The following is a 71,169-nucleotide window of genomic DNA, read 5'->3' as shown; positions in this document are numbered from 1 at the left end:
TCCCCCCAAATCAGAATGCTTGATATTTCCTAAAATAAGCAACAGCCTATTCTAGGGAACAAATCCCTGTAATTGTGGGATTGTTATTGTAGTAATAATAGCAAGATACAGCAGATATACAGAATTAAAATACAGTAGGAATAATATCTAAAACTTCCTAAAATATATTTTGACGCTTCCCCCTCAAGCTGGTGAATAAGTGTTCTCCATTCCCAGCTTGGATATAATTCTTTCAAAGTTACTGCTATTCAGTCCCTTGGTGAGTATGTCTGCAAGTTGATCTTGATTTGCACAAACACTTATTCACCAGCTTGAGGGGGAGTGTCAAAATATATTTTAGGAAGTTTTAGATATTATTCCTACTGTATTTTAATTCTGTATATCTGTTGTATCTTGCTATTATTACTACAATAACAATCCCACAATTACAGGGATTTGTTCCCTAGAATAGGCTGTCCTTATTTCCTAAAATAAGCAACAGACTCATGTATATATATATCTGATGTATCTCATGATGAATAAGATATTATTCCTTCTAAATTTGAGAATTAGTTTTTAGTTCTGGCTGTTTTTTTATTTTCTTTTCCTACTGCTTCAGGTTAGCATTCCTGCATGGTTCACAGTAGATACCAGGCTTGGATGTTTATCTGTACATTTGGACACTCCTCAATGTTTTTCTGCTGAGATGTATTCAGCAGACCTTAACATTATAGGCAAGCCAGAAGATGACAAGGTAAACGAATTTATCCTTAAAAGCAATTTGCACGACTTACCTTAAATTTCTCATTAGTGATTTTGCTCCTAGTCTTTGGCATGTTATTATTGTCTGTAACAACAAATATCCAGTTTACACAACTGCCAACACCATTCAATCTTCCTTTTTATGATTTAATTGCACATTTAGTTCCTTTAGTTCTTACTTACTAGCATTTAGTCCTCATAGTTTCCCAATTGTTAAAATTAAATTTATCATCACATTTTGTGTCTAATAATTAACAGAAATGAATGGAGATGTGACATAACATGGATTGCTATAGATTGACAATGGAAAAAGTTTGTAAAATATTTAAATAAAATAAAAATAAAAATGTATAAAATATAAAGGAAGCCATTTTGTTTTTATTTGTTGAAAATAGAGAGAATGAGAGATATGTGATAAATTCTGTTGGTTTGCATCATACAGCAAGACATATTTATATAATTATATTAGGAGTCAAACACAAATATCTTTTAGAAGGTTTATGCATAAAACGGCATTCTACAAATGCTTATATTTAATTTGCTATCAACTACTTGTTTGTTTCTTTAGTTATGTGGAAGCAGCTTATTACTCTTCCTGTTACTCTACAGGTTAACTTGGCTCGAGAAACACTGAAAGGGCTCTTGGCTAATTGGTTGAGAAAAAGAAAGCAAAGAATAGGAACTCCAGCCCCTGCTAATGGGGAGTTATTATCTGGAAAGGATATTGGTGCTAGAAGTCTTACACATTCAAAAGTTGAGGTTGATGGAAGTTCTGAGATTGATGCAATGGTTTATCCTCCATTCGAATTCTCAGTTGTTTCCCCCCCTTCCATTATTACTGAGGGAACCCATGGAGGTCCATGGAGAAAAAAAATTACTGATTTAGATGGAACTGAGGATGAAAAAGACTTCCCCTGGTGGTGTTTGGACTGCGTATTGAATAATCGGTTACCTCCTAGAGAAAATACGAAGTAACGTTTTGCCTTCCTGTACACTCTTATTCTTCTAACTTGTTGCATGGAACCCATGCTTGTAGTAGCAAGGATGAAAGCTTGTTCATGGATCATGGCAATTAGCATTTATTGTTAGAGCATGATTGACTGATTCTTTTTTGAATCTCTTCTTCTTCGTGCTCAAAGTCCTATTGTAGGCGTGTTCTTTTAAAGTTGCTGATTTAACGTTTCAGAATGAGACTGTGGATAGTCATATGATGGTACTTTATACACATCTAGAAAAACAAATATGATAATACTTTAACATATTAGTTATAAAACAATTCAACTTGTGATTTTTTTTAAGTTATGATAGTTTGCTTCTATCTATCCAGTGGTATCGTCTGTTTGGTCCTATGTATTTTTTTCATAGCATCTTTAAATATTTTTTTGCACTTTTGATGGTTGGTTGTAAAAATATCGACTTTGTTTTCTACTTTTAGAGCACAAGTGGAATGTTACCTATGGATTTGAGTTACTGACCTTGTTGGCAATTTTTAACTGGAAATCTTTATAATTATCATTTCTCTTGGGTTAGTTGTATAATGTTCTCCTTAATATAGATTCTTTTGTGATAACCTTTGCAGATGCAGTTTCTATTTGCATCCATGTGAAGGTTCTAGTCTCCAGATCCTCACCCAAGGGAAGCTAAGTGCTCCACGTATATTAAGAATTCATAAAGTAAGTTTTAATATTCCTCAGTAAGGGACAAATAGAAAAGAAATCAAACAATAATTTCATGTGTTTTCTCAATCTTCCTCCGATTCTATATGAAATGGAAATGTCACAGAAAGATACCAATGCGCTGTTCCTTCTTACCCTTGAAGCTGTGAAATGCTTTTAACATCAAATTTGAGACATTGCCTTGAACTTGGTACTTTGGTAGTTGATAATCTATTCCATGCGTGAAAAACTTGCAATTAGGAAGGACATTGTTTTTCTCTTGTAGGAATGCTGTATTATATTTTTGAAATCCATTTTTTTTTGTAGTTGAATAGATCTTCGTCAGTTAAACAAATCCATCTCCTTTTCTTTGTTAAATTTTGTCCATTATTGATGTGGCATACTATACGAATAATGAGATATGGGAAAGGAAAGTGTTGTCAATGGCATGATGAGGCATGCCTCAGAATTGGCATCATGAATTGCGTGTTGGTCATTGAAAGATAATAGAATAGTATATTAAACACACACAAGAAGAGTGAATGTGAAGTGGGGGAAAAAGATGTATGTGCCATATCTTCAGAAGAAAAAAGAAAAAAAGAGACAGAAGAATTAGAGTTCTGTTGGAAGTCAGCAAAGAAGTAATGAGAAAAAAATAGAAAAAGAACTTACATGAAAATCATGTGACCATGGATTTCAGTCTGGTCTGTAATTTTTTTTGGTTGGGGAGGGGGGCAGTGGAGGCAGCTCAACAGATCTGTGTTGAGAGACCAAGTTTCAGATTTGCATGTCAGGAGCTAACTGGTGTTCTGGAGTGTTTTTCTTTTAATTTATTGCTATATTTTGACGGAGAACTAAAAGACACGTTCACCTCTACAATTAATGGCCACTGGACACGGGCTAAAACAGGAATCGAGGAGAGAAACTGCTACTCTATCAACCATCTTCACTGTTGCAGATGCCTCCATTCTGCTAAAGTCGTTTCATCCTGGAGATTTTAAGTGGGAAAATCCTTTTTCCTTCATACCTTTGCCATGACATTTGCTGTTGACAACATTGAAATGAAATATGGACACATCATTTTTATAGATTAGGAACTTATTGTAAAATTTGTAAATAAGATATTTATTAGTAAGTTGAATTTCAATGATGTGGAATTATTTGGGATATTTATTTATTGAGAATTGCTTTGATTATCTTGTGCTTTAGATTTTTCCTGTTAATCTATCATTTGGAATTTAAATTGTTATTCTTCGGTGATTCTGTAATTGTGTTTTTATCCCTGCCTTTCCCCTTCTTTCATGAAGTATGACTACGAGAAAAGAATATCAGGATTTGTGAATAAGCCTTTCTGGATGGGTTAAAAGTTTATGATAAGGTTATTATGGTAAATTTGGGTCATTGAAATGTTTTTGATAATTTGCAGTTTTCTAGTAATTTTTTTATTAAATGATTTTTTATTTGAAATAATGCTTTCTTGGATATCAAGTTTGGTTTTTCCATTTTCACCTATCAGGGTTGTCAGATTTTGATGTAGAATTTAAGATTACTATGTCCTCTTACCTCAATTATATTCTTCCATTTACCCTTCACTCTAAAACCACTCCCCTGCAGATTGTTCTTTTGAGAATAGTCATTTTCTCTTCATTTTTTTTCCTCCAGACCTATTTTTTGAACTCTCATTCTGTTGTGCATTACTCCCCCTTGAAACTATTTTACTCTACTATGTATTCTATGTTTAGTGAATTAAGCATCTAGGCTGCAATCCATTGAAACAGATATCTGAACAGTCATGAGACCATTAGTATACAACTTTATGTTTGTCATTTTAGATTTTAAATATGCATTCTGAGGTCAATAGATTATTAAACTTTGGTGGTATGTTAATGACCATAACAGAAAAGCTGTATTATTGGGTCCTGTATTCAAAATGTCTCATTTCTTGTCTAGATCTTCTGTTTGAGGAAGACTGTAGGAGGGAAAACAGTAATTTAACATCCTTATCTATAGACTGTAGTGAATTGCAGGGACGGCATATGTAATTTATAAAATAGTGGTTGGATTTCCTGAGTTCTGTTCTTGTGATGACAAATTTCAATGTTATTTTGGTTTATTGCTTCTATCACATGTCAGAATTATATCAGAATTGTTTTTTATATATGTTGTGTAGTTGACAGTGATTATACTTTCCAGAAGAATGTATTGTGTTGTATTTTTGATGGATTCTGTATGCATGTTTTTCTCAGTTTGATGATGCATTTCAGAATGATTAAATGAGCTTTGTTTTTTTTAATCTAGGTTATTAATTATGTTATAGAAAAGATGGTACTCGACAAACCTTTGGATAGTGTCAATTCCGATGGTAATTTCCCCCCTGGACTTGCTGGGTCACAATTACAGCACCAAGCAGTTGGGGATGTGTCTTTCCGATCTGGGTTTAAACCTTGGCAAAAGATTAGACCTTCTATTGAAATATTGTGCAACAATCAGGCAAGTTATATGTTCTTATTGATGCAGTCTTATGACTTCATATATACATATACTATTTTCGTTCCTTTTTAAGTTTCTTAAGGTTATGGCATAAGAGTGGAAAATACAATTAACTTCTCATTTTTATTAAAATTGTTAACAGATTCCCCATTATACATTTTATCTATCGTATTGATTATTGTCTTTGTCATTTATAATAATTTGTCATTTGTCTACTTGAAACAGAGATGGGAAACAAATATTTGGCTGAAAACTTGCTTAGGAGAGAGTCTCCTAAGCCTTATCATATTTATGGGGAAAAAAAAATTTGTTCAACAGGTTTCCCATAATTAGGGAAAGAATGTTGCAAGATCTACAAGATATAAAACCAAATTACCCTAATTATGTTCAACTAACAAAGGAAATAATTATAATGAAATCAATTAAATATTCTAACACAATTTCAGTCTATATATCTCATAAAATCTCAATATTCTAATTGTAATCTTAACAATAAAATCTTATCATAATCTCGACTCTTTTCCACAAATTAGTGTGTATATGTCATATGCATCCAACTTGTTATATATGTGCAAATATCTTTGGCCCTTATGTGCTAGTTAATCATTAGAACCAACAAATGATGTGTTGATCTCGATAGAGGTAATTTTTCAAAAATAAAATGATAGTCAATCTCTATATGCTTCACTCGCTCATGAAAATTGGATTAAAGGCAATATACAAGTCTGTTTGATAATCACAAATGAGACTCATAGGGCCTACTTTACTACATTGTATATCCTGAAGAAGCTTTTTACCATACGAGTTCATGTGGTGATGGCCTGGCTCAATACTCTGCCTCTACACTAGATCTCGCAACAATATTTTGCTTTCTTTTCTCCCATAAACTGAGATTACCTCCGATAAAAACACAGTAGTAAGAAGTAGATTGCCTGTCAATTGGACAACTTGCCCAATCTACATCTTTGCAAGCAACAAAGAATTACTGTTGTCTTTCTATACTAGATCTCTTCAAGAGGATCCCTAAATATATCTCAAAATTCTAACCACATCAATTCAATGGCTATCACAAGGAAAATTAAGAAACTATCTAAATTTATAACTGAAGAAATAGTTGACTTTGTCATGCTCAATTAATTTAGCTTCCTAACCAAGCTCTGATACCTCCCAAGGTTAGAATAGGACTCTCTGATTTGGTAGAAGCTTGACATTTGAATCCATAGGAGCATTAATTGGCTTACAACATGCCTATCTCGGAATTACCAGAGATCTAACAATGCCTGCCTTTGACAGATCTCTCAATTTCAAGAAAATTTGAGGCTTTTAGTGCCGTCATGACCATCACTTGTAATGACTATATTATGAACATAAGCAACCAAATGAATACACCGGTTAGAAGAACATTTTTAGAACACGGACTGGTTGCTTTACTTTGAATCATACCAGACTCTTGAATAACCATACCAAAGCACCCAAACCATGATGGAGAAGATTGCTTAAGGTCATAATGCCATGTGAAAATGACATACATATCCACAAGACTCTCCTTAACCTACAAACCCAAGTGGTTACTCCATATACTTTTGAGAATGAAAGGGATTACTAGCCACAAGATAAGAAGCACTAGAGTCCGAAATCCATGGACCAACAGTTTAGAGTTATTAGTATGAGCAATCTGTAGCTAAAGATGAGCCTTGTGATGCCTTGAACTGCAAAAACTCCTTTATTCTTCTTCAAACAGCACATTTTTATTATTATTCTTGGACTCATGTTGTTTCTCAGCAAGAGAGGATTGAGTCACATTAATTGTTTTTTCTAGGACCATTCAGATAAAAAACTAATCCTAGGTATGACCAAAACACTGGCAATATGTACATTGAGGATGTTCGTCATCGTGACCTCTTCCACCACCATGGATATGATCAAGTCCTCCATGACCACCAGCAACAATAATAGCCTTATCCTATTAAGTGAAGAGAGCTACATGGATCACATGATGCCATTAGACTTGGTTAAATGCCAAATTCTTGGAGACATTATTCACCATGAGCTCCCTTTTTATAACTTCTTCCATACTCTTTCTTGGTCTCCCTCAATGGCTCTACCCTTTTCACTTGGCTAAAATCCATACAATCCAGTCTCCTTCCTTACCTATGCTTCTAGTGTCCTTTTCTCATGCCCAAACCACCTTAACCAATTTTCTGTCATTTTTTTTTGGGATAGGTATTACACCAATACCTCATTGTATATAATTATTTTGGTGGTCACATATCCATCTTCACATAATCATTTTTGTTACTCTCACTTTTTTTCTCTTCTTGTCTCTTTAAAGCTCAACATTCATTACCATAAAGTATAGCTAGTTGTATAGCATGACGATAAAAACTTCCTTTTGAACTTGGCATGTACTTTGTAGTACAAATAACTTCCAATGCATTTCTCCATTTTAACCACCTACTTTGTATCCTGTGGATGACATCTTCATTAATCTTCCCATCTTTTTGCAATATTGTTCCCACATAAACTTGGAAACTTTTGGCATTACATCTCTGATGTTTACCTCCAAGTCAGTTTACTCATGATTCTTGCTAAAATTGTAATGCATCCGACTTTTATGGTCCTGAACTAAAATTAGAAACAAAAGCTGAGGATTCCTTAATTCCTGATGTTTCCGAAGAAAGAAATTGAATTAGACAATCAAGGAGATACTCTGCTGAGGTTATGTTAGAAGTAGTCAGGATTTGATTGCAGACAAATTCATAGTTTTTGTGAAGTTCATAGAGGACAGACTAAGCTCTATTTAATGTATAATTGGAGATCAATTATCAGGGTAGTGGTCAGGTCTTGGACAACATTAAAAGGTGTTGGATATTGTTTGAATAAACGTTTCAAGCTTTCCTTCACATGTCACGAGTCATAACATGTAATGTAGCAACAGTAGAGATTCAACAATTTTGGATCAATTATCTGCAATAAGAGATATACTAGTTGACTGTCTGATTGCATCCAATCTTCATGCGTGTAGTAATAATCTCATGAGCACCCTTGATAAGATGATCATATAGATTGACCATGGAACCAATCTTGACAGTGGCAGCCCAATTCAAATTGTTCTTACCCGTAAGTTTCTCTAAGGAGGCGTTTGTTCACGGATTACAAGTTTATTTCCAGGAATCGTGTTCCCAAGAATATTTTAAATAGAATGTTATTCCCGGATATATTTAGAAAACTTATTTAGTTGCATCCTAATATTCCTTGGAATATTTTTAACATTGTAAATAATTTAAATAAATGAATAAAAAAAAGGGAAGTTACAAGTGTGTTAAAACATAAATTCCCACATTTCCATGTGAATATTATTTTCCTACCCCCTCAACATGGGAATAAAAAAGTAGAAAACATGGTAGGCAAACTTTCCCCGGAATGATTTTTCAAAACTTGTAATAAACATAGGAATATTATATTCCCATGCTTACATTTCCGAGAATGAGCTTGTAATCCGTGAAACAAACTCCTCCTAGTATATGGTGGGATTCCAAGAGACAATGGACACCACAAATCCTTAAGGATCTAGAACCACTGGATCCCATGTCAGTTGAATCTATCATGGAACCATGGTAGACCAGAGAATTCAAGATATCCACACAAAAGTCTCAAGAAGAACAAGACTAAACAGCCACAGTAAGCCCTAAAATGGATGAATTTGAGAAAATCAACCAAGACATGTTCGAATACTAAACTGAGGGAGAGAATTGCATTTTTTTATTAATGCTATGTGAAAGTAAAAGGGTAAAAATTAGATACCTATCCTCTATACATGAGTCCTATTTATAATAGAGGAATAGGTTCAAGACTAGTTATAACTGACCGACCACAAGTCAGTTATAACAATCTAACAACAACAGAAAACTTAACAGGATAAAGAAACAGAAATTACACACAAAAAAAACTGAGAAATGATATTCTCCTACAAGACACAGTACCCTAACCAAGAGAGGCACAACAAATGGATTAGGGCAGCAACCAGACAGTAGAAGGCCACCGCAAACAAGATGTCCAACAGTCTGGATCAGAATGGGGCCAGAAAACACTGACAAACAGCATTCAAAAGTGATCTTTCAATTCCTTTTCATTTAACAGTTTATGCTTATATAATTTTTCAATTTTTTTCATGAGAATTGGTGATAGAAGATTAGAAAAAATGAAAAAATAAATTTTTTGAATCGTGTAATTCGTGCCGATGGCATAAAATTGCACCAATTCATTTATATATCATAAGATTTAAAGTCATTTGATATTTATCTTATGATATGAATCACTATGTAGCTGAATCATATTGAGTCGTAAGATTTTAATTGTGAACCATAAGATTCTAATAACTATTTGAGTGTCCCAGCAACAATTCTTCTGTGTATTATTTGACTCCAGTTAAACCTAGTTAACTGGAATTAGTTTAGTTAGATTTACTGATTGTCTTTGATTTAATCTTTTTTTTGGAAAAAATTTCTTTGATTTAATATGATATTATGTTTATACGTTAACTCTTTGTTTAAGTATAAGCATTCAACGAACTGTTTTAATTATTTTCAGATATTGTCTCCTGAAATGAGCTTAGCCACGGTGCGAGCTTATATATGGAAGAAAACAGATGACCTTGTCCTAAATTACAGAGTAACTCAAGGGAGGTGACTGAAAAAGGCGCTTCTGTCAGAAGCGGTATAGCATCTTGGGTGTTTCTTAGTTCTTTTTAGTTATAATGTTATATTAATGCTTTCATGGCATGTGTTCCAGCGTTGTTTTTTTAATGTATTCTATTTATATTGCTAACTGGAAAGGAGGTGGTTTGGTAGGATGATATTTTCTGTATTTATTTTTTTATTGGTGCCAATATTGCTCCCAAATTGATAAAGCTTTGTGGTCAATATGTTGCAACTGTGCTGCTAAGAAAAGTTTATAAAACTGAAATTTTATAAACATAAAACTTTCTCTCAATCTGGAGGAAAATAATTTTGCAAGTTTTGTTCGTGCTTGAGTGTATCTTAATTTGCCTTCTATTTATCATGCTCATTTCTTCTTTGGTTGATTTCTCAGCAATGTTTCAGTCTTAATTGTTTTTTATTAATACATGCAGGTTTTCTTGTGATTGTGTGATCTGGACATTGATTCTCTGGGGTGGTTACTCTGACCAGTGGCATTGCAAGAGGCTTGTATATTCTAAACTCATTGATCACCAAATTTAGTGGCATTCTTCAAACCTGCTTGGATAGATTTTACGTTATCAGGGAGTTGTTCTATAAATTTTGAATTATATCTAGTTGGCGGGCTTACTTTCCCTGGACATGCACTCATGGATTCTGTCTTGCAAGATGAGGTTTTCTAATTGTCTCTTGAGAATTATTGGGGATCATATGGGATGTTTTCCGGGAAGTGGGTAGTAAATTTAGAGATGACAACAAAAACATTGTACATTTGAATTGTGCATTAATTACCTAGCCATAGAAATTATGTTCTAAAGGTGTGTATCTTCACATTCTCAAAGCGTTCTGTTTCTTTTTTAATTTAAAATTTTGTTAATTACTAGTAATATTCTTATCATTTGTTCAAAGTAGAATCAATCACTTTCTATTTGCATTCTTTTGTGCTTATTCTTCCCCTTGCTTCTCTCTTCCATTTGTGCTGACTCTACTCAATCTTGTTTCCTGGGTTGCTTTGATTTGCACCCTACCAAGTGTGTTAATGGTTACTCATACCGTTTTGTGCCTTTTTGTATATTTGCTGAGTCCAGAAATGTGGATTTGGAAACTTGCATCACAAAAATGGAAAGTCCTGCTATTAGCTGGGGATAGCTATTGCTATCTGTTAACGTTTATTAAACCTCCTATTGTAATATTGTTTTCATCTATTATTATTGGAGACGAGCAAGTTTTGTTGCTCTTTATCACATTTAAAGAATATAATTATCTGTCAACTGTTCAACACCATGTTGGTGGTAATTATGTAAATTTCATGGTTGTATTATATGCCTTAAACTTGGTTACATCCTGTTGAATTAAACTCGTTAGAAAAATAATTGTTTTTCTTAGTGTGAAATATTTATCGTGATGACTTTACTGATATTTTCACTATTAAGAATTTGACTTTTTAATGGAGTCTTTTCTTTGGACCAAATTTATTTGTTTGAACCTGAATTATTGAAGTTTCCTTTTGAAATTATTCATTTCCCTTTCTCCATTGTAAATCAAATAAGAGAATAACGAATCCCAATCTAGTAATAAAGTATATCATGATTAAATTAATGAACAGACACTCTCAAGCTTGTAGATTACTCACTAGTTCATCAAATGTAGCTAGCACAATTTTGTTCAATTATTAGTTGAGAATAGTCATTTCTATCTCCTGTGAACGCGCATTTTGCTTATAAGGATGAGATACGTTAGATCAGATTTTAAATATATAAGTTAAATTTGTTGTACAAAATTAAAGTCTGATTTATTATATATTATAATATTTTTTTTGCTTGATTTGACTTTTATAAAGTTTGGTCTAACCTATTAACCTATCTATATTAATAATATTAATTAGATGAATAAATTTAAATTTTAAAAAATTAACAAATTTATTTTTAAAATATAATTTACTTAATATTATTAAAATTTAAATTTTAAAAGAAATATCGAGAAAAAAGTGAATCTTTTTTTTTGTTGAAGGCACAATTCAAGCATAGTCATGTATGTTAATATAAATTCATTCATATATCGTAAACTTATAAACTTATAAAGAAAAAAAATTGTATAAAAAAATATTTTAAATATTAATAATTTGTTTCTACTTTATAAATTTATTTATTTATTTATATTTTTAATAATATATGTATATTAGTTTTTTATTATATTATATAAATAAATTTATTTTTAAAACATAGTTTATTCAATATTAATAAAATTTAAATTTTAAATGAAATATAAGAGAAAAAGTGAATCATTTTCTGTTAAAGAGGTAATTCATGTTTAATCATGTATGTCAATATACATGCACGCTTTATAAACCTATAATTATATATATAAAAAATATTGATATTTTTTTTATAAATTTATTTATATTTTTAATAATATATATATATATATATATATTAATATTTTTTATTATATTATAAAAATAAATAAATTGATCTATTACACGTAATAGACTTTTTTATAAGTTTACAAATAAACTTTTTTAAAAGCTTAAATTTTACATTTTTATTAAACAAATCAAATTAGATCAACCTTTAAAAACATCAAACTATAAATTTATATTTAAGGTCTAATGTATTCTCTTCGTGAGTATCCTCTTTTGAACCGTAGATTTTTAATGGATTCTTCTTATCTTTGCTTAAATGGGTTAGAATTTTTTTTTTTCTTGTGGTTGCTTTGCTTGTTCTCCATATACGTTGGACTCCAATTAACACCGACGAACATGTTCATTTTCATCGAGTAGAAAACGATGCATGCAGCATGTCACTAAAACCAGTGGAATTCAAGCATCAGTCCACTTATTAATGGAATACGGTTCCTTACTTTGATATCGTCAATGTAAGAACATGAATAAAATCCATATCCGTGTCAGATTCTGCCAAAGGTAGCATATATACCATTCTCTCATGCACGATAAGTTTGAATCTCCTGCATTTCTCTACAACTATCTTAGTTGGAGGGGCTGGGCTTATTTCAAACGCAAACTCTTTTCTATTATTCTATATAAAAGGAGAAGTTATAGGAGATCTTAAGTTAAAATCAAAAAGAGAGAGAGAGAGAGAGGTGGGTGTGAAAGAGGCATGGCTCAGTATGGTTTTGCAACATACCGCATATCATCCGCCTACAATACTAGTAGTGTGAGTAGTGAAATAGGTGAGCCTGTTTCAAAACCATTTGCTCCTTTCGTCCCAAAATTAAATAATGGTAATGGTACCTCGGAGGGCTACGTTACCAAGAAAAAAATAGTCCCAGTTGCTAGCGGGCCTTATTTTAGCGACGAAGATGAGAGTGATGATGAATGGACGAAGCATCCTGTTCGTAGTTCCCCACCTAAAGTTGATGAGTTCCTCACCAAGGTGCACAATGAAGCTAGCCGTCCATCAAGTGGCTATGGTGACTACAGAAGCAACAAGCCAAATGGTACTAACTATGACAAGAAGGAAGTGTCCAAGCCATTTGGAGGTGCCATTAAGAATGATAACCATGGTGATGGTTATTATAATAGTGGTACTAATGGTTATGGTGGTCACAAGCCAACTGAAAGTACCATTAGGAATAACAAACATGATGGTACGAATGGGTATGGTGACTATGGTGGACGCAAGCCAGTTGAAAGTACCATTAGGAATAACAAATATGATGATCCTAATGGTTATCGTGACTATGGTGCACGCAAGCCGGTGGTAAGTGCCATGCATGACAAATATGATGGTACTAATGGTTATGGTGGCAACAAAGAAGGGCGCAAACCAATTGGGAGTGCCCTTAACCATGATGGTTACAACGGATATGGTAGTGACTATGGCAACAAAGAAGGACGCAAGCCAATTCGGGGTGCTCTTGACCATGATGATTACAACGGGTATGGTGGTGACTATGGCAACAAAGAAGGGCGCAACCCCGTTGAAATTCCTGTTGTTAAGAAGGGCAAGAATGATGCTTATGGTGGCAATGGAAGTCCTGTTAAGGGCACCAACTATGATGGTCATGGTGGCTATGGAAGTCCTTTTAAGGACAAAATTTATGATGATCATGGTGGCTATGGAAGTCCTTTAAAGAAGGAAAAAAGTTTTGATGATCATGGTGGCTATGGAAGTCCTTTAAAGAAGGAAAAAAGTTTTGATGATCACGGTGGCTATGGAAGTCCTTTTAAGGAGACAAATTTTGATGGTCATAATGGTTCTAAGGGTTATGGTCCTGGAGGCTATGGGGACTATTACAACAACAGCAACAAAGAAGGGCACAAGCCCCCTAGCAGTCCCATGTATAGGGGCTATGGCCACAACAAAGAGAAGGGCAAGCCGTATGGAAGTGTAAGTCCAACTGGACATGATGACAAGTATTATGATGACAATGGTTATGGCAACAAGCAGAGTGGGCCAAAAATCACTTCAAGTTGGACTGCTTCACCAAGAAAAGGGACCCAACTAACTAAGCCCATGAATGATATCGGGGAGGCCATAGAGTTGTTGAAGATCGAAGGCGCAAAGCTAAATGGGCTTAGCCGTGAGCCCAAACCATCATACGAGAACAACCCTCATCAGCGCAGGTATGATGGACCTGGCAATGACAAAAGGGCCATGGATCTGGTGAATGAAACCGAAAGGCTTCCATCGGTACGACCGCGTTTCAATCCCGTTGGAGGAAGAGGTCGCGAACGGGATTATGGCAGCAGCAGTAACGGTGTTATCGATCATGTGGAGGCTCAGAGGAGGTATAATGGCATTGCCATCTAATAAGCCATACATACATATATGAATATGAAGAATTAGTAGTGTGTGTTATGTCCTTTCAGTAATTACATGGCTTGCCTTTATTATGTAATGTATGGTTTTCTGTTGGTATATATGATGATGTATGTGTACCTCGTTCTACTTTCTAGAGGCAAAAGCATGTGAAATAGACTATGTATGGATTGAATAAATATGTGGAGTGCTATGAAATGATGATTCGCCTGGTAACATGGGCATAGTACAAGAAAATTTTAGCAACAGCAATGATTTGCATTCATGTATCATCTTAATTACTTTATTTTAAAATTAAAAAAAAGTCTTTATTTACTTATACTCCAAAAATGAAGCGAACTATGATGATGTTTTTTAGAGGAACACCAAGATCTATGATCACAAAAGCTTGTAGATTTCTACGCTTAGTTTATTGTGAAGAGTATAACTCTGTAGTGAAAGAAGTATCAATTGGCCTGGTAATAGAATTGATTGAGATACTCTAATCACGGATTAATTATGATAGAGAAATTATATTGTAATTAAATATAGAATAACATTGATGAGAAACTTTAAAAATTGATTATGAAACTTTGCGTTTGAACTAATTCCCAAAACTCTAACTCTTCCAAGCAGTATAGCTAACAAAAAAAAATCATTTTCGCCAAAAAAAGAAAAAGTAAACGCTAATTTGCATCCAATATTCGCTAATTTCCTAAATTCATGGCAAGTATTCGCATACTTAATATGACCAAACTCTTTTAGTAATCAGACCCGGTCTAAACATATAGTCAATGGGGTCCTTGTTTTGGACCTATTTAAAAAAATTATTTTATATTAATATATTTATATAATTTTTTCAACTTCATTTTTTATATTCTTAAAAATTTACTCTTAAAAGGTTAATTTCTAAAAAAATATAAATATAATTATATTTTTTCAAGGTTTATGTCAAAAATATTTTTATTTCTAACAAAAATATTATTAATAATTATAAAAAATAAGTTTCACTTTAAGATTTATTTTAAGTCTCATAATGTGTTGGACCGATTTTATGAACAATACAATATTAGTGATATTCAAATATTTACTCTATAAGTCTATTTGAATATAAGTTTAGAGATGTTTTTGAGAATTTTTCTATCAAAAAATACTCTTTAATTTTTATAGAAAAACTTTTAAAAATATTATAATTTGTATTCAAACATGTAATGGTGGGCCCATTTTTTTTAAAACGTACTAAAATTACTTCTAAAAAAATTGATCTCCCTAAAATTTATAAAAATAATATTATAGGTCAATACATGAAAAATATCACATCAGTTTACACTTAAAAAAATATTTAAAATTAATATATAATATGATAAAATATAATAATAATAATAATAATGAATTATTTATCATATTAAAATATTTACATATAAGTATTAAAAACAGTTATTTGTATTTTATTAATTACGAAAAATTTATTTTCACAATTATAATTAATAAATCAATGTAACGTACGTCGTGAGACGTTACATGTAGTTCCCATTATTTTGTTGTTGCTCTCTATTATTTTCTCCCAAGATTTGCAAAAGAAAACTATTTTAGTATATATAGGTTGCACCCCTTCCTCGTTAACCTTGGTTGCATGATCAAAATCTCAATTATGGTTGCTTTAGAGCTTTGTGATGTCAATATTTTCATGAAGTTCTTCACGATCCATCGACTCACTCTAGGTTTGCCATGAGATTCTTATTTATGCTTATATATCTCCCAATTGAAACAAATTGAGTCCATGGGATGGAGTCAGAAATTTATATTAATGATAACACTTACATACAAATATACTAATATCATAACTAATTTATTTTTATTTATATATTTTTATAAATCTTTCTATCATATTATATATCAAATCTTATATATATTTTTCTCTTTTTTTCTCTTATCCTAAATAATTTATTATTATTTATATGTTTTTATAAATCTTTGTACACCATTTATTTTCTAGCTTGTCTTTGTTTGTTTGTTTGTTTTTTTTTATTCCTCAATTCCTATTGACTCTTCACAAGATTTAGCAATCTCTCCTGATAATAAGAGATGTTTAATTTAAAAATCTCCATCATATCATTGTTGTCTTCTTTTTGTGTTTTTATCATAGACCTTTTTTATCATGATTTTTTTTTATATTTCGATCAATTAGATAATTTTATTTGTTTTGTCAATAATCTCTCTCGAGTGTCTACAAATCTAGGAGAACATCCATATTTTTTCATACCATTCAATTTCTTACCATAGCCATTAATAGTTTAATTTTTTTTATTAAACATTAATAAGGCTATATAAATCAATAATTTTTAAGTTAAGGTGTATAAAAAAGACTTTAATAAGCCATATATATATATGACTTTGGGACAAGGATCTTTTGTAGTGCCAAAAAAAAAAAAAAGGTGCAGCTGGTGCAGTTTGACGAATTTGTTTTAAAATGTTTTGAATAATTTTTTTTTTTTGTCTAGTTTCATTTTAAAAATAACAATATCTTTAATAATTTTTGTCACGGAAATAGTCAATTTTAAGATTGAGATATTGTAGATATAAGATAATCATAAATACTCGCGATCCATGATCCATGATTTTGGATGTGCTTATCAGTTATCACGACCCAAATTAAATTATGTTATACACATCCCGCTGCATCATGTTTCTCATTATTCACATGTTTTGATACAAATTTTGTAATTAAAATTGGTTTAATTACATATTTTACTTAGTATTTTAATTTGTGTATTCTACATATAAATGTTTGTTTTATGTAATCATACTTTATAAAATAATTTTAATACATAAATACTTTAAAATATAAAAATTATATTTTAGGTGTATATTCTAGTGCAAATTATTTTAAATTACTAAAGGTTTTTTTTTTTAAAAAATACTGAAATTTTATATAAAATTAAAAATAAAAGGATAAATGAAAGAGAGGGTTTTTGACCAAAGTGGGGTCGTTGACCAAGTTATTTACGTAAATGAGGCTGTTCTGAATTTATTTACGCCTTTGGGGCTGTTTACAACGGTGTCGCTATGGGCCACAGCGACACCAATGCCACGTGGTTTTTTTTTTTTTTGGCGGACGGATGGCTGGAATGAGCCACAACAGTGTCGCTATGGGCTGGACCAACACAGTTTGTGAGCCAACAAAGCTGGTGTAGCCCATAGCGACACCATTTAAGAAAAAAAACGAAAAAAACTGAAATAATTTAAATGTAACCTTAAAATAATCAACTGAGTATACTTATTATATATTTATAAAAAAAAATTATTTAAAAACGTAATTTTAAAAAATAGATTTAATTATTTATTTAAGTGGCGCTGTGACCTATAGCGACACAGAGTCGCTGTGGCCCACAGCGCCACTAATTAATTTTTTTTTTTTAGTTATTAACTTATTTTGTTTAGAAATTTGTTTAATTTATATTTAGCACTTAAATATTAATTTGTAATTATAAAGTTTATTTTTCTGTAATTTATATTGTTTTTGTATATATATTTTTGTCCTTTAAATAATTTTAAATAGGCGCTGTGGCCTACAGCGACTCTTAGTGTCGCTGTGGCCCACAACGCCAGTAATTTTTTTTTTTTTAGTTATTAACTTATTATCATAAAAATATATATTTATATATTTATCTATTTCTGATTTTTTTGTATTTTATACATTTTTAATTTTCTATTTTTTTAAAAATTATTAAAATAAATTGTTTTTTATCACATTTTATTTTGTGTCGCTATGGCCTACAGCGCCCACAGCGCCACATTATTATTATTATTTTTTTTAAAATTATTCAAATATTTGATTTTTTATCAACTTTTATTTTATTTACGCATATCATAAAAATATATATTTATATATTTATCTATTTCTGATTTTTTTGTATTTTATACATTTTTAATTTTCTATTTTTTTTTAAAAATTATTAAAATAAATTATTTTTGATCACATTTTATTTTATTTACGAATACATAAAAATATGTACTTATAAATATTTACCTATTTCTCATTTTTCTTTATTTTATACATTTTTATTTTTATATTTACGTTTTTTAATTCTTTTTTATCACATTTTAATTATTAAAAATTATTTTTTTAAAAATATGTGACGCTGTGGCCTACAGCGCCACTTTATTTCTGTTTTTTTTTAAATTATTAAAATAAATTATTTTTTATCACATTTGATTTTATTTACGAATACATAAAAATATGTACTTATAAATATTTACCTATTTCTCATTTTTCTTTATTTTATACATTTTTATTTTTGTATTTACGTTTTTTAATTCTTTTTTATCACATTTTATATATCTGAATTTTTTTTAAAAAAGGGGGCGCTGTAGCCTACCACATCACTATATTTCTATTTTTTAAAAAAAATTATTAAATAATTTGTTTTTTACCACTTTTTAATTATTAAAAATAAATGTTTTTTTATATATGTGGCTTTAGGCTACAGCGACTTTATTCTAGCTGTTTTGTGGCGCTGTAGGCTGTAGCGACACTATTAATATGGCTTTCTTGAAGTGTAAAAAAAGCTACGTGGCAACGGTGTCGCTATGACCCATAGCAACACCGTTGTAAACAGTCCCAAAGGCGTAAATAAATTCAAAACAGCCCTATTTACATAAATAACTTGGTCAACGACCCCACTTTGGTCAAAAAGCCTGAAAGAGATGAAAAGTTGGAGAAAAAAAATCACTAAAAATATTTACATTGAAAAAAGCAATTAAAACACTCATGTTAAAAATAGTTTCTAATAATACTCATTTAACTTATGTGAGACTCAATAAATAATTTCAACTCTTAAATATGTTGATTGTGTTAACTCATTTAACTCGTATTAAATTTAAAAGATAAAATAAAAAAAATTCTCTAAATTTAAGATATAAAAAATATATTTAAATTAAAAAAAATAGAATTGTTTAATAATGAAGGAACAACTCAACGGTAGTTGATGTGATGACAATGAACACATTAAGACTGCATCTTTAATAAAATAAAATAAAAGTAAAATTTAAACATTAATAATTATGAATCATTTGAGTCGTTGGTGAAAGAGTGTCTGAATTCCGTTCCTTTTAGTCCTTTTTCCAGTTATTCCCTCTCGTGTGTTTTCTTTTCTTGTTTGGGCACTCCAATGAAATAAAAAGAAAAAAGAAGGAAAATAGTAGTAAGAAATAAGAATGAATTTAGGAAGCAGGGAAGAGGAGAAAAGAAAAGAAACGAAATGGGTGTTGTAAGAAAGAGATTTGGAGAGGTTTGACTTTTTGAGAGTTGGAATTGGAAGATCTCATCCTCTCTATATTCCTCGTTTCGTCTCAGAGCCAGAAAAGACCAAACAACATCACAAGAACAAACAAACGCAGGTAAACAGTACCCACAACACTTCTCAGACAAGACAACCTCTTTCTCTTTATAGGAATTACAAAACCCCAGCTCCAATTACTGTTCCTCTGCAACAACCCACAATCTTTTTTCCCTTTTCTTTCTCAACCCCATCACGTGCTTGCTCTGTGCCTATCTGGGGAAATAAAAATTTAAAAAAAAAAACTTTTTTTTTTGCTTTTCACTCTCCTTGTGTGTATGTAGATAGATAGATCACTTTGACGCCGCCCTGAATCTGGCTACCTTTGACCTCAACTTAATTCTTAATTCTTAATTGATCTCCTGCTATGTTTGTGCGCCTGCACCTTGTGGGCCAGTGATTGTTCAAAACGTGAATAAGTTTTACTTTGATTCCAAATTTTGTAGGATTACCTAGTTGATCAAGGGTAAAAAGCATGTTACTATGTTACTCATTCATATTCACAAGTTATAGTTATAATCATAATCATAATCATACTTGCTTTTTTTATTGGATTAGTGTGGTGATAAAAACCCTTGCATAAACAGGCCATGTCAAGGGAATGAAGCTTGAGTTCGAGGAGAATAAATGGGGTGTGTGATTAGCAGAGAAGTGTCATCCGGAATAATCTCTGAGGGGAAGGAGGAGAAGAATTTGAGTGGTGAGTCCAACAAGGTTGATGAAGTGTCCACAAGCAGAGCTGAGGGGAACGAGGTAGAGGCTCAGAAGGGTGAGAAGGAAAAGGAAGAGAATGGTGGTGATGACGGGGTTCGGCAGCCGAAGGGCGAAAGAAGAAGATCAAAGCCAAATCCAAGGCTAAGTAATCCACCAAAGCATTTGCAAGGAGAGCAAGTAGCAGCTGGATGGCCACCTTGGCTAACAGCAGTGTGTGGGGAGGCACTTAATGGGTGGATTCCACGAAAGGCTGACACATTTGAGAAAATTGATAAGGTGGGTTTGTATTGACTGGCTAAATTTTGAACTTTGGTTATTTTTAGGGTGCTTGTGTTACATTCGACTTGAGATGGAAATGTATTTGATGAGTCATGCCATATCAGGGATGTATGGATGTGGTTTGAAGTCCATCAATATTGTCATAACTCATGATGCATTATTGGAATGATAAAAGGAATTGAGTCTACATATTGAGATGCATTATTCTGCTCTTCTCATTCTTGTTTTCTTTTTCTTTGAATTTCCCTTTGTATTAGATTGGTCAAGGAACTTATAGTAATGTATACAAAGCTAAAGACACATTGACGGGTAAGATTGTTGCACTGAAGAAGGTTCGATTTGACAATTTGGAACCTGAGAGTGTAAAATTCATGGCTAGAGAGATTCTTATTTTGCGAAGATTGGATCACCCCAATGTTATTAAGCTAGAAGGTTTAGTTACATCGAGAATGTCCTTGAGTTTGTACCTGGTGTTTGATTACATGGTGCATGATTTAGCTGGACTTGCTGCAAGCCCTGACATCAAATTCACAGAGCCTCAGGTTAGACCAGGTTTGCCTTAATAATCTAAGAAATAAATTATAAAGTTCAGTTTCTGTCTGATTGGCAGTATTTGATGTCTCCAAATACTGTGTCTCTCCTACTGCAGGTTAAATGTTACATGCATCAGCTGCTATCAGGACTTGAGCACTGTCATAGTCGAAACGTACTTCACCGAGATATTAAAGGATCAAATCTTCTTATTGACAATGAAGGAATACTTAAAATTGCTGACTTTGGACTTGCATCTTTTTTTGATCCAAACCACAGGCATCCCATGACTAATCGGGTGGTTACCCTTTGGTACCGCCCTCTTGAGTTGCTTCTTGGTGCCATAGAATATGGTGTTGGTGTGGACCTGTGGAGTGTTGGTTGCATTTTAGGAGAGTTATTGGCAGGGAAACCTATTTTGCCTGGTCGTACAGAGGTGAAAACATAAAATGTGTTTTGATTTATAGTAATTTTCATTTCCCTTCAATCTCTGCTTAACAGTTAGCGTGATACAACAAATTTTCTGTTTTGAAATAGTCAAAAAGAAGTTATATATTCTATTGGAAGATTCTACTTTCTAGACATGAATATGTGAACCTTTTACTTATTGCTTTGCAACTCCTCCTCCCTCCCTCCCTCCCTAACCCCTCTTTTCTCGCAGGGTAAGTCCATGTGCATTTAATCCAAGTTTTGTGCTCTGTACTGCCATTAGAAGGTCCACAATGTGCATATTTGCAATGAATATGATGACATGCAATCAATGAGAAATGAAAGAAAAACCATGAGAAATAACCAAGGGCTGAATTACTGAATGATCTAACTATTGTATTAAATAGACAACTGCATATGCCTTTGTTGAGATTTAAAACATGATTAATGAAAGTGGAACAAGTCAAATTGTAGCCCAGATAGTGTTAAAGCCAGTGGAAGAGATCGTAACTACTTGTTACTTCTAGTCTCTCTGATGTAGCATTTGTACCATTGGTTTTCATTTTTGCATGTCTACAATTTGCTTTATACCCCTTGTTCAAGCTGCTTGATGTACATGTACAATTTGAAACAAAAATTAGGTTAAAAGGAGATACAAATTTTGATTTCTATAAGGGAGCATGATTGTTATAGCTGAGCTGAATGATGGTCAATAAGGTATTTACTTGAAAATTTCTTGGGAGGAATGAAATGGCATAGCACAACTGGATATTTCTTGACAAGATAATTGCATACTAGAAGCTGTAGACCTGTTACTAATTCAAAATGTTATTCCCAAAACATTTTTCTTGGTTGACTGTTATAAAGTCTTAGTTTACCTATATTATTTAGCTGTGGGTTGATGATAAATGAAGCAAGGCGCCCTCAAAGTATAAGGATAATCAGGACATGCATTTCTAAGGATTTATTGGTACTAGTGACTAATAATTTTGGTTTGGTTATCTAATTATGCAACGCGGACTGATAACTAGGAAACTGTGTTACTCTGCAATGTGTACAAGATTTCTGTATTTGTTTAAATGCATTCCAAGTATGTTTTCAGCAAATCACCCTTTTTAAGTGATATAGTAGATCTTATGTTTAGTTCTATCATCTCTTACATAGTTTGAGGGAATTTGTAATGCATTAAGGTTATATCACTTGCTCTTTATTAACTGTTATGTGAAATCTCAATATATTTGCTGACCTTTACTTGTTGACTTAGGTGGAACAACTGCATAAGATATACAAACTTTGTGGTTCACCTTCTGATGAGTATTGGAAGAAGTCCAAGATGCCTAATGCTACCTTGTTTAAACCTCGAGAACCATACAAGAGATGCATAAGAGAGACATTCAAAGATTTTCCACCTTCTGCTCTGCCCCTCATCGACACTCTTCTTGCAATTGATCCGGCAGAGCGGATGAGTGCCTCAGATGCTCTAATAAGTGAGGTGGGCTTTTCAAAATTCCTGATTGTTTTGTCATTTAAATGCTGGCATGGAATTTTTAAATTTTGTATTGCCATGTTATTGATATTATGATTTGCTACTTAGACGATTGTAATCTATTGGATCCTGATCTATTCTCAGTGTATGTTAGATCGCCTAAAGCACATAAACCCTTTCATGAAACATATAAAATAAACCTCATGCTGAAATTCATGATGGCCTATGACTTATTTGTGATGTAGGCACTAGTTTTATTTGGCACTATGATACTTAACAACAATGATTGCCGGTGAATGCTTCTATTGTTGACAATACACTTTGGAGAACATGGTTCTTCAGCTTCTTGCCTTGGATATCTTATACCAAAAAACCATTGTTATTTTGTATTGGCCTGATGATGTGCCTCTCCTAAGCTTTGTTTACTTTAGAATATGCATCCCTTCTTGGAATAGGATCAACAAGTTTGATTTGATGTAAAATGCTGGTGTCTAGGTAACCTAGGAAGAGAAATCACTCTGTCTCGTTTCCCTTGGAATAATATGTAAACAAATGTCCTTAGTGATGGAATGGGTGACGTGTTTTAAATGATCACCATAAGGGGTGTGGATATTCCAAATATATTTTAATAAATTGAAACTTGTCTTGAATCTGAAGTAGGTGTTATCTTTGTTGAATTTAGATGCTCTTTTTCTAAAGAATAAAAAAATAAAACCTATATATGCATTTACTTTGTTCAACTTTCCTATCATTTTGCAGTTCTTTACCACAGAACCTTATGCTTGTGATCCTTCTAGTCTTCCAAAATATCCCCCAACCAAGGAAATGGATGCTAAACGACGGGATGACGAAGCAAGGAGGTATATTTCCTCTTTAAGTTTGCTTTATTCACAGTTTCACACTAGAAGTTAGGTGCACATGCATTTGAACATTTATTAAAGGCAATGATATTATTCATAAAAAAAAAAGGTCAGAAAAGTGTGAGGTATGGACATTATGGGTAAAAATGTTAGGTGGAGTTAAGTGTTAACAATTCCATTTTATATTATCTCAATTATTCAGTGACATTTTATAACCTTGCATCTTTTTTTGAGTAACTTACAGATATGCAAATAATAATAATGACTCTTGTGGAACAAAAAGTGGAGACTGCAACTATTTACATGTTCTCTTTATTGACAGTAGTGATACAAGTGATGAACTATACTTTTCCTGTAAGCATGCTTTAATATTATTCTGAACACCACTAAAGATGGTGGGCAGACAAAACAGAGTCTGCTTTAACTTACACACACACAATGACATGCACTTTGTTTATAGAGATATGAAGAGCGAAGAGTGATCCTTTTGATTAACAATTTAACATCTGCAAGTTTTAATTTACTGATCCTTTTATATTTGACCGAGAATCTCTGCAAATATGAATGGTCAGATCAAGAGCTGCGGGCAAAACTCATGTTGATGGTGCAAGGAAGAACCGAACACGTGATCGTGCTGTAAAACCTGTTCCTGCTGCGGAAGCCAATGCCGAGCTTCAATCCAATATTGATGTATGTTAAAGATAATTACTTCTATTGATAATCACAAATATATCTTTTTGATGCATTGGTTTATGAAGTCACTTAATAGATGTGCTTTGAGATTATTTTATCCCCCAAGATTAAATAATTAAATGAAATGATTGTAAAAACAAGTAGAAAGAGCAGTGTTGGGATTTGATTACTGAACTTTCCTCATGGTTCTCACTCTTACACTGACAGTTATCTAGGGATAACAATTTCAAGTAGACTAGTAAGTTATTAGCAGTCAACTAGGTGATTATTAAAGCTATCAATCTAGTTCTTCAGTTTGTATGTGGCTTTGTCTATGAATCTCATTTAGAGTCTATATGGGTAAACTTCTCCACAAACACTTTTAGGAAAGAAAAATAGAAAAGATAAATAAAATAAGTTTCTCTATAAGTTAAAATTAGTTTATGATGCATAAGCTAATTTGTAGAGGTTCTTTCTTATTAACCTCTTCAAAACCTTGTTTTTAACTTATGTATTAACTAATTTTAATTTATAGAGAAACTTATTTTGATTTTTCTTCCTATTTTTTCACCTAGAAGTTTATTCAAACAAATCCTTAATCCTGACTTGTCTTATTACCGATGCTTTCCTTCTAATAAAATTCATTTTCATTTTTTTTAATTGAAAATCTCTATTGTGATTGAAAGTATAGAAGGATTGTTAAAATTTGTTGTTATGATTTCCCATTCTACAGAGAAGGCGTTTAATCACTCATGCAAATGCTAAGAGCAAGAGTGAAAAGTTTCCTCCACCACATGAAGATGGACAGCTTGGATTTCCTTTGGGATCTTCCAACCATATTGATCCAGATATTGTTCCTCCTGACGTCTCTTTGGGTTCAACCTCATACACATTTTCAAAGGATCCATTCCAAGCTTGGTCAGGTCCCATTGGTAATCCTGCTACCATTGGTGTCACAAAGCGAAAGAAACACACTGCAGGTGATGCATTGGATTTATCAAAACCATATAAAGGTGCCCTCAAGGATAAGGTTAAAGGAAAGAAAATCATAGCTTAGATATTTAATACATTCTTGTAGAGTCAAATTAAGAAATAACCTGTTCTTGCTGCCTCATTTTTGGTGTTGGAGTCCAACTGCTTCATGTTTGCTTCTTAAAAGTTAATTCCTTATCAAGGGGTCCCCATTTTTAGATCTTCATTTTTTTTCTTCATAGTTTTGATCTATAGGGTTTCATTTAGATAGATGCTTTTTCTTGAGGGGGCTTGTTAAGTCTGTTGGTATTATAGAGAATTAATGTGATGTACATCGTATTTTTTATACTTGTGTCAATATCTGAATTCTATTTAATTTGTTGAGAATTGCAATAAATTTTGAGTTGTTTTTGTGTCCTCGGTTATAGGTCTAGGTGCTTGCACCTCCAGTTTGTACCAAAACCAAAATTCATAGTGACTTGTTTGCTTTCTGTCATTCTGTATTTAATTTTGCTTTTTTTTTGTTTTTTTTATATCACCTCAATCTCAATGAAGTTCTTATTTTTCATCCAATTTTACTGAGAGATAATCCACACCTTTATGAAGAAAAAAAAAATTCTATATATAAACACAAAGTTATCTTGCATGAGAGTGTTTGTAGGTATTTCTTCTCAACTAGAGTGTTTTTAGAGATTCTCTCTTAACTTCTTAATTATTTTAATTTATATTTATCATATTTACTTTGAAATTAAATTTTAATATATAATTTATAATAATTTTACAACATAGTATAAACTACTTGTTTCTATATATTAAACATAATTAATTATCTTGCGCATGTGTTTTTAGATGATATATTTTTAGAATGATGGAGTTTTTTTAACTTCTTATCTTTAATTTTATATTTATCATATTTATTTTTAACTTAAGTTTAAATATTTTAAAATAAATTTTCAATGATTAAAAATATTTTTTTACAATAATATAAATTATTTATCATAAATTTAAAATATAATTTATTTATTTAAAAATATCTATTTATATAAATTTCAAATATAATATTGTTTATATATTTAAATATAATATTTATTTATTATAATTTTAATTATATATATTACACATTTGACATGTGTAATGCATAAGTTAGAATACTAGTTAAAATAATGTCTATATGCATGTGATTTAGGTGACAATAATTTAGGGTTAAATTGATGATTTTAAAATTATTTTCACCTAGATCATGTGTGTGTGAATTATAATCGTCTAAGGGCAAGGGTATAAATGAGGGTAAATTAGAAGAAATATAACAGAAATTGATTTTGAATAAAGTAGAAGTATCATTCTTTAAGAGATTAAACTTATTTGCTTAAAAAAAAAAAGAGATTAAACTTATATTTATTTTTTCGCTATTAATAAAGTAGAAGTATCATTCTTTAAGAGATTAAAAAATATTCTTTTTCCTTTTTATGTTAACAAAATATAACAAAACTATACATTATCAATCATTATAAAATCAAAATAAATTATGAAGATCTTAATAAATAAAGGTTGAAATATTTAAATTAAAACATTAAAATATTAACATATTACACTTGAATTATTCCATGTTTAATCTTTTTTGCTACATGAGGGAATGAAAAAGACAAACTAAAACAAAAACAAAGGATTTCTAAATATAAAGTGACTCTGTCTTACCTGCGGTAATAAAAGAAATTGTTACGTACTAATTATTAAATCGGTTAATTAAACATGTGATTAACGCAAATCATAATTTTAAAATAAAATTCAATATAATCTTAAATGATATCTCATGTTAAAAAGTAATTATATCTATGATTAAAATATTAAATTATTGTCAACTTTGTTAAAAGCAATAATAAATATAAAAAACTAAAGCAAAATAAAAGTGGCAAAAGAAATCTACCTGTGCTTACAAAAAGAAACTTCAGAATCTGATACTATTTTAATATGCAACTATATGGTTTTTGAATTTTAAAATTTTAAAAACTCAAAAATGAAGTGAGAGAAATAAAAGAAAATTATGAATAAAAACGTAAAAATATCTTTTCGGTCAAAAGATTTATTTATTTTTAAATGCAAAGACTAGAATAGCACCAAAATATATCAATAATTTAGAAAGATTAAAATGTCTTTTCACGGACATAAAACATTTATATATAGATAGTGGGCATATAAATTAAAAAACAAATATTAAAAAATCCCTACAAACAATAAATTAATCAGAAGTTGTGATTGTACTTTAGTCGTTACTCTAGTTAATATTCCTGTCCTGGGCCATCAGAGTTCGTATTAATTGTTTCGATTGGCCCATTAGGTAATTACCACTTGCCAGTGCCCAGTGGTGACCCAACCCATCAATACATCAGCCACATCGTCCTTTGAATCTTCAATTACCAATGTTGCTTCTTCTTATTCCTCGCCCTCCAACTATACCTCATTGCCAACTACACCTCCTCTTTAGTTTATATATATTTTCTTATAATAAAAGAATATTTTATAAATAAAATATGTATGAATAGCATGAAGAAAATAAATAAAACCTAAAAAGTGGTTGTGATAATTATTTTAAAATAAAAGATATATAATATATAATATTACTATTTTGAGAGCAAATGAACTAAGAGTGATTGATTAATAAACTCTCATAATGTGATTTTTATAGAAGCATTCCATTTCACACATTCATGAATATATCATGTTTTTTTATCCATTATTAGAGTTTGTGTCTATAATAACTCTAACTCACACATTCATGAATTTTCAATGAATTGGGTAAACTTGTTTCATGAAATAAATCGACTAGTTTTTTTAATTTGTGTACGGTCTATGAAGCTCGCAAATAAATAGGTTAGTTCGCAAGTCCAATTATATCTATTTTTTTATAAATACTAAAAAATAAATAGGATTTATTTTCCATTTTAACATATGAAAACATGAGAAAAATACATAAAATTTGATATGTATATATATGTGTGTAACATAAAATTTGATATAAATGCACGAGGAAAAAAATACATAAAAATAATTTATTAAAAAATGACCTACCTTCAAGGTTTGCAAACTAAGTTCACGAAGTCTATAGGCTTTACAAGCTAGACTAAGAACTTCATTCTACTTATACAAATTTAAAAAAATTGGTCATATCTGCATGGGCTATGGACTAAATAGACCGATCTGCGGACTTGAGTCCATATACCCACCCTTAAAAACAAGATAGACGATCTGTAATTCTATTGAAAATCCTTAAAAAGATTAATAGTTGAATTTCTCGCTTTATATGGGGTGGTGTGGTATCTTATCTTAATCTAACTATTTTGTAACTAAAATAAATAAATCTTTTGATGAGGATTATTATTGTTGTATTTTATATATTTTTATTTAATTTAAAATTATTATACTATACATTATTTTTTTTAATTTAAATATAAAATTTGGCGCCCTCTAATTTATTTTAACTATGATGAAATTAAAATTAAAATTGTGACTTCAAATTTTAATTCTATCGTCTCATTGAACTGTCAAAGAGGACATATTAATTAAAAAGATTAAATTATATTTTTGTCTCTTCAATTTGATTTCACTAGTTTTAAATGGTTCAATTTAATCATCTAATTTTTTAAAAATATTTAATGTTGTTATTCCATCCAAATTGACACTAATGATATTAATAAAAGGCTTAATTGCATTTTTGTATTGTAATTGTGCAATTTTGATCCCTAAAATTTTAATTGGGTAATTTTGTAAAAGTATATTAATATATATTAAGCTATATTTATCAAATTATTAATTTATCTATAAATATACTAAAAATATTATTGATATTAATTTATCAATAATATTAAAATATTAATAATATATATATTTTATTTATTTAGTAATAATAAATATATATCATTTGATACATTAACAAAATTATAATATACGTTAATTTAAATAAGAAAAAAATTGTATAATTTTAAAACATTATATATATATATATATATGAATTTTAAAATTATTAAATTTTTAATGAGAAAGACTAAAATCGTATAATTATGATATTTGAGAGACTAAAATATTCAATTAAATATCGAGAGACTAAAATCACACAATTATACGATTAAAAAATTAGAGAATCAAATTAAATATTAAAAAATATATAGACCAAATTGAATAATAATTTAACTAATAATACCTTTTATATTAATAAATTTAAATTTTATTTTAAAAATTAAAGGATCAAATTAAATATTAAAAAATATTATATTCACAAAATTGCACAATTGTTATTATTCAATTTAATTACTCAATTTTTAAAATTTTCAAATCGATCATTTAATTTTAAAAAGATATATTCAATATTATATTTTCTTATAGTTTCATTAACATTGTTAATATCAATTTAGACAAGAGGATAACATTAAAATTTTTTAAAAGCTTAACGGAGCAAATTAAATAACTTTAAAAAAAATTAATTTGAATACTAAAATTCAACATAGAGATAGAAAGATGATTTAAGCAATAAAAAGTGAAAAAGTAATTTGAGAGGGATCCCCTGATCCAAGTGTGGTACGTACAATACATGGTTAGGTTACCACTATTAATTTTCATGAGATCTCCGTTGAGAACGCTAAATCACGTGCCCCTTTGCTAAAAGCCAAAATAAAGGTATCATGGCTTTTCGCTTCTAAATACTAAATACTCGTATAATTATATTTTTCTTTTATTTTTGTATTTTTTTTAATCTGATTACTTATTACATTTATTATTATTTTTCTTTATTTTTTTATCTTTCATTTTCTTCTTACCCGATCTAACTGACAAGAGATGGACGTTTACTGCTTAAAAATAGAACCCTTGCATGTGAATTGCAACTCATTTACATTTCATTTGGTAAAAAAAAAAAAAAGAATAAAAACAAAAGGTAGAAATAAAGTATGTTTGAACTTTGATAAACTATAAATAGATAAATAGAGAAACATAAATATGTAGATCTCATGCTTCTTTATTTCTTGGTTCAACTAAATGAAATGAATACAATAATCACGTTTCTCAATGAACATAACTATTTTCCATAATTAATCATTGAGTATAAAATTAATATTTTAGTTTATGTAATATACAAGATAAATGTAAAGGGACATAATTTGACATATTTATCTATTTGATAAAGAGAGTGATTGAATATATATATATATATATAAAGAGAGGGGAGGGGAAAAGGAACTATTTGCTTTTTAAGTATGTTTTAATAAAATTATTCATTAAATGTTTGATATCAAATTTTGATAATTTAATTATTAAATTTAATATATAAATCAAATCTATTAAATTTAATAAAATAAATATTAAGAAAAAAAATCTTGCGCTTCTCATTAATAAATATTCTAAATAGTCATATAATTGTGTTTTTCTTTTTAAATCTTTCTATAGATTTGATCTATCATTACGATAGATAAAGAATACTAATATATATTTTTTTAAAAATAAATAATTAAATTAATTAACTTATTTGTCATTTTAGAGATTTTCTTGATATTTTTTAATTAAAAAAATTAATTTAACCATGTTTATTATTTTCAGAATAAAATAACTGTTTACTGTTAAAATAACTAATTCATCGTGAACCTCTATCCACTTGATTGAAAAACCTAAGCCGACATGGGTCAGAATTGGCTTTCTAAATTCGAAAGTAGATCAACAATCGTCCATCTTACAATTTTTTGTGTTTTCCATCAGATCATGTCGAATATCCAACCCCACCAAAAACATATTTCTAACAATGTATATCATAACTTCTTTTTTTGTTTTTTGTTTTTTAGATACTAATGTATATGATTTTTTTTTTGTTTATTAATAACGGAGATATAAATAAAAAGAGTAAATACAAATAATATTGAAAATAAAAGTCAGCAATGAAAATGTTAGAATACTAATAGTCTCATAAAAAATTGAAAAGAATAATGGGAATTAAAAAGGAAAAGTCCATCTCCATGTGGGGTGGCTGCTATGCGACGTGAATATTTGAGCCACGTCTGTTTCTTATATTCAACATGATAATAATAATAATAATAATGAACTCAAAAAGATAACAACTCTATCACGCCACTGAACAAATGATACATAGCCCCACTTATATAAGTTAATTCAGGTGTCGTATTAAAAATGAAAACAAACACCAGGGTCCACATATACACTCAAACAAAATCATATATGTTAAAAATTTAAATAAATTAACGTTATATTATTTTTATTAGTTATATTTAACAAACATTTTAACATGTGTAATATACATAATAATTCTTTATTTTATATAACTGAAATTTATAGACATTTGAACATATAAATATTTTTAATATATCAATTATATTATATAAAATATGTGTGATTTGCATTATTAATAGATCAATAAATATATATTTTTAAACGAGTATATAAAAGAAAATTAAAAATTAATATATTTTATAATTAAAATTTAAAAATGTACGACGAAATGTTAGTTAAGAATCAAAGATTTTTAATATATTAAATTAATGAATAAAAGTAATATAATATTTTTTATTGTATTAAAAAAATATTTTAAATTCAGAAAATTTAGATTCATACATTCTGGTAAGGGTAGTTTCTTGAAATACTGTAAGAATAACTTGTTGAAATATTTATGCAAAAATATTTCTTAAAAATAATGTTTGGTGAAAATGTTATTTTTAAATAATATAAAAAATATAAAAAAATTAAAAAATGTGTAAAGCAAAGGCCTTGAACGAATTGAGGGAAGCCAACAAATCAGCACCATCCATCAAATGCAGAATGAATGGCTAAGGAATGAAGTTGTTGTATTGAGTGACACAATTAATTGAAAAGCAAGAAAAAACTAACTTGCTTTGTTAAGTCAGAAATCTAAAACAATAGTAGTAGTGCTTATTTAATTCATGTTTGTGACATTATTTAGTTTATTTCATGAATTGTAAGAACTGGGGTCTTACATTTTAAATGCATGTTGGAATATTCTGTTGTGAGTTAACTTTAAGGTAGTGTTTGTTTCCGGGAGAGTACTGTTCACAAGCAAAGAAAGACGTGGAAAGATACCGTTTGTTTCTGCTGATTTGGAACGAAGGAAAGGCGAAGAAAAGCGAGGGGAAGCACTGTTGCTCTCCTCGCACAAAAGGGAAGAAAGGAGGTGAAAGACACGTAGGATTTGTGAAAATCCGAAAATACCCCTCCCATGCATGTGCCATGCAGTAGAGAATCTCTGGCATTTCACGGACCGTCCTTGTCTCATGCATGCATACTGGCAGGAATCTCTGCCATTGTTGACTGAATTATTGAAGGAGCTTTGTCGTTGCGTTTGAAATAATAATATAAGAGGAAGCTCTCTTTGGTGGTATGTCTTCACAGAATTTCCGTTGAGTAATTTCGGTTGGTGTTGTTCAAGTTCTTCACGGGCTGTTACGTGGCTGGTGCGTCGCTGGTGGTGGCTGGTGGTGGCTGGTCGTGAGTGATTGCGGAAGAGCTCCTACATTGAAGATTAGTTTTGATGTCATTTAATATATATGAAGGACCATAATCGATTATGGTTGGTTACATAATCGATTATGGCCTTCCATAATCGATTATGGGTGAGGCATAATCGATTATGCAAGGCCATAATCGATTATGTGCCAAGCATAATCGATTATGCAGGGTGTTTTCGCTGACAGTGGAATCCGGAACGGCCCCGGAACGGCCCGTTCCAAAATACATTTTATGAGGAAAACGCGAAATCAGAACGGGCCGTTCCACTTTTGAAACGGGCCGTTCCACATTCCCCAGAACGTCCCGTTCCGGTATGAGAATGGGCCGTTCTGGTTATGTGAAAGAGCCATGCAAAATGCGTCCAGAACGGCCCGTTCCGGACCCGTTCTGGGCACATTAATTTATTAATTGATCCGTATATATATATATATATATATATATATATATATATAATATTTAATATATAATACCTTAAATAATTATATTAAATATTAATATTATATATATATATAAATTAAATTTTAATATTAAATAATTATATTTAATTTATATATAATTAATATTTAATATATAATACCTTAAATAATTATATTAAATATTAATATTATATATATATATAAATTAAATTTTAATATTAAATAATTATATTTAATTTATATATAATTAATATTTAATATATAATACCTTAAATAATTATATTAAATATTAATATTATATATATATATAAATTAAATATTAATATTAATTAATTATATTTAATTTATATATATATATATTAATATTTAATATATAATACCTTAAATAATTATATTAAATATTAATAGTATATATATATATAAATTAAATATTAATATTAAATAGTTATATTTAATTTATATATAATTAATATTTAATATATAATACCTTAAATAATTATATTAAATATTAATATTATATATATATATATATATAAATTAAATATTAATATTAAATAATTATATCTAATTTATATATATATATATATATATATATTAATATTTAATATATAATACCTTAAATAATTATATTAAATATTAATATTATTATTTATTATAATTAGTATCATTATTATTTATTATGATTCTTATTATTTTTCTAATATTTATTATTATTCTTATCATTATTTATTATTTTTTTAATAAATTATATCTATTAATATAATTTTATTGTTATTATTATTAATTATAATAAATAATATTTTACTCATTTCTAATCCAAGGGTAAAAGTGTAAATTATATATTCATCTCTTAAATTTTTAATTTTTATCTATCATTAAATTTAAAGCAAATATTTAAATTAATTTATTTTTAAATTAATTTTTTTATAATTTTTTAGTTAAAATTTATATATTTATCTTTTAATTATAATAATTATAAACTTTTTTTTAACCTAAGGGCAAAATAGTAATCTTTCACAATTATCAATTAAAAAATTTATTTTTATCTATCACATCAATCAATTCATTCACAAACTTTCACAAACTTTCTCTACACTTTCCACTCACTTTCTCTTAATCCAAACAACCTCATTTTCCACTCACTTTCCATTCAAATCCCTCCTTTTCCACTCCCCCTTTTCCATCTTCAAATCCAAACAAAGCCTAAGAGTTGGTGGGATGGGAGAAGGAGAAGCATCATTAATCATTATTTATGGAGATATAATTTTTTTTTTTTGGGTCAAATTATGGAGATATCATTGTAATCGGCTTGTATGTTGTATGCAAACTCTTATTGCACGTCTTCTGTTGCAACTGTTCTTTTAATGCATTTTGGATTCTAAACAATACTTTTAATTTTTATTTTATTTTTTAAAGTTTAGTTTCATCTTTTATTTTTTTAAAATTAATTTAGTCTTTTATGTTTATAAAATGACTTAAAATGATTATTTTTATTAAGTCTTTGACCATTATAGTTAATAAATTCAAATTAATCACATTGACATTATCTTACATATAACAAAAAGATGAAATTCAACTGTATTGAAAATATAAAAGATCAAACTATACCTATTTAAAAATATAAAAGATTACATTAAACTTAAATATAGTTGACCATATGAACTCAAACCAACAATCGTGGATATCAAGTCACATACAATAAATAATAATTTAGAATGAGAGTCAAACCAATAACAAAGTAAATTATCTATACATTTTTTGTGTGAATAAATTTAGTTAAATATTAATATGAAATCTTTGTTCAACTTTTGTGAATTCTAATTCTAAATATCCGTAACGATGTGCATTTTTTATTTATTAATTTGAGATAGTTGTATTTTGTAATTACTTAAACAAATGAAGCTTCATATTTGTAACGTGAATTTTGCTACATAAAATCTTTAACTTCACGAAAATATTATATGAATGCACTTATGTCTTAGCTCATATTTGATTCAAAATTTATTCAAATTTATTTAGTTGTGTTATAATATATTTTATGTTAATTTTAAGTTATTGATGTTCTTAATGAAGCATCCTCAATGATAGTTGGTTTAAAAAAATCCTATTTTACTTTATTAGATATATTGTCACATCACATTTTTCTTATTTGTTACACCACTTTTTACTTTCATAAAAAAAATAATATTTAGATTAAATTTTTCTTTTAATTTTCATTAGATATATTTTTTCACTAATAGATTAAAAAAAAAGACAAGAGATTATTAAAGACAAGAGATTATGAAAAATCTTGAAAAATGTTTTTTTTGAACAAAAATATTTAAATATGTTATAATTTGTTATAACTAATTCATATATGGATTTTTTTTTTACAATATAAATATATAGATAAATTACTCCTCTTTTATTTTCAAATCAATTAATTTAAAAGGTTTAATGATGATATATTAACACTGTAAAATAGTTCTATATTATAATCCAATCACAATTTATAAATTCATAAATTATAAATTTGTTAACTTTTATAGTAATTATTTTAAATTCATATAAAGTATAATTTTTTTTATTGATTAATTATGTAACCCTTTTATTATATTGCATCACCATGAAATCTTAACGTGTAAATTTTCTATTGCAAAAGTGTTTCAATTCAATTTTACTATTCGAGTTTAAGTCTTAAACATGCATCTAATTAAATATGCAAAATTAAGGTGTTAAAAAAATCAAACTCGACTAAATTGTTTAAAAACCGAATTAAACTAAACCATAAAGATCTGCTTGCTTTTATTAAAAAATTGAACTAAATTGATTTTATTAATAATCAAATCATTATCTTTATTGCAATTTGTATTAATTAAAAAATCTAAACATTTTTACAAAAGTAAAATTTTTCCTTCTTTATTAAATTTTTTCTTCTATGTATTAGTATAAAAAAAACAGTTTTGTTTAAAATATAGTTCGATTCGAATTTAAAAAAAAAAAAAACCCGTTAAACTAAAAAATAGTTAAATTTGATTTGAGCAAAATATTTTCTAATTCAATTAGATTTAGAGAAACATCTTTTTCTATTTAATTCAAGTTGGTTTCAGACCCTAAAAAAAAATTGGTTTCAGTTTTATTTCAGCACCCTTATACGAGGGAGAGTTAGTTTTCCTGTCAATAACCTACCATGATCCTACCCAAATTATCAGTTGATTTTACACCACACAATTCTTAATTACCATCTATATTCTATGTAAGTAAGTGATTATTAGTTTTTCCTTTTTGGGAATAATACTGTTTAGCCGTAAGAAAAAAAAATTAGATGAAACCGTTTACGAAACAACCATTGTGATTGTTGCTGTCAAATTCTAAAATTTACCCTTTCCTTTTTTCAATTTCCAAATAACTAGTAAAAAATAACTACTTGAATTTTTGTTTAATTATAAAACAATATTTCCTTAATTATGAATTCACCCATGTGTAAGTAAATAAATAAAATTATTTAAATTGATAATACTTAAAAGATATTTTTATCAAATATTTATTATATACAACTAAAATTTATCATATATAACAGATGTCTATTTTTTTATTTTTTAAAAATGATAAATAGATATGATTTATTTAAAAAAAAGAATTGAGATAGTGAGTGGATATGTATAAAGTAATAATTTAATCGGTTACATAAGCGTTTAGTGGGTTATTAGTTATTAATTAATACCCGCCAAACAAATCTTATGACTTATGAGACAGCACAGCACAGCACATGACAAAGAAGCCGAAACACTTTATACTTATAGTAGCTCTCTCGGACCTCAACGTGGACACGTGGCACGCTAAGAAAAGTGTTTTTAATCTGATTCCGCTTCTGTTTCTCCCTTGTCTTGTCCCTCTGTCCGCACCACACGCTTCTCTCTCTCTTCCTCTCTTCAATTTCCAGACCTTTCGCAATCCCTCTTTCAACCCTCCTCTTCTTTCTTCAATCTCTCCTTTTCTTTCGCTTTTGATCCTCTCTGCGGAACCCTCGCTCGCACTGTTCCAATACGCCCAGAATTCGAACACGAGATTAGTTGCTTGCTTTCTCTGTTCGACTTCTTTGGACTTTGGACACTTTGCGTTTCCCTCATATTCGCCCAATCCTGCCTTCTGGTCAGCGCTTTCTCCATTTTCTCTCTCTGCTTTTGGTTTAATCTTCTTTCGATGCAGATTTTACCGGAAACCAGATCATGATATTTTCTAAAACTGCATCTTTTGATTTCAATTCACGATTATGTTCATTAGTTTTTACATGCGAATCTTATTGATCCTTGAGCTTTCAGAATAGTTTGCTTGCATTAATTTCCCTCTTGTTTTCTTTTCTTTTCAATGCCTGCATCTGAAATAAAATCGAGTTAGGTCACGGGTGTGGTGTGAGTTTTTTTTTTTTTCTCTCCTTGTTATGGAAAATCTTACACGTGTGTTCGTTGAGATTGCAGAGATTGTTTTTGATGGCGAGATCGTGCACCTCTTGAAATGGGAAGCACGGATAAATAGATTTGTGCCGTGGATTGGCTTTGAACTTGGCGACTCAGTGATAATTTGAATCTGTTTGAAATCTGCTTGCGATTATTTATTGTGGAGGGTGGATAAAAAATGGCTTTTGAAATCGGTTCTGTTGTTACAAAATTGCAAATGTTATCCACCTCAGACCATGCCTCGATTGTCTCCATGAACTTATTTGTGGCACTTCTTTGTGCTTGTATTGTCCTTGGCCATCTTCTTGAGGAGAACCGGTGGATGAATGAGTCTATCACTGCCCTTTTGATTGTAAGTGTTCACTGTCCTTGAGCTTGTTTGCCATAAATAGTTCTACTGAAGGGTTGGTTAAATTGAGTTTTAGTTCTACTGCCGATATTGTTTTTCATTTTAGTTCCTACATGACAATTTTATATTTTGGTCCCTACGTGTAAAAATGTTTACCAAGTGATCATTGTTGTTTCCCAATTTTACAACAATATTTAATTTGGTTAACAATTGGAGGGGAATAATTTGCAAAACAAAAAAAAATCATGTAGGGACCAAAAAGCAGAATTTTTTTTTTCATGCAGTGACTAAACTGGAAAACAGTGTTGAATTGTAAGGATCAAACTTTTAATTTAGCCTAAACAATTCAACTCCTCCAAATATTTTGCCACCCTTTAAGAAGCAATGATATTTGTGTGTATTGATGCTTAGTTTGAGCGATAGTGCATGCAGTGTTTTCTTTTCTTTTGTTTCTATTTGATGATATCATATTTTGGTTTTTCTCAGGGTGTTTGCACTGGCGTAGTCATTTTGCTTTTTAGTGGTGGTAAAAGCTCGCATATTCTTGTTTTCAGTGAAGATCTTTTCTTTATATACCTTCTGCCGCCTATAATATTCAATGCCGGGTAAGTTTCTTTTTTTGGCACCATTTCATTGTCTAGTGAGGAATCAATGCTTGACTCTATCTATCACTATCTAATTAAAGAAGAGGGGAGGTGTTTTGTTATGACTCTTTACAAATTAAGGTTTCTATGCAGACGTCCTTATATGGTAATCTGTGAGTAGTCTGGTAGATTTTCCCTGATACAATAGCATATTTCAGCAGAGCCAGTCGTAACTAAGTGTTGCATAATGGTGATAATTTTAAGAGAATATTTGTTCTGCCTTGGGTGTTTGAAATATACCTGATACTAGCATTTTGTTCATTTGCTTGTACTTCTATAAGTGACTTAGCACTCGCGTCCTAAGTTTGTGGATTTCCCTATTCCATCATATCAACAATATTGAAAATTATATGGCTTGAATAAATTCTACTTTGTTTGTCGTAGAAACCATGGGTGATTTAATCACTTTTGAGTGATAATTTTTTACATGACTTTGTAATTAAAAATATCAATTACGTGTTCCCATGATCTGAACAAGAATTGCAATATTCAATATAAAAAACCTTCAGAATCATATTGTTTTCCTCTCCTAAAATCCTGTTCTGCATTCTGAAAATCCATATTTTAGTCTCATCTTTTGACTTCACGTGTATGATAGATTGCAGCTATTATTTTGTTATAACTTTGTTTTCTGTAATTCATTTCAGGTTCCAGGTGAAAAAGAAACAGTTTTTTGTTAACTTCATGACCATCATGTTGTTTGGTGCTATCGGTACATTAATATCTTGTACCATCATAACTTTGGGTATGTATTATTGCTTAAGATGTATTTGTAAGGTTGTTATTTAAGATTTGACATAGTAAGAAAATAATTTGTAAGCCAATTCATTTCTAACCTAATTTACCAATTGAAAGGTTTTTTTTTTCTTTCTTTTTTTTGGTTTAAAGGACATCTTGATCAAGTAAAAATAGATAATTACTTTAAAGAAACTAACCATAGGAGGAATTTCCCTAGTTCTGCTCACTTAAATTTGAGGCATTATAATTTCAGGTGCCACACAAATTTTTAAGAAGTTGGATGTTGGTCCACTGGAATTGGGGGATTACCTAGGTATTTTACTTGTCAATCTCATCTACCTGGCATCCTTTCATTCGGTTTTTGACTTACTAATTTATGATAATTTCCAGCAATTGGTGCAATATTTGCTGCGACAGATTCTGTTTGCACATTGCAGGTTTGGAACAATATATTTCTTACATTCTTCCTGCAACTAAGGTATCGCCTGCTAGTTACTGAACATATAAATGATGATGCAGGTGCTAAATCAGGATGAGACACCTTTGCTGTACAGTCTTGTATTTGGGGAGGGTGTTGTGAATGATGCTACATCAGTGGTGCTTTTCAATGCAATCCAAAGCTTTGACCTCAACCATATTGACCCATCAATTGCTTTGCAGTTTTTGGGCAATTTCTTATATCTATTTATCACAAGCACAATGCTTGGAGTGTTGGTAAATGTCTTTCTCCCTCTAATTATCTCATGCATGCATCACCCAAGCTCGACAAGATCTACATTAACAATGAGCATGCACATAAATATTGATATAACTTGTCGCTAATGTATCTTCATCACCTTGTAGACAGGTCTACTCAGTGCTTACATTATTAAAAAGCTGTACATTGGCAGGTATTTCAGTGACATTTTTCCATTTCCATTGTCTATTCTGCAGTAACTGTGATGGTATATTCCATGGTTTTATTGTATAATATGCAGTTTATTCACAGTGAACTAAACTTGTTGACAGTTATGACAGTAAATAAAATTTCCGCATCATCCAATCTCAATTTTTTGTATTATTTATAACCAAACATATGTCTAAAGTTTAAGAAGATTATGCTGAACTTGCTTTGATTGTTTGGACTTTGGAGTTTGGAGTACTCATCCATGTTAACTGGTTCATTTGAGATTTTTTTTTTTTTATTATTAGATTTTCATAATAATGGTAACTGGTTCTAAATGTTATGTTGTCCATTATAAATAATGTCATACCACAAATAATAACCTGATGAAGAGATACCAATGAAAATGAAATTGCATGGTACTTGTTAGGCATTGGTTTCTAGGATAAATTATAAAAACATATATTGCATCTCTGAATTCTTCTTGTTGGGTATGAATTGGTGTGATTTTCAGTCTTACTTTTTTTTCTAGGGAAAAAAGTTATGTTAATTCAGTGGAAGATAGTAACTTGGCATCTCTGTCTGTATTTGTGCATCTGTCAGTTTGTGTGTTTCTCGAGTACAAGGCTTTTTAGACCTTGCACAGGATGATTTGAAACAATTATTTACTGAGGTTGAACAAATTTCTCCTTAATTTCAGGCATTCTACAGATCGTGAGGTTGCTCTTATGATGCTAATGGCATACCTCTCCTACATGCTTGCTGAAGTAAGTTTTAAAGAACTTTAGTAGTGTATTCTGGATGCTTTTGACATTTGTCATTAGCATGATGCTGATGTATCTAGATCTTCTGCAGTTATGCTATCTGAGTGGAATTCTCACTGTATTCTTTTGTGGGATTGTTATGTCTCATTATACCTGGCATAATGTGACTGAGAGTTCAAGAATCACTACCAAGTATGTCTTCTAAACAGATTTCCTTGAGTTATGTACACTGTCCTAGTCTATGCATACCTGAACATATTTTTCATCTAACTCTTGCAGGCATTCCTTTGCAACCTTGTCATTTGTTGCGGAGATCTTTATCTTCCTTTATGTTGGTATGGATGCCTTGGACATTGAAAAATGGAAATTCGTCAGTGATAGGTATTCTTTTAGACTAGTGAATAATCATTTAGACATTAACCTTTTTGCACTCATGAAAAATAGCTGAATGGCATTCTTCGTGTCAACAAATGGTATGACGTAGCTGCTTTACTGAAACAGTTCTTGTATTACTTGATGCAACTGGAGAGTTCTTCTATAGTGCTGTTTTCTGTTATTTTTCTTTTTCGAAATTTTGTCATTCACTCTGGAATCTTTCCTCTCAAAACTTCCGTTTGTGATAATAGAAAAACAATTCATTTTCTATACTTCATTCCTTCTGCAGCCCTGGAACATCTGTAGCAACAAGTGCAGTATTGTTGGGTCTAATACTTCTTGGAAGAGCAGCTTTTGTTTTCCCCTTATCCTTCTTATCCAACTTAGCTAAAAAATCATCAAGTGAGAAAATCTCCTTCAGGCAACAAGTATGGCTAAATTCCTGTTAGTGAGTGACCTTTTCCAGATTTTTTGTGCTACTACCAAGTTTTGCTGACAGGTTTCTTATTATTTCTCAATTATAGGTGATCATTTGGTGGGCTGGTCTTATGAGAGGTGCTGTTTCAATGGCACTTGCATATAATCAGGTAGGGGCAACAATGCTGATTACAGGTTTTGGTTTTTTGAAAATTGAACTATTGGTCACTGATTTAGTGGTCACTGAAGATATAACTGTTGCTTTAAAAACTGTGAATCTTAACAAATGCAGTTCACCATGTCGGGGCATACTTCGCTGCGATGCAATGCAATCATGATCACTAGCACAATCACTATTGTGCTTGTCAGTACAGTGGTAAGTTATTTATTTGGTAGTTTCTGACATCCTTTACCAGTATTCATTGTTTCTTCTCATTACAGGCGTTATTTTGTCTTTGTTGCATCCTTTCTTCAAATTTGATGTGGTTGAATATTACTTAAATTCTTTAAAGATGTTACTGACACAACTCAATTGCAATTTCTCAGGTGTTTGGTTTGATGACTAAGCCACTCATAAGGCTTTTACTGCCGCATAGTCCTCATAAAAGCATCATCGCAATTACAGATTCATCTACTCCAAAATCAGTCACTGTCCCACTGATTGCCCAAGATTCTGAAGCCGATCTTGATGGTCATGAAATTAATCGCCCGAGCAGCATTCGTGCTTTGCTTGCCACTCCCACACACACTGTTCATCGATTGTGGCGTAAGTTCGATGATGCATTCATGCGTCCTGTTTTTGGTGGAAGAGGTTTTGTTCCTGTAGAACCCGGCTCACCAACTGAACGTAATGGTCATCAATGGCGTTGAGAAAACATGCCAAGAAATATGTAATTGTAATGTAAACTACGTAAATTTTGTGGAGATCAAGCAATGCCTGTATAAGAATCCCGTACTGAGATTTTGTTTAGCTCTTTGGTAGTGAGAAGTGAGAACTGAGAAGGCTGTGCACAATAAGTCATCTCAGCTCATCTTTGCATCTTCCGTAAACTGTAATATTTCATTTCTAGATTTCTCTGACCCATTATCATTGTATTAAAAGTTTGAATAGCTAAAGCTAAATTAATATTTTTAAAGTTGTATATGTTGGGTTTATCCTATGCCATCCAGCTTCTGATTACCAACAAACTCACGTTTTATAGATGCAAAAATGACAGGACACATCATCAATCATGAATGGCAAAATTTATTCTGAATAAAGAGCTTCCATATGCTCATTTTTTTAGAGTTCAAGTGCCAAGAGAATCTTACATCAATAACGTTAAATATGTTAGAGTAGTATATAAATAAAAAGAATTTATTAATCGAATATTTTAAGATTTTGGATTATAATGTGATATTAAATTTGTGATTTATTTACCGTTTATAAATAAAGTGTTTTACTCTCCAATTCAACAATTTTCGGTCTCTTTTTTTACTGGTAAAATAAGGTTGTGTTTGGATCCTATAATCTCCCAGATAACGAGAGGTGAGTGACAAAATAGTTTCATTTGGTCTCGCCTTCGTCTTGTTCAAAGTAGCAATTGCATTACTTATTCTTTCTTAAACCAAGGTTGTTGACACTTGAGAGTTACAAAAACCAACAGACAAGTATTTTGTTATAGCTTCCCGTTGAAATTTTTTAAATTTTGGTCCTGGGATTATTTGTCATTCGTTATCACCCGAAGAGGACAAAATGTTACAGGCTTACAGCTTGCAACACTGGAGAAAAAAATGATTTGGAATACTCCAAATGACCCACGTCACGAGATTGCCTGTTGGCAACTTTTACAGCTTGATTAGAAATTAGAACGTTTTAGCTGACAAAAAAAGAAAAAAAGTAAAAAACTACACTTGTTTGATTATAATATAATGTTAAACTGTTATTCTATGTTTGGGAAGTGAGAATTAGGGGGAAAATAAAGAGAGGTGTGTAGAAATGAAGGATGATAAAATGTTTGGTAAAGAAAAGTTAGACGGAAAATTGTAATAATTAAAGTGGGAACTATCAAAATAAATTTCTCCTGTATGGGAAAGTGCATGAAAATTGCAAAAAAAAAATAAAATGTCATGGTGATGTGGCGTGAAGTTTTTGAAAGATAAGTTATGTATTTACATTTTTTCAAGTATGCAGCAGTGAGTGTGGATGTAGATTATGTCATTTTTTTTATATTTGTTTTCTCCCATGGTTTTATATATATATATATATATATATATATATATATATATATATATTACCTTTTCTCAATGTTTTTTGGATTTAATTTTTATTTTATGTTGACAATTTTAATTTATTATTTTTAGTTGCATCTAGAACATTAATCTAGAACTACCTTATATTTATATGATTTTTTTTATTAATTTTAAAATAAATAATTTAAATATAAAACTAAAAAATGTAAATATAATAATAAATAAATGAAATAATAATAAAAATGTTAAATATGCTAAAATTTATTAATTTAATTCAATATAAATTAATTAAAAATTATATCTTCATCTTATTTTATTACTCAATTTCACTCTGCTAAACAACTACAAATTTTACTCTATTTCTCATCAAACCAATTCTCACCTTTTCTTTCTCTTTTTCTTCTATTCTTCTTCCTTCTCCAAACAAAGCCTTAATTATATACTTGTTCATAATAAATTATTACCTCTTCATATACAAGACTTTTTTTACTTTATTATTTGTCCATTTTTTATGACTTATTTTTAATTATCTCTTAATTAATTAATACTTTTTTCAAAATACTCTTAATTGATTATATTTTTTAGAGGCAATATGCTTCGAAACACATGAATGTGAAAGTAATAATGTCAACAAATTATGGCTATTTGAAATCCTATTTATGATTTGTTCATGATAAAAAAAATTGTATGATTTGTTTTTTTCTATTATATATAAAACAATCATGACATATATTGGTTGACATATTTACTTAATGTTATGAAGCTTATAACAGATGCAATTTACTTTTTTTTTCCCTTACAGCAGCAAAATCAGATCAATTCCAGCAATAATGTTTTGGATACAATAGAGAGTAATGGGAAAAATAGCAGCATAAGGATAATAAGAAGAAATTTTAGCTATGGTATGAGCCATCTTATTAGCTTGTTTCCTAATGAAACTAACAGAAAAAGTAAGGTGTATCCTAAGCAAGTCTCTGATATGGTTGAGGATCACCACACTATGAGATATCTTCTACATTACTTTGAAACCAATCAACAATGTATTTGGAATGTCCTAATAGAAACTGAGTAAAGCTGAAAATCAATCAACCCTAGGCAAAGATTGGAGAATGTCATATTATACGCTCTTTGCAACACTGTTGTGCAAGTATTTATTTAATATCCAATATTTGAATATTCTCGTCATTATTTGATGAAGTAATTTTAATAAAGGTTATTTTTAAGAATAATTTGATTTCTTCCTTTTCTTTTTATATATAAATTATTGAATTTTAAGTATTTATAATATACTTTTATACAATAGAGACTTATTAAAAAAATCCTAATTTAAGTTATTTATTTGAACAAACTCTTAATTCTTGTTATATAAGTGTTTATGTATAAATTGTTTTTATAATTGAAAAAATTGAAAATTAAACTATTTCCATATAAATTGTAATATTTTTTCATAAATTATCTTAAATAATTCATTAAATTAAGTTGCAAAATAACTTGTGAACTAGTTATTAACTATTTATATAATTCTTCCAAGTACTTATACGAGTACTATATCATAAAATAAACTCAAAAGTTATTATAAACCCACTCTAAATGATAGAAAGCAATGTCATCAAGTTCACTCGCAGTCATGAAACCTATTATTGGTTCTTGGCTAGATTTTTCGTAGTATAAGGTGTTATATTTAATTAACTTTTATCCTAATGATAAAAAAAATGTTAACAACTGCCATAATTGTTGAGGAATAAAAATAAAACGAGATAGTAAAAAAAATGTTACCAATACATTTTACCGTAATTTTTAAGGCAAGTTTAATATAATATTTATTTATTTATATATACATATTATGAATCTGTTTAGTGGTCAAATAACAGTATTGTGTTATTTACTTGACATGAGCTAAATAATAATAGAAATTGATATAAATTATATTTAAATAACAAAATTACTATTATAAAATTACATATAATTTTCTTAAAAAATTTATCAATTTTGATAAATTATAAATTATAATTTTAACTAAATTATACAAAATCATTTCTTTATATAAATTAAAGTAATCGTCTTAAATTATAAACTCTTAACCTAATCGACTAATATTTTAAGTTGAATTCATCTGATGTGCTTAAATGTTAACCGTTCTACAACTCCATTGTAATCTCTTCTAACATCTTCATTGAGTACAACTTTTCCCAACACTAACAAAGTTCTTGCTTGGAAAGAAAAATGAAATAATAATAATAATAATAATAATTTATAAGTATTTATAAAAGAAATACCTTTTTAAATAACTGCTTTTATTTTAAATTTTTTTATCGAACCTTTTTTACTCATTTAATTATACAATAACCCTTATTTATAGATGATAAAATGGAAATATATATATATATATATATATATATATATATATATATATAGGAAAATGCGCTTGCACACGCATATATATATATATATATATATATATAGAGAAAAAAAAATATAAAGAGAGGTGAGAAATTTGTTTATTTTAGAAATAAGTTTACCTATACTTTATTTAATAATTTATGTTCCACATTAAATTTTAACGATCCAATTGTTGAATTTAAAGTTTTTAATGTATAAATCAAGTATATAAATTTTTAAAAAATTAAAAAATTATTAATATTTTGTTTCATCTTATACGTAATTTAAAAATTATTTGATACTTTTTTCATTAATTCAAATTAATGTATAAAATATTTTTATGACTATCCGTCAATTTGAATTAATGAAATGAAATATTAAATAACTTTTAAACTTTTTAAAAGTTTTACAAACTTAATATATGTATTAAGAACTTTAAATTTAATGATTAAATTATTAAAATTTAATATAGAACATGAATTATTGAACAAAATAAGTTTAAATAGACTTATATATATAACAAATTTATTCTTATACCAAGAAAAAAACATTAACTCACTTTATTTTATAATATTATTTTTCTAACCTATTATAAGTAAGACATTACAAATTTTTCACTTATTATTATTAAAGATTGGAAAAAATTTACTTACTTCAAGATTAAAAATAATATTTTTTAAAATTATTTTATTTAATAATTCATAATTTACATTATATTTTAGTAATTACAATATTTAAATTTTAAAATCAGCGAATTCAACTATCAAATTATTTTTGAATATTATAAAAATATGTAGACATGATTTATTTAGTTAAAAATGTTTAATGTAAAAAATAATAAATTATTGTTATAGTTTTTGTTGTGTTGAGGCGTGAGGGTGGTAGAGATGAAATTGAAGAGTAGTCGTGGATAAACAATCACGGAAGCGAATCCATAGCCGACGGCGCTACCATCGATGATTCTCTGATCACGCGTTACTGTTCTTCAATCTCAACCCGCCTCACACTCTTCCACTCTACTAACTCTTTTTCCCTTTCTCCAAAAAAATCACGATTAGGGTTTCTTCTCTGAATAAAATAAAAAGAGGTTTGGGGGAAATGGTGGAGCAATCGCTGCTTTCTATCGAGAATAAAGGGTCAAATTCAGGGTTTTTAGAAGGGTTCCACGATTGGGTGTTCGAGTGCCATGGCTTTTGGCACAATGCGGTCTTGATCATCGCTTCCTTACTCTTCGTCTTGTACTTGGCTCTGCAAGCTCGTCAGAGCTTCCTCAAACTCTCCCATGGCCGCTCTTACATCATTATCTCTTATTACGCTTCCCTCTGGCTCGTTAGCATCCTCAATCTTATTTGGTGTTTTTCCCAGGTAACCCTATTTTTTCCGCTATTTCTTTAATCGACTCGAGGAAATTACTGACTTTGTTTATAATTTAGTTTTCAGACGTTGTCAAGCTTTGCACCTGAAATTGTTTACAGCTTGTCAATTTAGTGCATGTTTGGATTTCGTCGGTGATTTGGAATTAGGTTGATATACCAATTGACGTATTCGCATGTTTGATTTCACGCTGAAAATTGAAGTGATTCTAGGTCCTCAATTTAATGAGTTTTAGTGTTAACTTGCATTTAGAACGTTTGAGTAAAGTGCTCCTTCAGCACTAAGATAAGAATAGAAAGGAAAAATAAAACAAGCTTTTTCATAAGCTAAAATTAGATAATTTGTAGAAACTCTTTCTTATGTATAGGGCATGTTTGGGTAAACTTCTACAGAAATACTTTTAGGAGAGAAAAATATAGAGGAAAAATAAAATGAGTTTCTCCGTGAGCTAAGATTAGCTTGTACATAAGCTAATTTGTAAAAATTGTCTCCTATTAGCTTCTCTATATAAGTTAGTTTTAGATTATGGAAAAGCTTATTTTAATTTTTCTTCTTATTTTTCTCTCCTATGATTACTTCTAGAGAAGTTTGTCCAAATAGACCCATAAACTAGTTTTAATTTGCAAATAAACTTATTTCAATTTTTCTTCTTATTTTTTTCTCCCAGAAGTAGTTCTGGAGAAGAAGTTTAATTAAACAAATCCTTGAAATAAAAACATTTAAATATAAATCACTTAACCCCAAAATCAATTTTAGCTAAAATAAATTTATTATAAAATTAATTTTTGCAAACATTCACCCAGAAACACACTTAGGGTAAAGTATAAACTTGTTGGTAGTTTGTATAGAGATATGATTTTGGGATCTAAACAATGCCACTTGTCACATTTGGGATTAAATTGAATATTATTATTAGCTATATCTTATTTTGTTGTAAAATGGTGTTAATTATTTTTGTGATTTGCGGGCACTGGTGAATGGTTAATTCTTGGTTGATGCAGGCATGGGAGTGCTTGCCTGGGAAAGAGTTTGCGTGGAACTTGTTATCCCTCTTTACTACTTCTGGAATGCTGTTTCTAGAAGTGAGCTTGCTGGCTTTTTTGCTTCAAGGAAATAGTACCAGTGGTGTAGAAGCGTTGACGCGAACTTTTGGTATCTCAGGGATTATCGTTGGTTTTGATATCTTGTTGAAGGTAATACCGTGGTTTTCCCTGTGAGCTTGTTGCTTGTCATTATGGTTATTAATGTATGAGTTGTTGCAATTGTGCCTTTTTCTTGTTAGGCAATATATCTGTTTGCATTTGGGATTCCGATTTTCATCAACAGTGATTACCCTACTCCTCACGTGAAGTGGAACTTGTGGGTTGTCCACAAGCTGTTGCTTACCCTGGTTTATGGTTGCATACTGTTCATGTATCATTCTAGGTGGAGAGAAAGGTTACCTGGTAAGTTAGTTGTCTGGATTGTTATACTATGTCTTTATTCTTTAATTAGTTTTATAATAGCATAATTTCTCTTCCTTTTACAGCAAGACCTGCATACTATAAGTATGTTACTATTATGTTCATCTGGAATGCAATTGCACTGTTTGCTTGTGCCCTTACTGGAAACGGTGCTGCTTTTGGTTTCTGGTACGATTCTTCTATTCTATATAGCTTAGGAGAAAAGTGATTGTTTTAAACTTTTTTCTTTGGTATCTTTGTCTAAAGCTTTGTGTTTCACTTTTGCTCACAGGTTATATCATTTCACAGTTGTATGCTACCATGCCGTTTATCTTCCTCTGCTGTATATAACCTTTCTGGCAGACTTTTTTCAGGTCATAATGCCCAGGGTTCAGTTTTTACTATTAAATCCTTGTATTGTTTGTACTTGGGAGTTAGGACAATCTTCCTTCTTTCATTGATACACGACTGATTGTTGTTATTGTGTTGATTACAGGAGGAAGATTTGCATTTGGAGAATGTCTACTATTCTGAAATGAAAGATGCTGGTTTTTTCGAAGCAGATTGGAACTGATATGGATGGGCTGTTAGGTTAGATTACTAATAAGGCCTCAATGTACTGTTTGCAGGGCATCAGCTTACGATGAAATTTGTAAATAAAGTAAATATGTTAGTAGATCGTTTTAGTAGATAAAATTTTGAAAAGAAATGTTGGTCGCCTCAGGTTAATGCTATATTTGCTTGTTCTATGCGAGATTATATTGGATTTAAGTTGTCTGTTAGTGCAATGAATCAATTTCTTAAGAAAGAATGAGTGCTAGAACAATCAATTACGCTTTAAGCATTTAACGTGATGAAAAATAGTGATTTTTATACAGCCAGATTTTTTAGATCATATATATTACAGTTCATGATGCATCAGTGGCTACTACGCCTGAGATCTTACATTTGTATGTATAAATGTGGTTTGGTTGGAGGAAAAAAGAAAGAGAAGGAATGAAAAGGGAGGGGTTTTCATTTTGTTGGTGGTAATTTGGTTTAAATATTAGGAAAGGAGGGATAAATAAAAGGGTTGAAGTTTCACCGATCCTAACTTTTCTTCTTTTTCAAGGTAGGAGGGGCGAGACTCCCATCAATAGCTTATCTAACATGGGGAGACCAGGCTGGGTGTCATGCGAAGACCAATATTGAGGGATTTGGAGTGTACAAAAATTAAGAGGGCTGATTATGCCGCTAAATTTATTTATAATATAAAACTTTGGAATGTAAGTTACTGTGTTGATATGTCAATTATTATGCAAAAATGTAAGTTTTTGTTTCTTATTTATGAAAAATTTAGCCAAATAAATGCTTATGTATCAAGTATTCAACTAGAGTCACTCCAAGCTTACTCAATTGTGACAATTACTTTTGAATATATTTTGGGTAAGAAAACATTTTGATTTCTTTTGTATGTCATTGACTAAAATGTCCATCAAACTATAACAAATTCAAAGCGAGGTTACTTGAACTAGAATGTCACAATACCAATGCTTCAACAAACACTTAGCATAGAGACTAGTCCTTTGAACTCGAATCTCAAATGAAAAGGAGAGGAAGTCCAAAGAAAACATTGCGGCAGCCCAATTTTTTTTACACAAATAAATGTAAAATTACGCATCATAATTCACTTACTTTACTTAATAATTATATTTTACATCAAAATAATGATTTAACCGTTAAATTAAAAATTATTAATGAATAAATCAAGTTTATAAAGTTAAAAAAAAATATTTAATATTTTATTTTATTAATTTGAATTGATGAATAATTATAAATATATTTTATATGTTAATTTTAATTAGTAAAATAGAGTATCAAGTAATTTTCAATTTTTAAAAAACTTAACATACTTAATTTTTTATAATTTAATAATTGAATTGTTAAAAGTTTATATAATACATGAATTATTGATTACAGTAAGTTTTAAGTATAGCTTTATTTTATTTTACTTATATATTATATATTTTTCTTTTTTTTTACTTCTTCCTCTATTTTCCTCCTCTACCACACTATATAAGTAAGGATTCCCCTTCCTAATTGGCTCATTCGAATGTCACGATCACAAAAGTTATATAGGTAAAACGAAACAAAATATAGTCGCTTCACTTCTTTTGTTATGATAAATATAGATTCCGCTTGTATTTTTCTCCAGCTATTTTTACAAACCTTAAAATATTTACTACACAATATTTACGAAGGATGCAATTCATTGAACAATCAGAGATGCTCCTAAATTGAAACAAAACTACGACTCCTGACTCGGATAGCATAGCAAGTTCATTATTAACAAAGGCAGACCACTGGAATTGTGACAATGACCAATGGTCACCAAAGATGCAACAATTTTATGGGATTGAATCATTCCCCTTTATAAAGCCTTTCCTGATGCAAAAACCACATCCTTCACATAATTTCTCCCTGCAAATTTGTTTTTCTTTTTCAAACCTATGAAACAAGGCAACAGCAGAATATGCAGATAAAACACTCAAAGCAGAATATCTACCATATATATTTTCATCTGGTATATGTATAGTCTAAGGACTCTGTTTACTGATGATATCCTCGATAAGATCTGCAGCTTCCTGAACTGTTGAGATGCTCTGTGCACTATCTTCTTCTACACTGATACCAAATACCTCCTCAAGCCCCATCACAATCTCAACCTAAAGTGCATGGCATGTAAAAGTAAATCACAAGTTCACAACAATCAAATTCTAGGCTATTAATTTATTCTCAGATTTGCTAAATAAATCCAAGGAGCATTGAATGGAAGCAATTGTATTGTCTGGCAAGATGTTCCATACCGTGTCAAGTGAATCAGCTCCAAGAGCTGCAAATGTTGACTCGCCAGTGACTTTAGAGTCATCCGGAAGAGCCAGCTGGTTCTTTACTACTTTGCACACCTTTTCTACTGTCTCCGGTTTAGCCTGCTCAATGAATTCAACATAAGCATGAAACATTGTATAAAATCAATAGTATTATCCAAAGGTTGTACACACTTAACTAAGCTTCAATTGGTAAACCCATTTATTATCTTACAAAACACGGTAATTATATAGGCTAATAGCCTCCTCGAGCGCAAGATAGATTGAGAATTTTAAAGTTGAAATGAAGAACCATCGTTAACTTCATCATTGTTTCAGCTTCAAACTGTATAACTTCATGAGGTGCAATCCATATATAATATTACTACTACCTACGGTTGAAGCAATCTTTTTTGGTATTGGAAGAGAAAAAAGACACCGAACCAACCAAACGAAAGCTACTAAGGTCTAACATCTAGTACTTAGGTGTCTATGAAAGCAAAAGTAAAATTTCTAAAAGAAGGCTGAGGCACTTCACTAGTAGTTACATACGGCACAGGAAACTCTAAGGCGAACTGAGTGCTGCTGCGAGCTGAAAGAAACATTCCTTCTCCCATAGCTTGAAAATGAGCTAGACCTTGGTCCAGCAATTGAACTGAATGCCTGTTCAATATATGCACATTCAAAGAAACTTCATTAAAGAATAAATAATAATAATTAAAAAAAAAGAAAAAAAAAAACTAAACACTAATGCTGCTTTTCCAAATAAAACAAAAAATGTGAGCTATTACTGAGAATCGTTGGTGTTGTTCTGATGCGAAATACAGGAAAATAATATGCAAAGTATTTTACATGTTCTGGTCCAAAATTTACAGCTTCAATTTTAATCTTCACTAACAAAATTGGATGGGAAGCCATAATACGGTTTTGCAAGCAAAGTGAGTTAAAGCTACCACAAAATACAATGTTCGAATTCATCGTCCTTTAAAGTTTTTAAATATAAAACAATACAAGCACCAAGGCGCTATTACCTTGTATCGTTCAATTGCACTTTCAATAGATGAAAATTTCACGCCTCACATTTTTTCAAACGGTAAAACAACACAAAATATCAATTATGTAATCAACCAGATTTTTCCACAAAAACATGTTCTACGCAAATCCATAAACACGTAGTTATCAGTATCGCTGCATTAAATGCACCGTAATAGTCAACAAATTAGAGAAAAATAGCAACAAATCTCGATCAACGAAAGACGTTCACGTGTGCGTTCAACATCACAAAACATAATTTCTGAAAACGAACCTCTGCAGAAGTGGAATACAGGATTCAGAGAAAACTCGCACGTAAGAATTATAATTAAGAAAGAAACAAATAAACAGACAAAGGAGGATTTCATGAAGCGATCAATCATAACAAATAGAAGAGTAAAGCAAAGCGCAGAATAACAGTTATAATTAAAAGCTTAAAAGCGCGAGAGAGGATCAAACGGAAAATGAAAATTATACCAATCTGTGATTGAACTGAGGACGGAGAGAGCGGGCGGAGAGTGATACTCTGGTGAACGTGTTCGTCGCCATGGAGGTTGTTGCAAAGATGCAAAGAGAATCGAAAGAGATTTGAGAAGGTGGCGCAGAATGCGAAGAGCGTGAACAGTCAACTGAAGAGAGCGTTAAAGAAAGAATAAATAGCTCCTCAATTTCGCTGCCTTTGTTTCGTTGGTTCCACCTTTGACTCTTGACTCACTAGACTCACTACTCTCTCTTTCTCTCTCTCTTCCAACTCGGATTCGACTGAGATCAAAACGGAAAATAGTCGTCTCGGATTTGGGCCTTACTTGAGCCCAACTTAAGAAGGAGTTGGATTTGTGTAGCTCACGTGAAGCCCAACAAACCACTTGTTAGTATAGTATGTCATCATGTATTGATTCTCCAGCAAGGACAATAAGTATATAAAAATGGTAATGCTAAATAGACAAAAAAAAAAAAAACGTAAAAAAATATGTGAAGAGCAATAATTTTTCATGTGAGTTGTGGATAAAAGGACAGAAGGGTTCACGATCCTTCGCGGAATCGCGGTGCTTGGTTGTGCAATTTGTGTTTGTTCTTTGTCATCATTTAATGTGAATGATAAATGTTTGGCAGAGTTTTAACGAGTTGCCTTGTGCATCATTTATGTAGTTTGACGTTTCATGTACATTTTTCCTTGGCTGGGCACGGTAGGTTTGAGAAAAGTGTTGTGGTAGCTTTGAAATTAAAAGAAATGAGAGAGGTGAAAAGTGGTTTTCATTGTTGTCCATTCATTTTTGGCCACCTCAAGTCTTTTTCAGGTTCAGGTTTCTCAGCTAATCACCCAACTTCCCTTATTTTGCCATTCTGAATTTAATGTCAAAACACAGGTGTACTTGTTGCATCTTGATGTTAACCCTCCCTCTGTCGATGCGTGAGATAGATTTGGATTCTTGTAGGAGCTACAAGAAAATAATTTAATATTTATTTCATGATAAGGACTTCTTAGTTGCATGTAATGTTAGTTTGGTTGAATGTTCATTTCAAACAGGTCCTCTTTCACTAGATTCTTCATAAATACTTGTAACAAAAAAAAAATAAAGGTAAAACAAATTAAATTTCTTCTATAAGAGGATCCTCTATGCAACAAATTATGCCAAACTTAATTATTATTTAAATATTAATCATATCTAAAAATCATAATTCTCACATGTTAATGAACCAGACTTAGACCATGAGATCATAAAATAAATTTGGACAACTTAAAAAATATTTAACCTAATTATGAGATCAATTTGTATAATTTTTTGTATCATTCAAGCATTTAATTGACTAAGTCAAATATTTAGACTTAAATTTTTTGTGCATCTAATATTTGAGTTTAAAAGATTGTGTATCATTTAAATCTTTGATCGACGGTATTTGTTAACTTGATCTACAATTGATTGAGATTCATCAATTAAATCTTTTATATCACTATTAAAGTAGGACTCAATTAGTAATCAACTAGTTCCAATAATAAAACAAGTAAAAATATCAAGATTTATAGTATCATACAATATAATAATTATAATAACATTATTTATGAGATAAAAGTTATAATAACATAATTTGTGAAATTATTAATATTAATAAGTAACCTTCCACAATTTATGATTATGAAATAAGATATTTGCTCATAAAATATAATTTTAGTATAAATAAGAGTCAACACAAAAAAAAAATACATATTTAAGTGTTTTGACTTTGGATAAACAACAAGTTGTTTCTTATGCATCTTGTAAATAGAAGCACTTTAATTAAAAAAAAAAAAAAAAAAAAAACTCACGAAATGGATAAGGATATTAATTTGTTTTAAATGAAAATAATTATAATCGATATTAACTACAATTCTCATAATTCCAATCTTAATTTTCCGAGTTCAGCTTCATACTTAATGAATAAGTAAATTTGAAGGATGAGAAAAGGGAAGGGGTTATGGGATGAAATTAAAGTTGGCAATAACGTCAAATCCTTAGAAAAGGTATCATAATCCTGGTTTTAAACGATTGAGGTGAGCTTAATAATTTAATTTGAAGGGTGAAAAAGGGATAAAAATGGAATGATCGTTGGCAAATTAAACTTAGTTGCATTGCATGGCATCCAGAGGTAAAAGTAAAATAAAGTGGTAAAAGGTCATCATGATCAATATTATGTCTTCATTGACCATTCCCTTCGTAATTATTATTTTGCTTTTCTCCTTCGACTGACTTTTACTTGATTACAAATTTCAAATTTATGAGTAAACAGTGTACATATTAAAAAAGTGTAACATCAACATCTAATCATAAATCATTATTTATATTTATTATTGTTTATAATAACTACATGAATTTTTTTATTATATTTTTAATTTTCACTTATATTATATAGTACATTTTTTTATTCATCAAAATTACAATAATTTCTATTAAAAAAAACTACATGAAAAATTATATCAACAAACATCTCTTAATAATGTAGCTTTTTTTATAACTAACATGCCTGAAATTTAAGTTCTAAATTTATAATTTATATGTCATAACTCATAAGTAATTGTTAAAAAATAATGCCATGGAAATAATTACGTATCACATTGGTCATTAATTATTTTAGTTTATTAAATTTTACTTGTTTTAGATTAAGCTTGAGCTCAATTCATATAGTGAGCCACCTCGAAGTAAAAAAGTTGGATCAATTTAAATTATAAGTTGATTGGGTCAACACCCGATTCAAGTATGAGATTTCTAGAAAAACATTCATAAATATGAATTAGATTTGACCTGAAGTAAATTTTTCTCTATTGGTACACCAAAATAGGATAATGGTACTTTTGAGAGGTTTTGGATATCACAAGGAATGTATCCTATATATATCAGCCTTCAATAAATATAACAATGTTACTATGATATATACATTTATTATATTCTTACAATGTTACTATGATAACTAAACATTTACTATATTTTTGCTCTATTGAAATTTTCAATAGCTCTCGACTGTCAAAATGCATTTTTGTAAATATTCGTCTTCTGTTCATTATCTCTCGGTTGTATCAAATAACACTGCTATTATTAAGAGATTTTACACCTCAGTATGTATGGGGTGCACGTAGAGATGAGAAATAAATTTATATTTATAGATAATAGTTAAATTTATCTCAATTTTAATAAAAGATATTTAATTTAATTAGATACAAATACATACAAGTATGAGTAATGTTCAATTTATTTAATTGGGTACAGAGATAAAAATGAATATATAATTATATGTTCCATACTTGTACCTATACTTATTTTAATTTTTTAAAAATTTAATTTATTTAATATTTATATAAATTTTTATCTTATTTTTAAATTTATATAGAATGAAACTTAATTAATCTAATATAATAATTATTACTTTATGTTAAAATTTTAATTTTAATTTTTTTTTTCAAAAAATATATAATTAATTTTTTATTATAAATATAGAACAAATACAAAAATATTTAATATTTGATAGAGATGGAGATAAATATATAAATTTCATACCAGTCAGATAAAAAATAAAAATAAATATAGAATATAGGAACTGTAAATAATAATAAAAAACAGGATAATAAAATCCGTATTTATCCAACTCGGTTATCATCCATAGATGCACATACACACATTCTAAAAATTGGTCAAAGTCAATTATCTTATTTCAAAATAATCAATATATACTTATTTTTATGGAATAAGTACCTGATAAGAAAAGTGGCTATCACTATCAGAATATCTCTCGCGAGTAGTGGCCTAAGGGCTAAGGCCATCACTATTGCCTTTTGAGCGAGACTTATCTAAATTAGAGAGACCCATACTCTGCATGGTAAACGCAAAAATAGAAAAAGAAAGAGAAAAACAAAAATTTACAATAAAGAGAAACGCAAAAAATAAAATAAAATAGAATATGTAGTGCATTAGAAGGTGACATGTGGTATATTGTGGTGAGAGCAACATAATTTACTTTTCATAATAAGATCAGTAATTATATAGAGGTATTATTGGAGCATATATATATATATATATAGCTTGTTAAGCACCGGTGTTAATTATTTATGATAGGTTCTACAATTATTTTAACAATAAATAATATTTATATAACAAAAATAAAACAAAATAATCTTATAAAATAAAAATAAAATATTGTACAATAATTACATCTTTTTAAAAGAGTACAAAAAATATTTAGATAAAATAATCGCTTAAATTATAAAATATGTAAAAATAAGTAACGCGTGTGACAGTGGATTGAAGATGACATTAGTAAATAGTCATATTACACTTAATTGAAACACATTTCTACAACATCTTTATTTATTTATTTATTTATTGTATCATATTATATATTTTATCCCATATTGTTTTTGTCTCTTTTTCCTTTATTATAAAATATTTTGAAGATTTGATTTCATGAAGAGCATTGTCGTGGACGTCAACATTGAAACAAGACAAATTCTTACGTCTTCTTTAGGCCGAAAGCAGGAGAGGGGTTACTTTGGATTTTGTGGACGTGAGTGATCTTATACATGCACGTGGCCGAATAAAAGAAAACACCAACCAACAACAAATTGCTATTTCTATTTTAGTAATTTCATATTGGTCTTTTTCTATAAACATTTATATACCTCAAATGAAATATTTTACGTTAAAACTTCATAATAATATAAGTTGACATGTTAAATAAAATCTATAAATATGCAACATTTATTTATATTTTTACAAACATTTTAATTAATTTTAATCTTAATTATCTATTTGAATTATATGGTTACGTTCTTTCTGTATGTATTTATTTTCAGGTCAAAAACATGAGAGAGCTGAATCAACTATGTGCAACTTGAGAAAGTATGTTAGTGTAGAAGTGTTCGGAAGAATTCCTACAGAATTCAGTTTGATTTATCCTATCACATAAGCGATTAAATTTTAAAAAATAGCATCGATAGTAATTATGATATTACTTGCAATAATAATTATGATACTACATGCAAGTTGCCAAGTTTTATCTTATGACGGATGAATGTATTTTTTTAATACACATCGTGTATTTTTTTTATTATTTTTTTTATGAAAATACTGAAAGGAATATTTTCTTCACATGAAGATGTCTTGAGCGCAAATCCACATGGTTTGAAATTTATTGAAATTAAAAAAAAGAAAAAAGAAAAGGTTTGTTGATGGTACGTAATTTGACAAAGGACTAGAGTCGGGAAAAGTGTATGTAAGTGGATGATACATCATAAAGTGGGGTAATAATACATACTGGTTAAGTTTCTTTTTCTAAACAATTAATGGACAGAATTTGAAGATAATAACAAAGTATATACATCTTTATATTTATGTTCTTAAAAATTATTTCCAAAACGATATTTATGCACATTATAATTTTAGTTTCCAGTTTTATACAGACTCGGGTTTATTATTTGTATTTTAATTGAATAAAGTATTTTTTTTAATATATCTTATTTTTTCCAATGTAATATATATCAACGAAACAAAAAGTATTAATTAAAAAACATTTATTTTGACTAAAAAAGCATTATAAATTCTAAATATAAAACCAAAATATTTTATTCCTAATGATCCTTTTTTTTTATATGCCAAGTTTTGATGAATGATATTTTAAGAAAAAAATATTTTTTAAAGAGAGATAAGATAAGAGACAAGACATGATAGAATAATTAATTATTTTATTATATCGTGTCATATTCGATCACCAAATAGACTTAAAATAATGAGTATTATATATTTTGAAGTTAAAGTGAAAGTTATTTTATATCTAACTATTGACATGAATGAATAATAATAAGCAAATGATGCGTGAGATAGTGTTAAGGAAGCCAAAAATCCAAATATTGGTATATATAATCATTGACAACGGCAGCACCGTCTCATGAGGCTGGTGACGAAGAATTAAAAAAGGAAAAAAGAAAAAAGAAAAAAGTGCGTTGCACTCCATGCACGAACACGAACACGATCATGTTTGGAATTGTAAATTATTGAATGGGCTTGCACAGAATAGGAGCTAGCTAAAGGATTTCAATTTTCAACATTCTTACTAACCAGTCAAAGTCAAAGTCAAAGATGCCAATAATTTTATCATGTATTTTTATTTATTTTAAAGAAGTAAAATAAGTTGGTAATATTATTTTATTGGAATTTTTATAAAAGAAAAGAATTATTTTGCCTGGTAGCGAAGCCGGGTGCGCCGAGCCATGAATTAAAAGCGGCTGGGTGTCGGTAAAAGGTCAGTAGAATCAACGTCTTCCATACAAGTCACTTTCCCTTGGGATGCTACGTGCTTCTCTCTTCAAAAAGGCCTCAAATTACTAAAATAAATAATTCACAATAACATTTTAAGAAAACATTGTTTTCCTTTTTCTTTTTTTCTTTTTTTCCCCTTTCTTCTGCAGTTCAATAATCGCGGCATTAATCGCTCTATCTGTCTCCAGTTCCAGGAAGATCACGATTCACACGCTTGTTCTCACTTTTCTAACGAGCGTGCATGTGAGAAAAAGAAAATCTTAAACGCTGCCGTTTCTTCTGCTTCCCCAGCTACACTATCTTCTCGCTCAATTTCACCGCTTCAGTTGAGTTCACTCCTTGATCTGCCACGGTTTCACTCTTCTACACTGAAACACTGTCGTTTTGGGTCTCGATCTCGCTTTTGGTTGCTGCCTCAGGGATAATCATGAGCAAAGCGCCGATTCTCGAGATTGAGCCCAAGGAACTCAAATTTATATGTGAGTCGATTTTTCAATTTTTTTTATTTTTTATTTTTTATTTTTTATTTTTTTTTACCATGCATGCTCATGACGCCATGGAATCTAGTGTAATTTGTAACTGTGCGTTTGTATGATCAATTGAATACTATGCTGTGATTTTTGGCTTTGTAGTTGAGTTGAAGAAGCAAAGTGCGTGCTCGGTTCAGTTGGCGAATAATACCAACTACTATGTAGCGTTCAAGGTCTGAGAACCTTTCTTTTGTTCCCCGTTAGGCACAGGGATTAATCATTTTGGTGTGATTGATGTTATTCTTTGCAGGTCAAGACGACGTCGCCTAAGAAATATTCAGTGCGTCCAAATGTTGGAGTTCTCATGCCAAAAGCTACTTGTGAATTCATAGGTAAATCTTCCTCTGACTTTTTTCTTTCCTTTTGACACTTGACTTGACATTCTTGGAATAATGCCATATCTTTCTACAAATCTTCTTACTATCTTATAAATAAAGTTTTAAATGAAAAAAATAAATAGTTACCGTATTAAGAAAGTAGGAGGATATGGCAAGGAGATTTAGGATTATTCTTTTAAAATGGATCTTATGTGAACCCACCAAAGTCGGTCTACTGGTAGGGTTTTAGATAATATGTACAAAGTCTTTGGTTTTATCCTTGTTGTCACTATAGTACACAAAAAAATGGATTTTATTTGGCCGACGGGAAGATTCAATTATACCTATTGTTCTGGTTGGTATTGGAAAGAGGTGTCTGGGATTCCCTGATGCAACTTAATCATACTCATTATTTAAGTTTTCTTGAAATAAGTTTAGCAATTGTGATGCCAAATGGGTTGAATTTGGCACAAACAGTTTTCTTTTACTGCTTAATGTTGCTTGTCAGTTTTAAATTGTTGTAATTGCAGCAATAAGTTTTTTAATGATTTTTTTTTATAAAAGAAATATCGGTTATCCATAAACAACAGTTGAAAATGAATCCACACATATGGGAAATTAATCCTAGCAACTTAGTTTCTGTCTCCTCCTCGCCGACATTCATTTTGCTGTTTTTATTTGTCATTAAACAGTTACAATGCAAGCCCAGCGGGTACCACCTGATGATATGGTATGCAAGGACAAGTTCTTAATCCAGAGCACAATGGTTCCTGCTGAAACAACCAGTGAAGATGTTACTTCCAGCTTGGTATGGATATTTATTAGCCTGTGGTTTTGTACTCTAGTTGATTTTATTGTTAATTTCTATTTTTTAATATTTTTTGGCTTTTTTGTTTGGTAATGGCAGTTTGTTAAAGATGGAAGTAAATACATAGAAGAAAATAAGCTGAAGGTGACCCTGATCAGCCCACCCAATTCACCAGTTCTCTCTCCTATCAACGGAGACTTCAAGAATGGGCTCGATCATGAAAAAGTTCACATATATAGTAAAGATGAAATCCAATCCCCAGAGCCCATGGTCCGAGGAAACTTCACTAATGTCTGGCTCTAAATTCTTTTCTTTCCTCCATTCTTTTTTTTCATAGACATTTCAAATCCCAGAGAAAGATACTTGAATTTCTTAATTACATATTTAAATGGCTTTGTTGGTTTTTATTTCTGGATTGTTATTTTCATAATTTGAAAGGTGTACTGTTATGGAGTTGCAGAGTGTCTTCACCTTTGGTGTTTCCTTTAGTCTCTTGGGAAGACATTCTTTGAACCTGTTTTAAATTCCCTTCTTTTTTCTGCTGTCGTCATCTCTTCTGTTTTTGCTAGTCTTTGTGCATGTCTGAATGATCAATTTTTTAATTCCAATTCATACATATTAAATAAGCCATTCTAATGTTTTGTTCTGTTCTTGGTTTATGTCAGATTCTTAAAAATCCAGACATGGATCATGAGGTATTAAATCTAGAAGAGGATATGGAGTTAAGGCCAGAGCATTATATGGGGCTGGACTCTATGAAGGATGTAGGGGAGCCAAAAGAAGAAGCAGGGTTAAAAGTGTCAAAAAATAAGGAGTTGAACATGGTAAAGGATGTCGAAGAACTGAAACTGCGAAAGAAGTTAGAGTTAGAAGTGTCAGAAGATCTGGATTTGAACAAAGTAAAGAACGTAGATGAGCTGAAACCACAGAAAGCAGCAGAGTTGAAAGTGTCAAATGTTCTGGATCTGAACAAAGTAAAGAATGAAGAGGAGCTGAAACCAGAGGAAGCAGCAGAGTTGAAAGAGTCAAAAGTTCTGGATCTGAACAAAGTAAAGAATGCAGAGGAGCCGAAACCAGAGAAAGCGGCAGTGTTGAATGCGTCAAACGTTCTGGATTTAAATCCAGTAAATAATGTAAAGGAACTGAAGCCAGAAAATGAAACAGAGTTAAAAATGTCAAAAGAGCTGGAGTTGAAAACAGTAAAGAATGTTGAGGAACTGAAGCCAGAAAAAGAAGTTGAGTTAAGAGTTTCAAAGAGTATAGAGGAGCTGAAATTGATGAAAGCTATTGAAGAGATGAAGTCAAAGCTAGATGGACTTGAGTCAAAACTAAATGCGGTCAGTCATGCCCCCATTCTTATACTGTGAAACTTTTTGTCTGCTTGTATATGTGACTTGCTTCCTAGCAAGTTGCATGTTGAAGCAGATTGCTTTATAAATTTTTCCTGCAACTAGATCAAGAGTTTGGTTATTAATGTGCCTTAGCACTTTTTTGGGCTTATATTTTCATTTGAGAGGTTTGATGCATGAAGTATTATTTAGACCTTTTTCAGCTTACTTTATATTTATTAGCATACTTGTCTAAATTATATGGCTTCACATACTCTTGTGTGATTGTGATTATAAATGAATATGTGTGGTTGTTTTTTTCCTTCCTTTCATTTGATTAAATGACACATGGTTTGAGATCCACTACATTGTGTTTAACAAAATATAAGTTGGAATTAGAAAAACCAAAGGAGTCGGTATATAACTATATACTGACTCCTTTTTTGGATGTATTTTTCGAATGCACAGGAATATATATAACTGTACTGAGAGACTTTACTTCCTTTTAGATTTGATTAGTTGAAAGGTCCTGACAATCCTATAAACTTAATTTTATGAAAATGTTTCTTTCTATTGCATATAGCAATGAAGCCTATTGGTTTCCTCATTAAAATGGAGCAAAAGTAATAGTGGGTCTTTTTATGCTACTCTGAACTAAAGTGATGATGTTTCTTATTCCTCTGCAGTCTGGAGTAACAATATCAAAATTAACAGAGGAGAGGAGGCTCAGCAATCAAGAGACGAGAATCTTGCAAGAAAAATTAGTAAGCTTGGGAATCACTGTCTCTAATCACTGTTTACTTTCTAGTTTACTAGTAATGTTTGTGATTTTTATTCATTGGTTCTTGCCATAATCCTTGGGATGTTTAACATTCTAGAATTTAGAATACTATCAATATATAAATTGCACAATTTTGTACTCTTTCCTCTTTTGAGGTGGGTATATTTCATTTCTTAAATGGTGGGTTGTATTATTTTTGCAGGCAGATCTTATTAATAAAGGTCCAAGAAAAGTTCAGGTCGGGTTCCCACTTCTATATGTCTGTATGGTGGCGCTTATTTGTGTCTTCTTGGGATACCGTTTACACTCTTGATACCTGGCCGATCAATCATATGCAGGAAGCCACTAACATTTTGAATTTCCTCGAATTTGTTAATAGCAGAAGTTTAGGCATAAATCCACTCTATATCTATAAATGTAATAGTAGAGGATCTGTATACTTGACGACGGTCAGCGATGTTCGATCTGATCTGTCTAGTCCATAATCATGTACGTCTCCACATTTGTATATGCAAATTTACCCAGGTGTACAAGTACAAATAATGAGATATATATCTGTCGGGTAGATAACTTCTGTGTATAGAATATAGATAGTAGAAAACTGAGTGTTGTGTTTGCATATTTGAGGCCGTTCATTTCTCTGTAGTTGTGGTGGCACCACCCATGAGTGAATACCAGTCGTGATAGAGCATCTAATTTGAATGTTGAAAAAAGTAAGTATTCATGATCACCTCATTTTAAAAGTGAAATACTTCGATTCTGTCCACCTCTGCAGTAATTATTCCGATTGAGGAACCTGTGGTGTAAGCGCATTTCCGACAGAAATTTTTTAAGAATTATTTTCATCCATGTTTAAAAAAAAAAAAAAAAATATTAGAAGCTAGGTTCAGGCTTTCGTAATTAAATTTCCAGCTAATACTATTCAGTTAATCCGAATTGTGGTACCATTTCTGAAAAGATGGGAACTTGTTGCTAGCAAAATAAATAAATAAACAATATGGGAAATTGTAATAGTTTGGCAAACTTTAAAAATCTTGCCAGTACTTGATATTCAGTGGCCACAATTGTTGATTTAGGACTAGTCCCAACAAAGATTATGTATCCCCCAACTTTTGAGGTGAATGTGCTTTCGTGTTTAAAATAATCTCATTTAACTAAAACCAACATTTCAAAATATTTTTAAGATCAAAAATATATTTTACTCAATAATTTTTTATCTCTATTACCGTGTATTGTGCATCTTAAAAAAAATCGATGGGTGCATATTTTGTTTCATTTTGGTCTCTTTTGTTGCTCGTCTTTTGTTATAGAGTAAACATATTTTATTCCCTTGTTTGCCAAGACAAGGTTGAAAATTTATCATATTTTTCTTCCACTCTCACAAAGCATAATTAACTTATCTAAAAGCAATGTAAATGCGTTTTTTTTTTATATTTTATTTTATTATTATTTATTAAGTTGTTTTTCTCTAAGCAGGCGAGGTGTCACTGTTACGACCCTTCATTCCATACATCAATCATCATTCCTTACAGAATAATAAAAATGTAGACGCAATACCTATATTTCAGCCGGTAAATTAAAAGCATTTTTTACACTTATCTTTTGCAGGCACGTTCTTTTTCTCAACTTCATCACAGCATTAACATATCAATTTTGTCGTGGCTTTTTGGAAGGAATTTCAAAATCCTCACGCTGCTTAATCCTGGAAGATCTCCTTGCATTAACTTTGGACGGATCAACACCATTTTCTCTAACATAGGCATCTTTCATCTCATCACCATGTTTAGCTTTGAAGTTTTTTCCTGAATCTGATGCTGACTGCTTTACTCTTTTACTCCCAACTTTTTTAGAGGTCTGCGATTCCATGTCTTTGGATGCAGAAACACAGCCATATTTACCCTTTTCACCTTTACGATGACCATCAACTCCAGCTGCACATTTTTTCATATATACAGGATTTCCACCAGTACTTTCTGAAACTGGTTTTGAGGAACCATGCATTGAAGCCTCTTTCTGGACACGAGCTTTAAAGGACTTGAAACACTTTTGACAGCGTAAGGTTGCATTTACAAATGCTATGCAGTAATGGTACCTGGTATTACAATGTTGGCAAGACGTCCAGAATGTCTTCTGTTTAACTTGCTTGTTGGAACAGGTGGATTTCCGACAAGAATCCTTCTGATAATTTGAAGCATTTGCATCATGTTTTGCAGCAGACATTTTCACATTTGAGTAATGGTGTGAATCAAATTTCTTCTGACAATTTGTTGCATTTGCATCATGTTTTGCAGCAGACACATTCACATTTGAGTAATGTTGTGAATCAAATTTCTTCTTACAATTTGTAGCATTTGCATCATGTTTTGTAGCAGACACATTCACATTTGAGTAATGTTGTGAATCAAATTTCTTCTTACAATTTGTTGCATTTGCATCATATTTTGCAGCAGACACATTCGCATTTGAGTAATGTTGTGAATCAAATTTCTTCTGACAATTTGTAGCATTTGCATCATGTTTTGCAGCAGACACATTCACATTTGAGTAATGGTGTGAATCAACTTTCTTCTGACAATTTGTAGCATTTGCATCATGTTTTGCAGCAGACACATTCACATTTGAGTAATGTTGTGAATCAAATTTCTTCTTACAATTTGTTGCATTTGCATCATGTTTTGCAGCAGACACATTCGCACTTGAGTAATGTTGTGAATCAAATTTCTTCTGACAATTTGTAGCGTTTGCATCATGTTTTGCAGCAGACACATTCACATTTGAGTAATGTTGTGAATCAACTTTCTTCTTACAATTTGTAGCATTTGCATCATGTTTTGCAGCAGACACATTCACATTTGAGTAATGTTGTGAATCAAATTTCTTCTTACAATTTGTAGCATTTGCATCATGTTTTGCAGCAGACACATTCACATTTGAGTAACGGCATGAAGACTGAGGCGCGACACCTCTTACAGATGCTCCAAACTTGTTGTCATAGAAAGAACGTTTTGCTTGGTCACTCAACACCCCATTGGCTTGCCCAATCAACTTGAAAGCGGCTTCTGCACCAGCAAATTTATTCTTGTCAGGATGAAGCAGCAGTGCAAGCCTCCTGTACTGTTTCTTTATGGTTGCCTCATCAGCCAACCTTTCAATCTGGAGAATTGCATACCAGTCCATTTCAGAGGCAGAGACTTTCTTCTGTGCAGCATTGTGAACCTCGCAAATGGTAAAAATCTGGGTAATGTTTTCAACCTCAGAATACAATTTTTTGGCCTTGGTAGCAAACCTGAGTGCCTCTACAAATTCGCCTCTTTGCATTCTAGCTTCCGCAATTTGCCTAGCCCTCACAGCCTCGTCCTTGTTGCACTCCATCGAAGAATTGGGATCAAAATCCAACTACCCTAGTTCTCTAAATGGAATTCTTTCTGCTTATTCACTACTCACACCTGTTTGACACAGAGAAACCCAAGACAATGAAATTAAAGCTAAGTATCAACATGTCATAAAGTGCTGAAATAAAAACATAATGAGAATGGTTGGTTATGGAAGTTGAAGGTAATGGATTGTGAGAAAGGGAAGGAAAATGTAAAACCCTAAGTAAAGAAAGAGAATGGAACTTACTTGCAGTGCGACGCATTGTTGAGAAAAGAGAGAGGGCGGTTGAAAGCGGGAATGAAAATGGAAGAAAAATATAGTTAAGAGAGAGAGAGAGAGAGAGGAGAGGTAAAAGGTTAAAAAACTGAGAGTGTATGAGAGAAACAAGGTAAGGTACTCATCACCGTCATACTCATCGGAATAACTCATTAACTTCCTTCGAATTTTTTCTAAAAGATTAAACCTAGGTGAAGTCTCTGATAGTGAAGTTTAGTAAGTGGTCCATGGATGGTGCATTTAAAATCACCATAGATATAATATTAAAAACAATGAATGGTTAAGATTGTGATTTAGTGAGAAGATATATTGTACACCTTCACACACTGGATAAAATTTCTGAATATTTTACTGGAATTTTTTTTTTTTTAAATTACCTATAAAAAAAAACAGGTATTACGAAGCAGCTGTCACTTCCAGAACGGGCCTTAGTATAAGACTTTTTGGGTTTTAAGCTTATTGGGCCTAGTTTTGGGCTTCACGGGCCTTTGGACTTTTGATTACTTCTGAGCTTAGTGAGCCTAATGGATTTGGTGGGCCTAAGGTTCTCTTTACTTGGGCTTTATATAGATGACCACCTTTCTCATATATTTGGTAGTATAGGAATTTATATTGTTTGGTCTTGTATTATGGGTCTTAGTATAAGACTTTTTGGATTTTAAGCTTATTGGGCCTAGTTTTGGGCTTTATGGGCCTTTGGGCTTTTGTTTACTTTTGAGCTTAGTGAGCCCAATGAGTTTGGTGGGCCTAAGGTTCTCTTTACTTGGGCTTTACATGGATGACCACCTTTCTCATATATTTGGTAGTATAGGAGTTTATAATGTTTGGTCTTGTATTATGGGCCTTAGTATAAGACTTTTTGGGTTTTAAGCTTATTGGGCCTAGTTTTGGGCTTTGTGGGCCTTTGGGCTTTTGTTTACTTTTGAGCTTAGTGAGCCCAATGAGTTTGGTGGGCCTAAGGTTCTCTTTACTTGGTCTTTACATGGATGACCACCTTTCTCATATATTTGGTAGTATAGGAGTTTATAATGTTTGGTCTTGTATTATGGGCCTTAGTATAAGACTTTTTGGGTTTTAAGCTTATTGGGCCTAGTTTTGGGCTTTGTGGGCCTTTGGGCTATTGTTTACTTCTGAGCTTAGTGAGCCCAATGAGTTTGGTGGGCCTAAGGTTCTCATTACTTGGTCTTTACATGGATGACCACCTTTCTCATATATTTGGTAGTATAGGAGTTTATAATGTTTGGTCTTGTATTATGGGCCTTAGTATAAGACTTTTTGAGTTTTAAGCTTATTGGGCCTAGTTTTGGGCTTTGTGGGTCTTTGGGCTTTTGTTTACTTCTGAGCTTAGTGAGCCCAATGGGTTTGGTGGGCCTAAGGTTCTCTTTACTTGGACTTTACATGGGTGACTGCCTTTCTCATATATTTGGTAGTATAGGAGTTTATAATGTTTGGTCTTGTATTATGAGCCTTAGTGGATGACCACTTTTCTTATATATTTGGTAGTACAAGAGTTTATATTGTTTGGTCTTGTATTATGGACCTTAGTATAAGATTTTTTGGGTTTAGGGCTTAGGGTGTAGATGTAATTTAGTAGAATGGATAAAAAATATATTATTTTGCTTTAAAAAATTCGTGTGACAAATTTGTAGTTAGAACGGGCCGTTCCGTTTTCAGAACGGCCCGTTCTGATTTAATTATTGATGTGTCATTTTTGAATTCGGAACGGGCCGTTCTGATGTTGGAACGGGCCGTTCCGTTCCATTCTTCATGTGTTTTTTTGTCATCTGGAACGGCCCGTTCTGGTCCAATATTTATGTGTTATTTATTCATTTGGAACGGCCCGTTCTGATTTCAGAACGGCCCGTTCCGAGTGTCAGTAGCAGCTGCGTCTGTTGCCACGTGTTTTTTTTTGTGGGTAATTTAAAAAAAAAAATCAGTAAAAAAATCGAAAATTTAGATCCAGTGTGGTAAGGTGTATTATGGTCTACTAGTTTAGATGCATCTAAGGGTGAAAATTGATGATGCACCCATGGACCACTTGTGAAAGTGGTCCTTCAGAGAATTCACCTTACCCCAAAGTGTTTTAAAACCCGATCGAACCGACCTGTTAGACCGGTTAAACCAGGAATTAGTGATTCAGTCGGTTCAAATCTTGAATTGGATCGATTGTGTATTTAATTCATTTTAAATTGAAATGAACCTGTTAATTTTTTGGTTTAACTAGTGAACTGATTGGTCGAACTGGTGGGTCAAACTGATTCAACCATTAATATTTTTATGTATTTTTTTATATAAAATAAAAATAAAGATAATTTTAAGTAAGATGAAAACTGAAATTTAAGATAGGATATGAATTTATTAAAATTTATAAGTAAAATATATTTTACATGAATATTTTTCTAAAAATTAATAAAAATCAAGTCGTGCGGTTTAATTAGTGACTTACCGGTTCAACCTCTGATCCACTAACATAATACTCTAACCTGTTTGATGATTGGTCCGATTTTTAAAACTATAGACAAATTTTAAAAAAATTAAATTAATTCAAATCAATTAATTAATTAAACTAACTATTTATTGTTATTGTTATTGTTATTATTATTATTATTACAATTATTATTATCGATTAACAAAATAAATATTGTGCATCATTTTAAAGTATTTATTTACCTTTTAAATTCAAATTCGAAAGGCATATCATATACCTTGTGTTTAGTAGAAAGGAAATAAATAAATATAAAATAAAGTGTATAGAAATAAGAAGTGAAGAAAAATTGATAAGAAATAAAATAAAATTTTGATTGTTTAGTCGAAGAGAAATTAATGAAAAATAAGATATATATAAGAAACAAGGAGAGAAAAATAAATAAGAATATGGATTTATCATCTTTTAATTTCTTTTCACTTTATATTTTCTCAATTAAATAATCTCTCTTATATTTAAACTTTTTATTTTTATTTTCTCTACCTTATTTTTTACTTATTTATTCTTTACTAAACACGACAATGGATATCAATTATTTAGTTGAAGAAAAATAAACGAGAAAAATCAATATATATATATATATATATATATATATATATATATATATATATATATATATATATATATATATATATATATATATATATATATATATATATATATATAAGATGAGAGAGAAATCAATAAATAAATAAAATAAGAAGATGAGATTCACTATTTTTTAATTTCTATTCACTCTATTTTTTCTCAACCAAACAATCTCTCTTATTTTTACTTTTTTATTTTCATTCTCTCCATCTTATTTTTTACTTATTTATTCTCTACCAAACAAGCCAATAGATTACATCTAAATACTTAAGTTTGTATAGAATATTTTTTTGTTAGATTTTTTATTTCCTATTATAGAAGAGACAATTATGATTTAGTTAACTATTTATGCATTTTTTAGTAATTTATATTATTATTTAGTTAGTGTAATTTAATTACACTCAAATATGTATTTTTTTAATTCTTTTATAA

At 30.3% G+C, this 71,169-nt stretch overlaps 7 protein-coding genes across 24 annotated transcripts in view; 5 read left to right on the top strand and 2 right to left on the bottom strand.

Annotated features, from left to right (window-relative positions):
- The window catches only part of LOC109813979 (uncharacterized), a 19,467-nt gene extending 8,950 nt beyond the window's left edge, over positions 1-10,517 (top strand). For 8 of the 10 annotated variants that reach the window (XR_014427879.1, XR_014427884.1, XR_014427882.1 and 5 more), the window contains 6 exons: positions 599-733; positions 1,351-1,712; positions 2,321-2,414; positions 4,695-4,886; positions 5,112-8,996; positions 9,477-9,602. Coding sequence is in view for 2 of the 10 variants with exons in the window: in XM_083059788.1 (XP_082915914.1) it covers positions 599-733; positions 1,351-1,712; positions 2,321-2,414; positions 4,695-4,886; positions 9,477-9,575 (882 nt within the window). In the remaining 8 variants the exon portion in view is untranslated. Of the gene's footprint in view, positions 1-598; positions 734-1,350; positions 1,713-2,320; positions 2,415-4,694; positions 4,887-5,111; positions 8,997-9,476; positions 9,603-10,017 lie in introns of those variants that run through there. The other 2 variants (XM_083059788.1, XM_083059789.1) reach the window with 2 other exon arrangements.
- An 8,908-nt stretch (positions 10,518-19,425) lies between these two features.
- LOC109814620 (putative serine/threonine-protein kinase At1g54610) lies at positions 19,426-26,121 on the top strand. 5 transcript variants are annotated; one of them, XR_014427878.1, is made up of 9 exons: positions 19,426-19,743; positions 20,241-20,672; positions 20,933-21,217; positions 21,325-21,642; positions 22,900-23,127; positions 23,881-23,981; positions 24,226-24,335; positions 24,554-24,671; positions 25,387-25,527. XR_014427878.1 is itself a non-coding variant. In XM_020379096.3 (8 exons), exons 2-8 carry the CDS (start codon positions 20,310-20,312, stop codon positions 25,708-25,710), a joined length of 1,737 nt encoding a protein of 578 aa, XP_020234685.1. In that variant the 5' UTR covers positions 19,430-19,743; positions 20,270-20,309; the 3' UTR covers positions 25,711-26,121. The 5 variants fall into 5 exon arrangements, 4 of the variants coding, with proteins under 4 accessions (XP_020234685.1, XP_020234680.1, XP_082915913.1 ...); XM_020379096.3 differs by lacking the exon at positions 24,226-24,335 and having other exon boundaries at positions 19,430-19,743; positions 20,270-20,672; positions 25,387-26,121; XM_020379091.3 differs by lacking the exon at positions 24,226-24,335 and having other exon boundaries at positions 19,430-19,743; positions 25,387-26,121.
- An 11,285-nt stretch (positions 26,122-37,406) lies between these two features.
- Positions 37,407-43,304, top strand: LOC109794605 (sodium/hydrogen exchanger 1). The gene is made up of 15 exons (XM_020354054.3): positions 37,407-37,687; positions 38,014-38,344; positions 38,828-38,946; positions 39,633-39,730; positions 39,977-40,036; positions 40,114-40,160; positions 40,243-40,437; positions 40,567-40,613; positions 41,307-41,373; positions 41,462-41,562; positions 41,650-41,751; positions 42,035-42,173; positions 42,270-42,332; positions 42,455-42,538; positions 42,709-43,304. Exons 2-15 carry the CDS (start codon positions 38,171-38,173, stop codon positions 43,030-43,032), a joined length of 1,620 nt encoding a protein of 539 aa, XP_020209643.1. The 5' UTR covers positions 37,407-37,687; positions 38,014-38,170; the 3' UTR covers positions 43,033-43,304.
- Positions 43,305-47,626: 4,322 nt separating this feature from the next.
- LOC109794615 (protein CANDIDATE G-PROTEIN COUPLED RECEPTOR 2) lies at positions 47,627-51,042 on the top strand. 3 transcript variants are annotated; one of them, XM_020354075.3, is made up of 7 exons: positions 47,627-48,138; positions 49,149-49,340; positions 49,430-49,592; positions 49,676-49,778; positions 49,882-49,963; positions 50,086-50,180; positions 50,705-51,042. In XM_020354075.3, exons 1-6 carry the CDS (start codon positions 47,872-47,874, stop codon positions 50,161-50,163), a joined length of 885 nt encoding a protein of 294 aa, XP_020209664.1. In that variant the 5' UTR covers positions 47,627-47,871; the 3' UTR covers positions 50,164-50,180; positions 50,705-51,042. The 3 variants fall into 3 exon arrangements, with proteins under 3 accessions (XP_020209664.1, XP_020209658.1, XP_020209653.1); XM_020354069.3 differs by having other exon boundaries at positions 50,701-51,042; XM_020354064.3 differs by lacking the exon at positions 50,705-51,042 and having other exon boundaries at positions 47,628-48,138; positions 50,086-50,400.
- A 778-nt stretch (positions 51,043-51,820) lies between these two features.
- On the bottom strand, positions 51,821-54,544 carry LOC109804486 (acyl carrier protein 1, chloroplastic). 2 transcript variants are annotated; one of them, XM_020366325.3, is made up of 5 exons: positions 53,945-54,544; positions 52,988-53,098; positions 52,436-52,558; positions 52,135-52,294; positions 51,821-52,049 (listed from the first exon to the last, which is right to left on the bottom strand). In XM_020366325.3, exons 1-4 carry the CDS (start codon positions 54,014-54,016, stop codon positions 52,166-52,168), a joined length of 435 nt encoding a protein of 144 aa, XP_020221914.1. In that variant the 5' UTR covers positions 54,017-54,544; the 3' UTR covers positions 51,821-52,049; positions 52,135-52,165. The 2 variants fall into 2 exon arrangements, with proteins under 2 accessions (XP_020221914.1, XP_029125831.1); XM_029269998.2 differs by having other exon boundaries at positions 51,821-52,294; positions 53,945-54,543.
- Positions 54,545-60,324: 5,780 nt separating this feature from the next.
- On the top strand, positions 60,325-64,779 carry LOC109814876 (uncharacterized). Of its 2 annotated transcripts, none has more exons than XM_083059786.1 (8): positions 60,325-60,728; positions 60,882-60,940; positions 61,030-61,111; positions 61,789-61,904; positions 62,004-62,195; positions 62,570-63,241; positions 63,919-63,996; positions 64,216-64,779. In XM_083059786.1, the coding sequence occupies exons 1-8, from the start codon at positions 60,677-60,679 to the stop codon at positions 64,324-64,326; spliced, it is 1,362 nt and encodes a 453-aa protein (XP_082915912.1). In that variant the 5' UTR covers positions 60,325-60,676; the 3' UTR covers positions 64,327-64,779. The 2 variants fall into 2 exon arrangements, with proteins under 2 accessions (XP_082915912.1, XP_020234986.2); XM_020379397.2 differs by having other exon boundaries at positions 60,882-60,952.
- Positions 64,780-65,544: 765 nt separating this feature from the next.
- LOC145949561 (uncharacterized) lies at positions 65,545-68,594 on the bottom strand. The gene is made up of 2 exons (XM_083059784.1): positions 67,635-68,594; positions 65,545-67,459 (listed from the first exon to the last, which is right to left on the bottom strand). The coding sequence occupies exon 2, from the start codon at positions 67,383-67,385 to the stop codon at positions 65,661-65,663; it is 1,725 nt and encodes a 574-aa protein (XP_082915910.1). The 5' UTR covers positions 67,386-67,459; positions 67,635-68,594; the 3' UTR covers positions 65,545-65,660.
- Positions 68,595-71,169: the final 2,575 nt, after the last annotated feature.

This window comes from Cajanus cajan, chromosome 7 (genome assembly GCF_000230855.2).
Source record: "Cajanus cajan strain Asha chromosome 7, NIPB_CcT2T_4, whole genome shotgun sequence".
Classification (NCBI taxonomy): domain Eukaryota; kingdom Viridiplantae; phylum Streptophyta; class Magnoliopsida; order Fabales; family Fabaceae; genus Cajanus; species Cajanus cajan.
This window is presented reverse-complemented; position numbering and strand designations above follow the sequence as displayed.

Excerpts from the sequence above, each read along its gene's own strand:
- LOC109804486 (XM_020366325.3), bottom strand. The coding sequence starts at position 54,016 with ATGGCGACGAACACGTTCACCAGAGTATCACTCTCCGCCCGCTCTCTC. Across the intron at positions 52,559-52,987 it reads GCCTTAGAGTTTCCTGTGCC|GCTAAACCGGAGACAGTAGA; the intron begins GTATGTAACTAC and ends TTCATTGAGCAG. Across the intron at positions 52,295-52,435 it reads GAGCTGATTCACTTGACACG|GTTGAGATTGTGATGGGGCT; the intron begins GTATGGAACATC and ends CATGCACTTTAG.
- LOC109794615 (XM_020354075.3), top strand. The coding sequence starts at position 47,872 with ATGGTGGAGCAATCGCTGCTTTCTATCGAGAATAAAGGGTCAAATTCA. Across the intron at positions 49,341-49,429 it reads GTTTTGATATCTTGTTGAAG|GCAATATATCTGTTTGCATT; the intron begins GTAATACCGTGG and ends TTTTCTTGTTAG. Across the intron at positions 49,964-50,085 it reads TTCTGGCAGACTTTTTTCAG|GAGGAAGATTTGCATTTGGA; the intron begins GTCATAATGCCC and ends TGTTGATTACAG.
- LOC109814876 (XM_020379397.2), top strand. The coding sequence starts at position 60,677 with ATGAGCAAAGCGCCGATTCTCGAGATTGAGCCCAAGGAACTCAAATTT. Across the intron at positions 62,196-62,569 it reads TCCGAGGAAACTTCACTAAT|ATTCTTAAAAATCCAGACAT; the intron begins GTCTGGCTCTAA and ends GGTTTATGTCAG. Across the intron at positions 63,242-63,918 it reads TTGAGTCAAAACTAAATGCG|TCTGGAGTAACAATATCAAA; the intron begins GTCAGTCATGCC and ends ATTCCTCTGCAG.
- LOC109794605 (XM_020354054.3), top strand. The coding sequence starts at position 38,171 with ATGGCTTTTGAAATCGGTTCTGTTGTTACAAAATTGCAAATGTTATCC. Across the intron at positions 38,345-38,827 it reads CTATCACTGCCCTTTTGATT|GGTGTTTGCACTGGCGTAGT; the intron begins GTAAGTGTTCAC and ends GGTTTTTCTCAG. Across the intron at positions 40,161-40,242 it reads ATTCTGTTTGCACATTGCAG|GTGCTAAATCAGGATGAGAC; the intron begins GTTTGGAACAAT and ends ATGATGATGCAG.
- LOC109814620 (XM_020379096.3), top strand. The coding sequence starts at position 20,310 with ATGGGGTGTGTGATTAGCAGAGAAGTGTCATCCGGAATAATCTCTGAG. Across the intron at positions 21,218-21,324 it reads TCAAATTCACAGAGCCTCAG|GTTAAATGTTACATGCATCA; the intron begins GTTAGACCAGGT and ends CTCCTACTGCAG. Across the intron at positions 21,643-22,899 it reads TTTTGCCTGGTCGTACAGAG|GTGGAACAACTGCATAAGAT; the intron begins GTGAAAACATAA and ends TTGTTGACTTAG.
- LOC145949561 (XM_083059784.1), bottom strand. The coding sequence starts at position 67,385 with ATGGAGTGCAACAAGGACGAGGCTGTGAGGGCTAGGCAAATTGCGGAA.